Raw genomic sequence first — 72,089 nt, 5'->3', positions numbered from 1 at the left:
ACGAGGTTCTTGTAAACGGAGGCGTCCCAAACTTTGGGGTGGCTGTGTCTTTTTGATTTTAATTTCCCTAAGCTATAGGACCATAAGTGGAAGTGCCCTAGGCTCTGTTGCTTTGTTTTTTAGATGTTTCAGGAAACACCATACACTTCTCCCGAGTGGTTGTTCGCAATTTACATCCCGCCCATCAGCATAACAAGGCTCCCAGTTCTCCATGGCCTGTCCTGCCTTTCTGGATTTTACACTTTTTTCAGATGGCCCTTTTGCCCGGGGGGAAGTGAGACTTCATTGTAGTGCAGATTTCCTTTGCAAGCTTGCTTGGTTGGCCAAAAAGGGCGTATGCGTTTTTTCCTGAATATATTCAGGAAAAAACGCATACGCCCTTTTTGGCCAAGTGCATCATTGTGGACGTTCTGCCTCTTTTCCTATGCTTTCAATGCAATTCCAGTCTACCTCCTGAAATCGGTTTCCTGCAATTCTGCCCCGCTTTCAAGTCCTCTTGGCAGCCTTACTTCAGTCTATTTTTGGACGATAGCTGTCATTTATAACTCTGCAGGTTTGTGAATTACAGTGCCCCTGAGCTCCTGTCTTCATCTCGCTTTCTTGTGACCTGGCCGCAACACCACAGGATGGCTTCAGGCCCTAATCTGGTTCCGGCCCGGCATGCTGAGCCTTTGGTTAATTCCTCTTCCTGGTGGGAAATGAGAGTTAAATTTGCCCGTCCAGACACCTCCAGCTAGCCTCTCATTGGTTCTTGCTATTCCTGTTCATCTTCCGCAGAAATTGCAAACTGGGCCAACAGGAGGTTAAAGGCGCTGACTCTCCAAGTGGGGAGAGTGTTAGTAAAGCGTCTGGAATGTTGCACCCGAGTACCAGGGGAGGAAAACTGAGACATATTTGAACACGTCTCCCGATCACATGGTTGATCATACTCTAGGTTCCACATGCATGTTTTAGCTGAAGGAAGAATATCTTAAACCTGGGTAGTTGAAACCCGTGGAATGGGTACCATGCAATATGACTTCAAAGGGTCTTCATTTGCTCACCGAACCTCTCCAATCCTATCACTGCTGCGTTTATGCCCCTGTACACATGCTTGATTCTCTTTCGGAGACATAGCAATCCATAGGTTTTAAGATACTTACTAGTCAGGTACATTCTTAGGCGTTTAATATGCGGTGTTGAGTCCATTTCGTTGAGCAAGGAGTAGCTCTTGTCTATTCCATATTTGGCTTAAGGAACTTTATCTGTGCTCATTTCAATCTCTGGTTTTATGCAGCACCCCAACTCACCTTTCCCCTTAAGCAAGCATAAGTTGGTTTTCTAAATTTGAGACCCTGTTCTGTTCTGTAATTCAGTTCCTGTGTAGCCAAGTTTACATTCCGTGTATTACTGATATCTTATGATGTTTCTTTTTCTGTGTGACTTATTTCAGTTAGAATCATCATACCTGAATCCACTCATTTTGCTGCTAAGGGCCTGATGACATAGATTTCATTGCTGAGTGATATTGCTTTGTAAGTAAATACCACAACTTCTTTATCCATTTTTCACTTTCTGCGATGTTGAACTTGTACTGTAAACGAGGTTCTTGTAAACAGAGCCGTCCCAAACTTTGGGGTGGCTGTGTCTTTTTGATTTTAATTTCCCTAAGCTATAGGACCATAAGTGGCAGTGCCCTAGGCTCTGTTGCTTTGTTTTTTAGATGTTTCAGGAAACACCATACACTTCTCCCGAGTGTCTGTTGGCAATTTACATCCCGCCCATCAGCATAACAAGGCTCCCAGTTCTCCATGGCCTGTCCTGCCTTTCTGGATTTTACACTTTTTTCAGATGGCCCTTTTGACCGGGGGGAAGTGAGACTTCATTGTAGTGCAGATTTCCTTTGCAAGCTTGCTTGGTTGGCCAAAAAGGGCGTATGCGTTTTTTCCTGAATATATTCAGGAAAAAACGCATATGCCCTTTTTGGCCAAGTGCATCATTGTGGACGTTCTGCCTCTTTTCCTATGCTTTCAATGCAATTCCAGTCTACCTCCTGAAATCGGTTTCCTGCAATTCTGCCCCGCTTTCAAGTCCTCTTGGCAGCCTTACTTCAGTCTATTTTTGGACGATAGCTGTCATTTATAACTCTGCAGGTTTGTGAATTACAGTGCCCCTGAGCTCCTTTCTTCAACTCGCTTTCTTGTGAGCTGGCCGCAACACCGCAGGATGGCTTCAGGCCCTAATCTGGTTCCGGCACGGCACGCTGAGCCTTTGGTTAATTCCTCTTCCTGGTGGGAAATGAGAGTTAAATTTGCCCGTCCAGACACCTCCAGCTAGTCTCTCATTGGTTCTCGCTATTCCTGTTCATCTTCCGCAGAAATTGGAAACTGGGCCAAACAGGAGGTTAAAGGGACTGACTCTCCAAGTCGGGAGAGTGTTAGTAAAGCATCTGGAATGTTGCACCCGAGTACCAGGGTACGAAAACTGAGACATATTTGAACACGTCTCCCGATCACATGGTTGATCATACTCTGGGTTCCACATGCATGTTTTAGCTGAAGGAAGAATACGTAAAACCTGGGTAGTTGAAACCCATGGAATGGGTACCATGCAATATGACTTCAAAGGGTCTTCATTTGCTCACCGAACCTTTCCAATCTTATCACTGCTGCGTTTACGCCCCTGTACACATGCTTGATTCTCTTTCGGAGACATAGCAATCCATAGGTTTTAAGATACTTACTAGTCAGGTACATTCTTAGGTGTTTAATATGCGGTGTTGAGTCCATTTCGTTGAGCAAGGAGTAGCTCTTGTCTATTCCATATTTGGCTTAAGGAACTTTATCTGTGCTCATTTCAATCTCTGGTTTTATGCAGCACCCCAACTCACCTTTCCCCTTAAGCAAGCATAAGTTGGTTTTCTAAATTTGAGACCCTGTTCTGTTCTGTAATTCAGTTCCTGTGTAGCCAAGTTTACATTCCGTGTATTACTGATATCTTATGATGTTTCTTTTTCTGTGTGACTTATTTCAGTTAGAATCATCATACCTGAATCCACTCATTGTGCTGCTAAGGGCCTGATGACATAGATTTCATTGCTGAGTGATATTGCTTTGTAAGTAAATACCACAACTTCTTTATCCATTTTTCACTTTCTGCGATGTTGAACTTGTACTGTAAACGAGGTTCTTGTAAACAGAGCCGTCCCAAACTTTGGGGTGGCTGTGTCTTTTTGATTTTAATTTCCCTAAGCTATAGGACCATAAGTGGCAGTGCCCTAGGCTCTGTTGCTTTGTTTTTTAGATGTTTCAGGAAACACCATACACTTCTCCCGAGTGTCTGTTGGCAATTTACATCCCGCCCATCAGCATAACAAGGCTCCCAGTTCTCCATGGCCTGTCCTGCCTTTCTGGATTTTACACTTTTTTCAGATGGCCCTTTTGACCGGGGGGAAGTGAGACTTCATTGTAGTGCAGATTTCCTTTGCAAGCTTGCTTGGTTGGCCAAAAAGGGCGTATGCGTTTTTTCCTGAATATATTCAGGAAAAAACGCATACGCCCTTTTTGGCCAAGTGCATCATTGTGGACGTTCTGCCTCTTTTCCTATGCTTTCAATGCAATTCCAGTCTACCTCCTGAAATCGGTTTCCTGCAATGCTGCCCCGCTTTCAAGTCCTCTTGGCAGCCTTACTTCAGTCTATTTTTGGACGATAGCTGTCATTTATAACTCTGCAGGTTTGTGAATTACAGTGCCCCTGAGCTCCTTTCTTCAACTCGCTTTCTTGTGACCTGGCCACAACACCGCAGGATGGCTTCAGGCCCTAATCTGGTTCTGGCACGGCACGCTGAGCCTTTGGTTAATTCCTCTTCCTGGTGGGAAATGAGAGTTAAATTTGCCCGTCCAGACACCTCCAGCTAGTCTCTCATTGGTTCTCGCTATTCCTGTTCATCTTCCGTAGAAATTGCAAACTGGGCCAAACAGGAGGTTAAAGGGACTGACTCTCCAAGTCGGGAGAGTTTTAGTAAAGCGTCTGGAATGTTGCACCCGAGTACCAGGGTACGAAAACTGAGACATATTTGAACACGTCTCCCGATCACATGGTTGATCATACTCTGGGTTCCACATGCATGTTTTAGCTGAAGGAAGAATACCTTAAACCTCGGTAGTTGAAACCCGTGGAATGGGTACCATGCAATATGACTTCAAAGGGTCTTCATTTGCTCACCGAACCTCTCCAATCCTATCACTGCTGCGTTTATGCCCCTGTACACATGCTTGATTCTCTTTCGGAGACATAGCAATCCATAGGTTTTAAGATACTTACTAGTCAGGTACATTCTTAGGCGTTTAATATGCGGTGTTGAGTCCATTTCGTTGAGCAAGGAGTAGCTCTTGTCTATTCCATATTTGGCTTAAGGAACTTTATCTGTGCTCATTTCAATCTCTGGTTTTATGCAGCACCCCAACTCACCTTTCCCCTTAAGCAAGCATAAGTTGGTTTTCTAAATTTGAGACACTGTTCTGTTTTGGAATGCAGTTCCTGTGTAGCCAAGTTTAAATTCCGTGTATTACTGATATCTTATGATGTTTCTTTTTCTGTGTGACTTATTTCAGTTAGAATCATCGTACCTGAATCCACTCATTATGCTGCTACGGGCCTGATGACATAGATTTCATTGCTGAGTGATATTGCATTGTACGTAAGTACCACAAGTTCTTTATCCATTTTTCACTTTCTGCGATATTGAACTTGTACTGTAAACGAGGTTCTTGTAAACAGAGCCGTCCCAAACTTTGGGGTGGCTGTGTCTTTTTGATTTTAATTTCCCTAAGCTATAGGACCATAAATGGAAGTGCCCTAGGTTCTGTTGCTTTGTTTTTTAGATGTTTCAGGAAACACCATACACTTCTCCCGAGTGGTTGTTGGCAATTTACATCCCGCCCATCAGCATAACAAGGCTCCCAGTTCTCCATGGCCTGTCCTGCCTTTCTGGATTTTACACTTTTTTCAGATGGCCCTTTTGACCGGGGGGAAGTGAGACTTCATTGTAGTGCAGATTTCCTTTGCAAGCTTGCTTGGTTGGCCAAAAAGGGCGTATGCGTTTTTTCCTGAATATATTCAGGAAAAAACGCATACGCCCTTTTTGGCCAAGTGCATCATTGTCGAGTTTCTGACTCTCTTCATATGCTTTCAATGCAATTCCAGTCTACCTCCTGAAATCGGTTTCCTGCAATTCTGCCTTGCTTTCAATGCCTCTTCATAGCCTTACCTCAATATATTTTTTAAAAATAGTTGGCCTTTATAACTCTGCAGGTTTTTGAATTGCAGTGGCCCTTAGCTCCATTTTTTAGCTGTTATTTTTGTGGTCTTGGCCCGTAACCACAGGATTCCTTGAAGCCCTATTTTTCTTCTGGGGCACCTGCTGTGCCTTTGGTTAATTCTTCTTACTGATGTGATATTAGAGTGACATGTGCCCATTGAAACCGCTACAGCTAGTTTCTCACTGGTTCCCCCTATTCCCATTCATCCTCTGCACTAACTGCAGACTGTGCGATACCAGAACTTAAAGGCATTGACTCCATGTGGGGATGTTGTTAGTAAAGCGGCTGGAATGTCGATCCGGAGCCCCAGGAGAGGAAAAATGAGGTGCGTTTTAGAAACCTTTCCCGATCATATGGTATACCAGTCGCTGGGTTTCCCAAGCATGGTTTAGCTGTAGGAAGATTCCCTTCAACCTGGAGTGTTGGGACCCTTGGACTGAGTAGCATGAAGTATTGCATTAAACTTTCGGCAGTTGCTCACCAAAGCTCACCAATCCTGTCAGCCCCAAGTGTCCAGCCTTATGTCTTATCCAGCTGTGGGTTTATATGTGGTCAATCCAGGTTGCATCACAGCCCCTGAGCGAATTTTGTAAGAATTTTTCTCTCTTTCATTGTTTCAGCGTTTTGTTTTTAAAATTTATTTCTATAATGGGGTTTAGCTCCTTTTCACTGCTGTGTTTGTGCCGCTCTGCACACACTTGATTCCCTTATGGAGATATATCAATACATGGGTTTTAAGATTCTTATTCCTCAGATATATTTCTCTGCGGTGTATAGGGTGTGTTGAGGCCTGTTCATTGAGCAAGGTGTAGATCTTGTCTAATACCTATTTGGTTTATTGAACGGTATCTGTGCTAATTTCAAACTCTGGTTTTATGCATCACCCCACCTCTCCTTTCCCCTTAAGCTGACATAAGTGTGTTTTCTAAGTGTGAGACACTGTTCTGTTCTGTAATTCATTTCTTGTGCAGCCATATTTACCCTCCCTCTATAAGTGATATCTTATGATATGTTTCTTTTTCTGTTTGACTTATTTCAAGTAGTATTATCGGACCTAAATCCACTCTTTATCCTTCTACTAGCCTTATTACATTGATTTCATGGTGAAGAGATATTCCATTGTACATAAGTACCACATCTTCTTTATCATTGTTCTCTTTCCTGGGATATTTAAGGTGTACTGAAGTTGAGGTTCTTGTAAACAGAGTAGCCCTAAACTGTGGTGTGCTTGTGTCTTGTTGATTTTTAGACTTCCCTAGATATACTCCCATGATTGGAAGTGTCCTATGCTCTGTAGCTCTGTTTTTTAGATGATTTAGGAACCACCATACACTTCTCCAGAGTGGCTCTCGGCAGTTCACACACTGCCCATCAGCATATAAAGGCTCCCTGTTCTCCATGGCCTGTCCTGCATTTCTGGTTTTTACAATTTTTTAGGATGGCCCTTTTGACCGGTGGGAAGTGAGACTTCTTTGTTGTGCACATTTGCATTGCTTGCTTGCTTCATTGCCCATAAAGTGCGTATGCGTTTTTTCCTGGATATAATCAGGAAAAAACGCATACGCCCTTTTGGGCCAACTGCATCATTGTCGAAATTCTGCTGCTTTTCATGTGCGTTAAAGACGAGTCCAATCTATCTCTTGAAATCTGTTTCTTGCAATTCTGTCTTGCATTCAGATCCTCTTCTTTGCCTTACCTCAACATATTTTTGGACGTTAGTTTTCATTTATAACTCTGCAGGTTTGTGAATTGCAGTGACCCTGAGCTCCATTTTTTAAGTTGCTCTTTTGTGAGCTGGCCTCAAACCCACAGGATTGCTTCAGGCCCTATTTTGGCTCCGGCGAGGCAGGCTGAGCCTTTCTTTAATTCTTATTCTTAATGGGAAATTAGAGTGATATGTGCCCGTCCAAACCCCTACAACTCTTCTCTCATTGGTTCCCCCTCTTCCCGTTCATCCTCCTCACAATTTGCAAAATGTGTGAAACAGAAGTTTAAATGTGCTGATTCTCCAAGTGGGGAGATTCTAAGTAGCGTGGCTGGAATGGTGAACAGGAGCACCAGGAGAGGATAAATGAGGTGCATTTTAGACACATCTCCCGATCACATGGTGTACAGTCCTCTGGGTTTTCCATGCATGTTTTAGCTGTAGGAAGATCCCTTGAACCTGCAGATTTGGGACCCATTGAATGGGTACCAGGTAGTATTACTTTAAAGGGTGTGCATTTCCTCACCCAACCTCACATTTCTCTTAGCGCAAACAGTTTCCAGCCTTATGTCTCATCCTGCTGTGGGTCTAGATGTGTTCAATCCATGTTGCATCACCGTCCCTGAGGAAAAGTTGTAAGAGGTTTTCTCTGTCTCTCTGTCGTTTATTTTTTTCAATTTATTACTATATTGGTTACAGCTGATTTTCAAAGCTCTGTTTCTTGCTGCTGTACATCCACTTGATTCGCGTACAGAGAGACATCAATAAATTCTTTTTCAGATTCTTACCAGTCGTATATATTCTTTTCCGGTGACTTGAGTGTGCTGAGTGCAGTTCTTTTAGCTACCGTGTAGGCCTTGTTGATTATCAGTTTGGTATTTGGAATGGTATCTTTGCTAATTTCAACCTCCTGGATGATGCCTCACCCCTCCCCACCTTTCCCGTTTAGCAGCCTTATGCGTGTTTTCTACATATTTGACTATGTTTTTGTTTTGTAATTTATTTCATGTGTAGCCATTTTGGATTCCACCTTTAAGTGATATCTTATGATATGTGTCTTTTTCTTTTTGAATTCTGTCACTTAGAATGATCATACGTAACTCCTCCGGAGTCGTTACAACTGGCCATATTTCATTGATTTCCAGGCTGAATAATATTCCACTCTACCTAAGTACCACATCTCTATCCATTTTTTCCCTCCAGAGACATTTAAGTTATATCCTAGTCGAGGATCTTTTAAACAGAGAGGGGGTAAACATTGGGGTGCCTGTGTCCTCTCGATTTTTGTTTTTCCCAAGATATACGCCCATGAGTGCAAGTGCCCTATGCTCTGTAGCTCATTTTTTAGATGCTTTAGTAAACACAATACACTTCTCCAGAATGGCCGTTGGCAATATACATTTCCACTATAAGTCTCACAGGGCTCCCTCTTCTTGTTGCCCTGTCCTGCATTTCTGTTGTTTACGCTTTATGAGGATGGCTCTTCTGACTGATGCGAAGTGATATCTTTTGTAGTATTGACTTCCAGTGCCCACCTGTTTGGTTGGCTAAAAAAGTGTATGCCCTTTTCTTGAATATATACAGAAAAGAACGCATACACCCTTTTTGGCCAACTGCAATGTTGGCAATGTTCAGCTCCTTTTCTTGTGCTTAATGGCGAGTCCTTTCTACCTCCTCAAATCCCTTTCCTGCCATTCTCCCTTGCTTACAAGTCCTTTTCTCTGACTTTCCTCAAGACATTTTTCAGTGATGGATATTTTCAACTCTGCAGTTTTGTGAATTTTACTGCCCCTGAGTTCCATTGTTCAACTCGTGTTTATGGGAACTGGCCACAAAGCAGCGGGATTTCCTCAAGCCCTATACTGTTTCCATGGGCAACCCTAGCCTTTGGTCAATTCGTCTTCCTGATTGGAAATTAGAGTGACATGTGCCTGTCTGAACACCTAGGACTTGTCTCTCATTGTTCCTCATCCTTCCGCTTCATCCTCTGGACAAATTCCACACTGTACGCAACAGGATGTTGACAGTGCTGACATCTCCAAGTGGGGAGACTGTTAGTAAAGACGCTGGAGGGGTGAACCCGAGCACCAGGAGATGAGGAGATGAGATGCCTTTTCCAAACTCTTCCCGATCAGACGGTATACCATCCTCTGGGTGTGACAGACATGTTTTAGCAGTAGGAAGAGTCCCATTCATGTAAGGAGAACACCAGGACTTTTTCAAAATCAGTGTCTCCCCGAAACCCAAACTGGGGAAGTTTTTAAGCTACGGCTACACATATGTTCATTAAGGGCCTTGGGGAGTAGGCAGAGTCCAAACTTTAGATGATTGAAGTCTTCAGGGTCAGAAGCACTCACCACCAGCTTCCCTTAGGCTACACTTTAACTGTCATTGATAGATGATGTCAATAAAAATATCTATTCTTTTTCAGATTATTTCCCCTTATAGGTTATTGCAAAATGTTGAGTGTAGTTCCCTGTGCTATACAGTAGTTCCTTGTTGATGATCTATTTTATACATAGCAGTGTGTATGTGTTCATTCCAAACTGTTAATTTATCCCTCCTCCCACCTTTCCCCTTTGGTAATAATAAATTATAAGATTTTATACTTCTCAGAAATGGGGGAGCTGAAAGAGAGGTATCATTTTCAATGGAAAAGCATTTAAAACAAGATTGAAGGTTTAACCAAGATTATTAGCTGTACATCCTTGGAAAGAAATCACTTCGTTTCTCTAATATTGACCTGACAAATAAGACAAACCTTTTCACTGAACTTGCTTATAAAAAGTGATGGAAATATCAAATGGAAGTGTTAAAAACATCTTATTTTACCCGAGCCTTATACACTGTTCTATGTTAACTACAGTTTGGCTCACACATCTGTTCATTGAGGTTACAATAGTCTCAATTTCTGTTATTGATCCTCCAGAGTGGACCCCAACAAGTGTCCCCCTGCCCAGTGTCATTGGGGCCAAGAGATCGAGACTGAGTTTGGTTCACAAGCAAAGGAAACTTTATATTTTGATCAGAGAATGGAGAGGTGAGAGCATGCACTACCCCGTGGGCTGTGGGCTGGGCTGCTGTGTAGAGATCCTGTCAGAGTCAGTGGGAGGGAGGGAGGCGGCGGAGCTCTCGAGGGCCGGGTTGGCTGTAGCTCAGGCTCTATATCGTGGAGTCTGCACTGGGCCCCAGGAGCTGAGGTGTCGACCCAGCCATTCTGCACTAGGAAATCTGGTCTGAAGTGCCGGGTGTAGAACCTCTGCATGCGGGACCCTAGGAGCACGTGAAATTAGACAAAGCACAAAGGATAAAAAAGGTTAGACTTGACTTTATTGCCCAGATTCTATTTTTATCTCCCAGGGATTTTTAATGGGCTTTGCTGGGGACAAACCCCTCCTCTGCCTTTTGTCCCGTTCCTCATTCTTGGAGTGCTGAGGGTGCAGACCCTTCTTCTGTAACTGCTGAGTGCTGAGTTGGGAGCCCTCATACCCTGGGGCGAGGGTCAGAGCTTCTCCCCAGCAGCCTCCCGGTGACGTTGATTGTCCCCAGGACCCCTGCCTCCCTGCTCGTCCACCTGAGCACCAGCATTGGAAGTGTTATAGATTCTAATGACCTTTAAGGGTCCAGGAAAGAGATGTGCAGAGACGCTGTGGGGGCCGGTTTCACCCCGCCCCACATTTGTTCGGCCACCTTAGGCTGACCGTCTCTGCCAGCCTAGATGCTCTGACCAGTAGTCTGCGCTTTCTTCAGTTAGGCCCCTGAATTAACGTACAAACAGCACCAGGTGTCAGAGCCCTGCCCGCTCAACTCCCAGACAGTCCAGGGTCAGTGGTGATCAAGGACCATGATGGCTACTGAGTCAACAGCCTTTTGAAGTAAACAGGAGTCCAGCCGGTCTTATTGGCCACCATCATCACAGTGTCTGTAGGCTTTTCTATGGTGACAGTGTGGTATACTGTTCCCCCGCCAAGATTATTAGCTCCCCTCTGGGTGCAGTAAGTCCTGCAAGCAGTAGTCTACTCTTTTGGGACACACTCTTGTTGTTTTATGAGAGAAACTCCAGGTCAAGTGATGTTCACACGAGTCGTCATGGTGCCCTGTTGCCCCCGGTTATCTCTCTGGATGTTGGAGTTGGAGGGCCTCCTCACTCGAGGTCGGTGTGCCCACGGAGCGAACCCTGCAACTTCAGGGCATGGTTGGTGGTTAGGATCACCACGTGGGGTCCTTTTCCCTTAGGAGGGAGGTGGCCTTTTGGGCTGCTGATTTCCAGGTTTTTAGATACCGCCAGTATCTTGGCCAGATGTGGCAGTGGGCCAAGCCCCTTAGTGACCGTAGTTTATCCTACCTGGATGGCATTCTTGCATTGTTCCATTTCAAGTGGTCCCAGTTTTTGCACTAATTCTCCAATGGCGATTCACCTTTCACCGGGAATGTAAAGGTCAAAGGGTTTAGCTAAATTAGGGAGTTCCAGGGCAAGGGTCTGAATTGACTGCTCTTTCCATTCTTGAAAGGCCACTTCTGGATTCTATTCAAAAGGATCATCATCTTTTCCTTTCAGTGTTTCATATAGAGGCCCAGCTAGTAGACTGTAGTTAGGGATCCAGAAGCAGCAAACCCTGGCCTCCCCAGGAACCCCTAAGCTGTCTTCTAGTTTTAGAAAGGGGTAAGGCTGAAAATGGTTTCTTCCCTTTCCTGGGATGGGCTTCTCTGACCTTCTGTGAGAATGAAGCCCAGGCAGGTCACCGCAGTCTGTGATATTTGAGCTTTTTCTTGGACAACTTCTATCCTTTATTGGCTTGGTAGTTCAGAGGCCTCCTTAGTAGGGCTGGTGATCAGAATGTCGTCTGCATATTGAAGGAGGGTTTCCTTTTCCAGAGGTAGAACTTTTAGGTCTTTAGCTAAGCTTTCCCCAAAGATGGTGTGGGAATTTTTGCACCCTTGGGGCCAGACGGCCCGGAAGTATTGTTTTAGTTGTATGTTGAGTCCTGCCACTCACAAGCCAAAATTTCTTGTGACTCTGGGACTAATGGAATACAAAAGAAGGCATCATTGAAGACTAATACAGAATACCATGTCCTGGTGGTTGGTAGAATGACCAGCAGGGTGTAGGAATTAGGAGCAACTGGAGGTATATCCTCGGTGGCTTCACTGACTGTCCTGACATCCTTTACCAGGTCCCCAGCAGCCCATGGGGCTCTCGTGGTCAGACCAATCCCAGAATATGGAGCTCACCTGGGCAGGTACCCCACCCCCACCCCAGCCCACGGGGCTCTCGTGGTCAGGCCCCTCCCAGGATACAGAGCTACCCTTGCAGGTACCGTGGCAGGGCTGGGCACACAGGAACCGTGCACATAGCCCTCATTGCAGAGCACCCCCAGCTCACCTGTCGCTCAGAGCTGACACAGAGCACCTCAGAGCAGGACTTGAACTAACAAACAGCAGCTGCGACAGGTCTGTGACCCTGGGCATCACTCCGTGAGGCCTCCCTCCACCTGGTCTTCCAGAGACTTCCACTGCACCCGGGGCACCAGGCCTCTGTCTCCAACCACCACCCACCCCTCCTCTGCCTGACTCCTGGGTTCCTCTCATTAGGAGAGGGTTTTCTTGAAGTTGTCTCCCACTCATGGGCCAGATAAAATGATTAGAAAACAAGCCAAAGCTGCAGCCCCTTGTCTATCCTGACTCTCAGGAGCCCACACCTGTTCCTTGGACCTGGCCGGTTCAGCAAGTTCCATTTTCTGCAACTGTGAGCCCCTGAGGGGTGATGATTGGCTGACCTGGGCAGCCTTACCGTGCCGGCCAGCCCTCCCCAGGTGTGCCTGGGTTGAGATCAATATAAATACCACTCCAGGCAGCAAGAGCCCCTGCAGCCGTGCCTGACGCCATTTTCTCTGCCCTGTCAGCAGTCTCGGGGCTGGGCTGGTGGGAGGGAGTGAGAGGCCACGGCTTTGTGGGTGGCCCAGTGTGAGTGGGGCTCTGCTGGACTTTCTGCAGCAGTTGCCAGGCTGCCACCTGCTAAAGAAGAGGATGTGTCACCCATACCTGCTGCTGGAATTTCTCCCTGGGCAGAGGTGAGGAAGGAAAAAAGCAGTGGGGGCAGGGACAGGACGGGTATCTCAGGCAGGGAAATGGAAATCTTCCAGAAGAGCACCCAGGGCCAGGACCATCCTGGCTGGCCTGCAGGCACCAAGTCGGCCGGCATGCTGTCACTCGTGTGGCTCTATGGCCCTTCCTCTAGGCTTTCAAGTCCTTGTATATATTCAGGTGTTTTACCTGGGACGGGTGGGAATAGTTCAGCAGCAACTGGCCTGGGGCTCAGCTCACGTTTACTCACAGATGCCTCGGCACGGTGCCCCAGCTTTGCAATGAGGACGCTTGTTGCGTGGGGGCTGCTGGCTGAATGGGAGACGATTCCCCACCACTGACCAACTTCAGAATTGTTTACAACTGGAGCAAGTGCCCTGATACGGTTTTCCTCTGTGGAACTGGTGGGTTCTGTGTTTTTTTTCTCTTTTTCGTTTTTGGTTCAAGGTAGATTTTATTCCTCTTTTTTGTATTTACAGATATAAGCATGGAGATAATTTATTCATATAAATACATGTATGTGCAGGGAATAATTGTTTTTTCTGTTTTATTTTTTAAATTTTACTTCTTTTTAATTTTGAATTTTATTTTATATTTTTATACAGCAGGTTCTTATTGGTTATCTATTTTATACATATAAATGTATACATGCCAATCCCAGTCTCTCAACTCCTCCCACCACCACCCCCCCAACAGCTTTCCCCCCTTGTTGTCCATACGTTTGTTGTCTACATCTGTTGCTCTGTTTATGCCTTGCAAAATGGTTAATCTGTACAGTTTTTCTAGGTTCCACATATATGCATGAATATACAAGATTTGTTTTTCTCTTTCTGACTTACTTCACTCTGTATGACAGTCTCTAGATCCATCGACGTCTCTACAAATGACCCAATTTCATTCCTTTTCATGGCTTAGTAATATTCCATTTTATATATGTACCACAGCTTTATGCATTCGTCTGTCTGTGGGCATTTAGGTTGCTTCCATTACCTCGATATTGTAAATAGTGATGCAATGAACATTGCGGTGAATGACTCTTTTTGATTTATGGTTTTGTCTGGGTATATGTCCAGTACTGGGATTGCTGTATCATATGGTAATTCTATTGTTAGTTTCTTAAGAAATTCCATATTGTTCTCCATAATGACTGTATCAATTTATATTCCCAACAATAGTGGAAGAGGGTTCCTTTTCTCCACACCCTTTCCAGCATTTTTTGTTTGTAGATTTTCAATGATGCCTATTCTACCAGGTGTGAGGTGATACCTCATTGTTGAATCCATTTCGTTGAGCAAGGGGTAGCTCTTGTCTATTACATATTTGGCTTATGGAACAGTATATGTGCTAATTTCAAACTCTGCTTTTATGCAGCACCCCAACTCACCTTCCCCCTTAAGCAGGCATAAGTTGGTTTTCTAAACTTGAGACCCTGTTCTGTTTTGTAATTCAGTTCATGTGTAGCCATGTTCACATTCCGTGTATTAGTGATACCTTATGATGTTTCTTTTTCTGTGTGACTTATTTCACTTAGAATCATCGTGCCTCAATGCACTCATTATGCTGGTACGGGCCTGGTGACATAGATTTCATTGCTGAGTGGTATTCTGTTGTACAGAAGTACCGCAACTTCTTTATCCATTATTTGCTCTCTGGGATATTTAACTTGTGCCGTAGAAGAGATTCCTGTAAAAAGAGCCGTCCCAAATTTTGGGGTTGCTGTGTCTTTTTGATATTAATTTCCCTAAGCTATAGGACCATAAGTGGAAGTGCCCTAGGCTCTGTTGCTTTGTTTTTTAGATGATTCAGGAAACACCATACACTTCTCCCGAGTGTCTGTTGGCAATTTACATCCCGCCCATCAGCATAACAAGGCTCCCAGTTCTCCATGGCCTGTCCTGCCTTTCTGGATTTTACACTTTTTTCAGATGGCCCTTTTGACCGGGGGGAAGTGAGACTTCATTGTAGTGCAGATTTCCTTTGCAAGCTTGCTTGGTTGGCCAAAAAGGGCGTATGCGTTTTTTCCTGAATATATTCAGGAAAAAACGCATACGCCCTTTTGGCAAAGTGCATCATTGTGGACGTTCTGCCTCTTTTCCTACGCTTTCAATGCAATTCCAGTCTACCTCCTGAAATCGGTATCCTGCAATTCTGCCCCGCTTTCAAGTCCTCTTGGCAGCCTTACTTCAGTATATTTTTGGACGATAGCTGTCATTTATAACTCTGCAGGTTTGTGAATTACAGAGCCCCTGAGCTCCTTTCTTCAACTCACTTTCTTGTGAGCTGGCCGCAACACTGCAGGATGGCTTCAGGCCCTAATCTGGTTCCGCCACGGCACGCTGAGCCTTTGGTTAATTCCTCTTCCTAGTGGGAAATGAGAGTTAAATTTGCCCGTCCAGACACCTCCAGCTAGTCTCTCATTGGTTCTCCCTATTCCTGTTCATCTTCCGCAGAAATTGCAAACTGGGCCAAACAGGAGGTTAAAGGCACTGACTGTCCAAGTCGGGAGAGTGTTAGTAAAGCGTCTGGAATGTTGCACCCGAGTACCAGGGTATGAAAACTGAGACATATTTGAACACGTCTCCCAATCACATGGTTGATCATACTCTAGGTTCCACATGCATGTTTTAGCTGAAGGAAGAATACCTTAAACCTGGAGAGTTGAGACCTATGGAATGGGTACCATGCAATATGACTTCAAAGGGTCTTCATTTGCTCACCGAACCTCTCCAATCCTATCACTGCTGCATTTATGCCCCAGTACACACGCTTGATTCTCTTTCGCAGACATAGCAATCCCTAGGTTTTAAGATACTTACTAGTCAGGTACATTCTTAGGCGTTTAATATGGGGTGTTGAGTCCATTTCGTTGAGCAAGGAGTAGCTCTTGTCTATTCCATATTTGGCTTAAGGAACTTTATCTGTGCTCATTTCAATCTCTGGTTTTATGCAGCACCCCAACTCACCTTTACCCTTAAGCAAGCAGAAGTTGGTTTTCTAAATTTGAGACACTGTTCTGTTTTGGAATTCAGTTCCTGTGTAGCCAAGTTTACATTCCGTATATTAGTGATATCTTTTGATGTTTCTTTTTCTGTGTGACTTATTTCAGTTAGAATCATCGTACCTGAATCCACTCATTATGCTGCTACGGGCCTGATGACATAGATTTCATTGCTGAGTGATATTGCATTGTACGTAAGTACCACAAGTTCTTTATCCATTTTTCACTTTCTGTGATATTGAACTTGTACGGTAAACGAGGTTCTTGTAAACATAGGCGTCCCAAACTTTGCGGTGGCTGTGTCTTTTTGATTTTAATTTCCCTAAGCTATAGGACCATAAGTGGCAGTGCCCTAGGCTCTGTTGCTTTGTTTTTTAGATGTTTCAGGAAACACCATACACTTCTCCCGAGTGGTTGTTGGCAATTTACATCCCGCCCATCAGCATAACAAGGCTCCCAGTTCTCCATGGCCTGTCCTGCCTTTCTGGATTTTACACTTTTTTCAGATGGCCCTTTTGACCGGGGGGAAGTGAGACTTCATTGTAGTGCAGATTTCCTTTGCAAGCTTGCTTGGTTGGCCAAAAAGGGCGTATGCGTTTTTTCCTGAATATATTCAGGAAAAAACGCATACGCACTTTTTGGCCAAGTGCATCATTGTGGACGTTCTGCCTCTTTTCCTATGCTTTCAATGCAATTCCAGTCTATCTCCTGAAATCGGTTTCCTGCAATTCTGCCCCGCTTTCAAGTCCTCTTGGCAGCCTTACTTCAGTCTATTTTTGGACGATAGCTGTCATTTATAACTCTGCAGGTTTGTGAATTACAGTGCCCCTGAGCTCCTTTCTTCAACTCGCTTTCTTGTGACCTGGCCGCAACACCGCAGGATGGCTTCAGGCCCTAATCTGGTTCCGGCATGGCACGCTGAGCCTTTGGTTAATTCCTCTTCCTGGTGGGAAATTAGAGTTAAATTTGCCAATCCAGACACCTCCCGCTTGTCTCTCATTGGTTCTCCCTATTCCTGTACATCTTCCGCAGAAATTGCAAACTAGGCCAAACAGGAGGTTAAAGGCACTGACTCTCCAAGTGGGGAGAGTGTTAGTAAAGCGTCTGGAATGTTGCACCGAAGTACCAGGGGATGAAAACTGAGACATATTTGAACATGTCTTCCGATCACACGGTTGATCATACTCTGGGTTCCACATGCATGTTTTAGCTGAAGAAAGAATACCTTAAACCTGGAGAGTTGAGACCCGTGGAATGGGTACCATGCAATATGACTTCAAAGGGTCTTCATTTGCTCACCGAATCTCTCCAATCCTATCACTGCTCTGTTTATGACCCTTGTACACACGCTTGATTCTCTTTTGGAGACATAGCAATCCATAGGTTTTAAGATACTTACTAGTCAGGTATATTCTTAGGCGTTTAATATGGGGTGTGGAGTCCATTTCGTTGAGCAAGGAGTAGCTCTTGTCTATTCCATATTTGGCTTAAGGAACTTTATCTTTGCTCATTTCAGTCTCTGGTTTTATGCAGCACCCCAACTCACCTTTCCACTTAAGCAAGCATAAGTTGGTTTTCTAAATTTGAGACCCTGTTCTGTTTTGTAATTCAGTTCCTCTGTAGCCAAGTTTAAATTCCATGTATTAGTGATATTTTTTGATGTTTCTTTTTCTGTTAGACTTATTTCAGTTAGAATCACCATACCCGAATCCACTCATTATGCTGCTACGGGCCTGGTGACATAGATTTCATTGCTGAGTGATATTGCTTTGTACATGAGTACCACAAATTCTTTATCCATTTTTCACTTTCTGTGATATTGAACTTGTACGGTAAATGACGTTCTTGTAAACAGAGGCGTCCCAAACTTTGGGGTGGCTGTGTCTTTTTGATTTTAATTTCCCTAAGCTATAGGACCATAAGTGGAAGTGCACTAGGCTCTGTTGCTTTGTTTTTTAGATGTTTCAGGAAACACCATACACTTCTCCGGAGTGGCTGTTGGCAATTTACATCCCACCCATCAGCATAACAAGGCTCCCAGTTCTCCATGGCCTGTTGCCTACTGGATTTTACACTTTTTTCAGATGGCCCTTTTGACCGGGGGGAAGTGAGACTTCATTGTAGTGCAGATTTCCTTTGCAAGCTTGCTTGGTTGGCCAAAAAGGGCGTATGCGTTTTTTCCTGAATATATTCAGGAAAAAACGCATACACCCTTTTTGGCCAGGTGCATCATTGTGGACGTTCTGCCTCTTTTCCTATGCTTTCAATGCAATTCCAGTCTACCTCCTGAAATCGGTTTCCTGCAATTCTGCCCCACTTTCAAGTCCTCTTGGCAGCCTTACTTCAGTCTATTTTTGGACGATAGCTGTCATTTATAACTCTGCTGGTTTGTGAATTACAGTGCCCCTGAGCTCCTTTCTTCAACTCGCTTTCTTGTGACCTGGCCGCAACACCGCAGGATGGCTTCAGGCCCTAATCTGGTTCCGGCACGGCACGCTGAGCCTTTGGTTATTTCCTCTTCCTGGTGAGAAATGAGAGTTAAATTTGCCCGTCCAGACACCTCCACCTAGTCTCTCATTGGTTCTCGCTATTCCTGTTCATCTTCCGCAGAAATTGCAAACTGGGCCAAACAGGAGGTTAAAGGGACTGACTCTCCAAGTGGGGAGAGTGTTAGTAAAGCGTCTGGAATGTTGCACCCGAGTACCAGGGGAGGAAAACTGAGACATATTTGAACACGTCTCCCGATCACATGGTTGATCATACTCTGGGTTCCACATGCATGTTTTAGCTGAAGGAAGAATACCTTAAACCTGGGTATTTGAAAACCGTGGAATGGGTACCATGCAATATGACTTCAAAGGGTCCTCATTTGCTCACCGAACCTCTCCAATCCTATCACTGCTGCGTTTATGCCCCTGTACACATGCTTGATTCTCTTTCGGAAACATAGCAATCCATAGGTTTTAAGATACTTACAAGTCAGGTACATTCTTAGGCGTTTAATATGCGGTGTTGAGTCCATTTCGTTGAGCAAGGAGTAGCTCTTGTCTATTCCATATTTGGCTTAAGGAACTTTATCTGTGCTCATTTCAATCTCTGGTTTTATGCAGCACCCCAACTCACCTTTACCCTTAAGCAAGCATAAGTTGTTTTTCTAAATTTGAGACCCTGTTCTGTTCTGTAATTCAGTTCCTGTGTAGCCAAGTTTCCATTCCGTGTATTACTGATATCTTATGATGTTTCTTTTTCTGTGTGACTTATTTCAGTTAGAATCATCATACCTGAATCCACTCATTGTACTGCTAAGGGCCTGATGACATAGATTTCATTGCTGAGTGATATTGCTTTGTAAGTGAATACCACAACTTCTTTATCCATTTTTCACTTTCTGCGATGTTGAACTTGTACTGTAAACGAGGTTCTTGTAAACAGAGCCGTTCCAAACTTTGGGGTGACTGTGTCTTTTTGATTTTAATTTCCCTAAGCTATAGGACCATAAGTGGAAGTGCCCTAGGCTCTGTTGCTTTGTTTTTTAGATGTTTCAGGAAACACCATACACTTCTCCCAAGTGTCTGTTGGCAATTTACATCCCGCCCATCAGCATAACAAGGCTCCCAGTTCTCAATGGCCTGTTGCCTTTCTGGATTTTACACTTTTTTCAGATGGCCCTTTTGACCTGGGGGAAGTGAGACTTCATTGTAGTGCAGATTTCCTTTGCAAGCTTGCTTGGTTGGCCAAAAAGGGCGTATGCGTTTTTTCCTGAATATATTCAGGAAAAAACGCATACGCCCTTTTTGGCCAAGTGCATCATTGTGGACGTTCTGCCTCTTTTCCTATGCTTTCAATGCAATTCCAGTCTACCTCCTGAAATCGGTTTCCTGCAATTCTGCCCCGCTTTCAAGTCCTCTTGGCAGCCTTACTTCAGTATATTTTTGGACGATAGCTGTCATTTATAACTCTGCAGGTTTGTGAATTACAGTGCCCCTGAGCTCCTTTCTTCAACTCGCTTTCTTTTGAGCTGGCCGCAACACCGCAGGATGGCTTCAGGCCCTAATCTGGTTCCGGCACGGCACGCTGAGCCTTTGGTTATTTCCTCTTCCTGGTGGGAAATGAGAGTTAAATTTGCCCGTCCAGACACCTTCAGCTAGCCTCTCATTGGTTCTCACTATTCCTGTTCATCTTCCGCAGAAATTGCAAACTGGGCCAAACAGGAGGTTAAAGGCGCTGACTCTCCAAGTGGGGAGAGTGTTAGTAAAGCGTCTGGAATGTTGCACCCGAGTACCAGGGGAGGAAAACTGAGACATATTTGAACACGTCTCCCGTTCACATGGTTGATCATACTTGGGTTCCACATGCATGTTTTAGCTGAAGGAAGAATACCTTAAACCTGGAGAGTTGAGACCCGTGTAATGGGTACCATGCAATATGACTTCAAAGGGTCTTCATTTGCTCACCGAACCTCTCCAATCCTATCACTGCTGCGTTTATGCCCCTGTACACATGCTTGATTCTCTTTTGGAGACATAGCAATCCATAGGTTTTACGATACTTACTAGTCAGGTACATTCTTAGGCGTTTAATATGCGGTGTTGAGTCCATTTCGTTGAGCAAGGAGTAGCTCTTGTCTATTCCATATTTGACTTAAGGAACTTTATCTGTGCTCATTTCAATCTCTGGTTTTATGCAGCACCCCAACTCACCTTTACCCTTAAGCAAGAATAAGTTGGTTTTCTAAATTTGAGACCCTGTTCTGTTCTGTAATTCAGTTCCTGTGTAGCCAAGTTTACATTCCGTGTATTACTGATATCTTATGATGTTTCTTTTTCTGTGTGACTTACTTCTGTTAGAATCATCATACCTGAATCCACTCATTGTGCTGCTAAGGGCCTGATGACACAGTTTTCATTGCTGAGTGATATTGCTTTGTAAGTAAATACCACAACTTCTTTATCCATTTTTCACTTTCTGCGATGTTGAACTTGTACTGTAAACGAGGTTCTTGTAAACAGAGCCGTTCCAAACTTTGGGGTGGCTGTGTCTTTTTGATTTTAATTTCCCTAAGCTATAGGACCATAAGTGGAAGTGCCCTAGGTTCTGTTGCTTTGTTTTTTAGATGTTTCAGGAAACACCATACACTTCTCCCGAGTGTCTGTTGGCAATTTACATCCCGCCCATCAGCATAACAAGGCTCCCAGTTCTCCATGGCCTGTCCTGCCTTTCTGGATTTTACACTTTTTTCAGATGGCCCTTTTGACCGGGGGGAAGTGAGACTTCATTGTAGTGCAGATTTCCTTTGCAAGCTTGCTTGGTTGGCCAAAAAGGGCGTATGCGTTTTTTCCTGAATATATTCAGGAAAAAACGCATACGCCCTTTTTGGCCAAGTGCATCATTGTGGACGTTCTGCCTCTTTTCCTATGCTTTCAATGCAATTCCAGTCTACCTCCTGAAATCGGTTTCCTGCAATTCTGCCCCGCTTTCAAGTCCTCTTGGAAGCCTTACTTCAGTCTATTTTTGGACGATAGCTGTCATTTATAACTCTGCAGGTTTGTGAATTACAGTGCCCCTGAGCTCCTTTCTTCAACTCGCTTTCTTTTGAGCTGGCCGCAACACCGCAGGATGGCTTCAGGCCCTAATCTGGTTCCGGTACGGCACGCTGAGCCTTTGGTTATTTCCTCTTCCTGGTGAGAAATGAGAGTTAAATTTGCCCGTCCAGACACCTCCAGCTAGCCTCTCATTGGTTCTCGCTATTCCTGTTCATCTTCCGCAGAAATTGCAAACTGGGCCAAACAGGAGGTTAAAGGCGCTGACTCTCCAAGTGGGGAGAGTGTTAGTAAAGCGTCTGGAATGTTGCACCCGAGTACCAGGGGAGGAAAACTGAGACATATTTGAACACGTCTCCCGTTCACATGGTTGATCATACTCTGGGTTCCACATGCATGTTTTAGCTGAAGGAAGAATACCTTAAACCTGGAGAGCTGAGACCCGTGTAATGGGTACCATGCAATATGACTTCAAAGGGTCTTCATTTGCTCACCGAACCTCTCCAATCCTATCACTGCTGCGTTTATGCCCCTGTACACACACTTGATTCTCTTTTGGAGACATAGAAATCCATAGGTTTTAAGATACTTACTAGTCAGGTACATTCTTAGGCGTTTAATATGGGGTTTTGTGTCCATTTTGTTGAGCAAGGAGTAGCTCTTGTCTATTCCATATTTGGCTTAAGGAACTTTATCTGTTCTCATTTCAATCTCTGGTTTTATGCAGCACCCCAACTCACCTTTCCCCTTAAGCAAGCATAAGTTGGTTTTCTAAATTTGAGACCCTGTTCTGTTTTGGAATGCAGTTCCTGTGTAGCCAAGTTTACATTCCGTGTATTATTGATATCTTATGATGTTTCTTTTTCTGTGTGACTTATTTCAGTTAGAATCATCGTACCTGAATCCACTCATTATGCTGCTACGGGCCTGATGACATAGATTTCATTGCTGAGTGATACTGCATTGTACGTAAGTACCACAAGTTCTTTATCCATTTTTCACTTTCTGTGATATTGAACTTGTACGGTAAACGAGGTTCTTGTAAACAGAGGCGTCGCAAACTTTGGGGTGGCTGTGTCTTTTTGATTTTAATTTCCCGAAGCTATAGGACCATAAGTGGAAGTGCCCTAGGCTCTGTTGCTTTGTTTTTTAGATGTTTCAGGAAACACCATACACTTCTCCTGAGTGTCTGTTGGCAATTTACATCCCGTCCATCAGCATAACAAGGCTCCCAGTTCTCAATGCCTGTTGCCTTTCTGGATTTTACACTTTTTTCAGATGTCCCTTTTGACCGGGGGGAAGTGAGACTTCATTGTAGTGCCGATTTCCTTTGCAAGCTTGCTTGGTTGGCCAAAAAGGGTCTATGCGTTTTTTCCTGAATATATTCAGGAAAAAACGTATACGCCCTTTTTGGCCAAGTGCATCATTGTGGACGTTCTGCCTCTTTTCCTGTGCTTTCAATGCAATTCCAGTCTACCTCCTGAAATCGGTTTCTTGCAATTCTGCCCCGCTTTCAAGTCCTCTTGGCAGCCTTACTTCAGTCTATTTTTGGACGATAGCTCTCATTTATAACTCTGCAGGTTTGTGAATTACAGTGCCCCTGAGCTCCTTTCTTCAACTCGCTTTCTTGTGACCTGGCCGCAACACCGCAGGATGGCTTCAGGCCCTAATCTGGTTCCGGCCCGTCATGCTGAGCCTTTGGTTAATTCCTCTTCCTGGTGGGAAATGAGACTTAAATTTGCCCGTCCAGACACGTCCAGCTAGCCTCTCATTGGTTCTCGCTATTCCTGTTCATCTTCCACAGAAATTGCAAACTGGGCCAAACAGGAGGTTAAAGGGACTGACTCTCCAAGTCGGGAGAGTGTTAGTAAAGCGTCTGGAATGTTGCACCTGAGTACCAGGGTAGGAAAACTGAGACATATTTGAACACGTCTCCCGTTCACATGGTTGATCATACTCTGGGTTCCACATGCATGTTTTAGCTGAAGGAAGAATACCTTAAACCTGGAGAGCTGAGACCCGTGTAATGGGTACCATGCAATATGACTTCAAAGGGTCTTCATTTGCTCACCGAACCTCTCCAATCCTATCACTGCTGCGTTTATGCCCCTGTACACACGCTTGATTCTCTTTTGGAGACATAGCAATCCATAGGTTTTAAGATACTTACTAGTCAGGTACATTCTTAGGCGTTTAATATGGGGTTTTGTGTCCATTTTGTTGAGCAAGGAGTAGCTCTTGTCTATTCCATATTTGGCTTAAGGAACTTTATCTGTTCTCATTTCAATCTCTGGTTTTATGCAGCACCCCAACTCACCTTTCCCCTTAAGCAAGCATAAGTTGGTTTTCTAAATTTGAGACCCTGTTCTGTTTTGGAATGCAGTTCCTGTGTAGCCAAGTTTACATTCCGTGTATTAGTCATATCTTATGATGTTTCTTTTTCTGTGTGACTTATTTCAGTTAGAATCATCGTACCTGAATCCACTCATTATGCTGCTACGGGCCTGATGACATAGATTTCATTGCTGAGTGATACTGCATTGTACGTAAGTACCACAAGTTCTTCATCCATTTTTCACTTTCTGTGATATTGAACTTGTACGGTAAACGAGGTTCTTGTAAACGGAGGCGTCCCAAACTTTGGGGTGGCTGTGTCTTTTTGATTTTAATTTCCCTAAGCTATAGGACCATAAGTGGAAGTGCCCTAGGCTCTGTTGCTTTGTTTTTTAGATGTTTCAGGAAACACCATACACTTCTCCTGAGTGTCTGTTGGCAATTTACATCCCGCCCATCAGCATAACAAGGCTCCCAGTTCTCCATGGCCTGTCCTGCCTTTCTGGATTTTACACTTTTTTCAGATGGCCCATTTGACCGGGGGGAAGTGAGACTTCATTGTAGTGCAGATTTCCTTTGCAAGCTTGCTTGGTTGGCCAAAAAGGGCGTATGCGTTTTTTCCTGAATATATTCAGGAAAAAATGCATACGCCCTTTTTGGCCAAGTGCATTATTGTGGACATTCTGCCTCTTTTCCTATGCTTTCAATGCAATTCCAGTCTACCTCCTGAAATCGGTTTCCTGCAATTCTGCCCCGCTTTCAAGTCCTCTTGGCAGCCTTACTTCAGTCTATTTTTGGACGATAGCTGTCATTTATAACTCTGCAGGTTTGTGAATTACAGTGCCCCTGAGCTCCTTTCTTCAACTCGCTTTCTTGTGACCTGGCTGCAACACCGCAGGATGGCTTCAGGCCCTAATCTGGTTCCGGTACGGCACGCTGAGCCTTTGGTTATTTCCTCTTCCTGGTGGGAAATGAGAGTTAAATTTGCCCAACCAGACACCTCCAGCTATTCTTTCATTGGTTCTCGCTATTCCTGTTCATCTTCCACAGAAATTGCAAACTGGGCCAAACAGGAGGTTAAAGGGACTGACTCTCCAAGTCGGGAGAGTGTTAGTAAAGCGTCTGGAATGTTGCACCCGAGTACCAGGGTACGAAAACTGAGACATATTTGAACACGTCTCCCGATCACATGGTTGATCATACTCTAGGTTCCACATGCATGTTTTAGCTGAAGGAAGAATACCTTAAACCTGGGTAGTTGAAACCCGTGGAATGGGTACCATGCAATATGACTTCAAAGGGTCTTCATTTGCTCACGAACCTCTCCAATCCTATCACTGCTGCGTTTATGCCCCTGTACACATGCTTGATTCTCTTTCGGAGACATAGCAATCCATAAGTTTTAAGATACTTACTAGTCAGGTACATTCTTAGGCGTTTAATATGGGGTGTTGAGTCCATTTCGTTGAGCAAGGAGTAGCTCTTGTCTATTCCATATTTGGCTTAAGGAACTTTATCTGTGCTCATTTCAATCTCTGGTTTTATGCAGCACCCCAACTCACCTTTCCCCTTAAGCAAGCATAAGTTAGTTTTCTAAATTTGAGACCCTGTTCTGTTCTGTAATTCAGTTCCTGTGTAGCCAAGTTTACATTCTGTGTATTAGTGATATCTTATGATGTTTCTTTTTCTGTGTGACTTATTTCAGTTAGAATCATCGTACCTGAATCCACTCATTATGCTGCTACGGGCCTGATGACATAGATTTCATTGCTGAGTGATACTGCATTGTACGTAAGTACCACAAGTTCTTTATCCATTTTTCACTTTCTGTGATATTGAACTTGTACGGTAAACGAGGTTCTTGTAAACGGAGGCGTCCCAAACTTTGGGGTGGCTGTGTCTTTTTGATTTTAATTTCCCTAAGCTATAGGACCATAAGTGGAAGTGCCCTAGGTTCCGTTGCTTTGTTTTTTAGATGTTTCAGGAAACACCATACACTTCTCCCGAGTGGTTGTTGGCAATTTACATCCCGCCCATCAGCCTAACAAGGCTCCCAGTTCTCCATGGCCTGTCCTGCCTTTCTGGATTTTACACTTTTTTCAGATGGCCCTTTTGACCGGGGGGAAGTGAGACTTCATTGTAGTGCAGATTTCCTTTGCAAGTTTGCTTGGTTGGCCAAAAAGGGCGTATGCGTTTTTTCCTGAATATATTCAGGAAAAAACGCATACGCCCTTTTTGGCCAAGTGCATCATTGTGGACGTTCTGCCTCTTTTCCTATGCTTTCAATGCAATTCCAGTCTACCTCCTGAAATCGGTTTCCTGCAATTCTGCCCCGCTTTCAAGTCCTCTTGGCAGCCTTACTTCAGTGTATTTTTGGACGATAGCTGTCATTTATAACTCTGCAGGTTTGTGAATTACAGTGCCCCTGAGCTCCTTTCTTCAACTCGCTTTCTTGTGACCTGGCCGCAACACCGCAGGATGTCTTCAGGCCCTAATCTGGTTCCGGCACGGCACGCTGAGCCTTTGGTTAATTCCTCTTCCTGGTGGGAAATGAGAGTTAAATTTGCCCATCCAGACACCTCCAGCTAGTCTCTCATTGGTTCTCGCTATTCCTGTTCATCTTCCACAGAAATTGCAAACTAGGCCAAACAGGAGGTTAAAGGGACTGACTCTCCAAGTGGGGAGAGTGTTAGTAAAGCGTCTGGAATGTTGCACCAGAGTACCAGGGTACGAAAACTGAGACATATTTGAACACGTCTCCCGATCACATGGTTGATCATACTCTAGGTTCCACATGCATGTTTTAGCTGAAGGAAGAATACCTTAAAACTGGGTAGTTGAAACCCGTGGAATGGGTACCATGCAATATGACTTCAAAGGGTCTTCATTTGCTCACGAACCTCTCCAATCCTATCACTGCTGCGTTTATGCCCCTGTACACATGCTTGATTCTCTTTCAGAGACATAGCAATCCCTAGGTTTTAAGATACTTACTAGTCAGGTACATTCTTAGGCGTTTAATATGCGGTGTTGAGTCCATTTCGTTGAGCAAGGAGTAGCTCTTGTCTATTCCATATTTGGCTTAAGGAACTTTATCTGTGCTCATTTCAATCTCTGGTTTTATGCAGCACCCCAACTCACCTTTCCCCTTAAGCAAGCATAAGTTGGTTTTCTAAATTTGAGACCCTGTTCTGTTCTGTAATTCAGTTCCTGTGTAGCCAAGTTTACATTCCGTGTATTACTGATATCTTATGATGTTTCTTTTTCTGTGTGACTTATTTCAGTTAGAATCATCATATCTGAATCCACTCATTGTGCTGCTAAGGGCCTGATGACACAGATTTCATTGCTGAGTGATATTGCTTTGTAAGTAAATACCACAACTTCTTTATCCATTTTTCACTTTCTGCGATGTTGAACTTGTACTGTAAACGAGGTTGTTGTAAACAGAGCCGATCCAAACTTTGGGATGGCTGTGTCTTTTTGATTTTAATTTCCCTAAGCTATAGGACCATAAGTGGAAGTGCCCTAGGTTCTGTTGCTTTGTTTTTTAGATGTTTCAGGAAACACCATACACTTCTCCCGAGTGGTTGTTGGCAATTTACATCCCGCCCATCAGCATAACAAGGCTCCCAGTTCTCCATGGCCTGTCCTGCCTTTCTGGATTTTACCCTTTTTTCAGATGGCCCTTTTGACCGGGGGGAAGTGAGACTTCATTGTAGTGCAGATTTCCTTTGCAAGCTTGCTTGGTTGGCCAAAAAGGGCGTATGCGTTTTTTCCTGAATATATTCAGGAAAAAACGCATACGCCCTTTTTGGCCAAGTGCATCATTGTGTATGTTCTGCCTCTTTTCCTATGCTTTCAATGCAATTCCAGTCTACCTCCTGAAATCGGTTTCCTGCAATTCTGCTCCGCTTTCAAGTCCTCTTGGCAGCCTTACTTCAGTCTATTTTTGGACGATAGCTCTCATTTATAACTCTGCAGGTTTGTGAATTACAGTGCCCCTGAGCTCCTTTCTTCAACTCGCTTTCTTGTGACCTGGCCACAACACCGCAGGATGGCTTCAGGCCCTAATCTGGTTCCGGCCCGGCATGCTGAGCCTTTGGTTAATTCCTCTTCCTGGTGGGAAATGAGAGTTAAATTTGCCTGTCCAGACACCTCCAGCTAGCCTCTCATTGGTTCTCGCTATTCCTGTTCATCTTCCACAGAAATTGCAAACTGGGCCAAACAGGAGGTTAAAGGGACTGACTCTCCAAGTCGGGAGAGTGTTAGTAAAGCGTCTGGAATGTTGCACCCGAGTACCAGGGGAGGAAAACTGAGACATATTTGAACACGTCTCCCGATCACATGGTTGATCATACTCTGGGTTCCACATGCATGTTTTAGCTGAAGGAAGAATACCTTAAACATGGGTATTTGAAACCCGTGTAATGAGTACCATGCAATATGACTTCAAAGGGTCTTCATTTGCTCACCGAACCTCTCCAATCCTATCACTGCTGCGTTTATGCCCCTGTACACATGCTTGATTCTCTTTCGGAGACATAGCAATCTATAGGTTTTATGATACTTACTAGTCAGGTACATTCTTAGGCGTTTAATATGCGGTGTTGAGTCCATTTCGTTGAGCAAGGAGTAGCTCTTGTCTATTCCATATTTGGCTTAAGGAACTTTATCTGTGCTCATTTCAATCTCTGGTTTTATGCAGCACCCCAACTCACCTTTCCCCTTAAGCAAGCATAAGTTGGTTTTCTAAATTTGAGACCCTGTTCTGTTTCGGAATGCAGTTCCTGTGTAGCCAAGTTTACATTCCGTGTATTAGTGATATCTTATGATGTTTCTTTTTCTGTGTGACTTATTTCAGTTAGAATCATCGTACCTGAATCCACTCATTATGCTGCTACGGGCCTGATGACATAGATTTCATTGCTGAGTGATACTGCATTGTACGTAAGTACCACAAGTTCTTTATCCATTTTTCACTTTCTGTGATATTGAACTTGTACGGTAAACGAGGTTCTTGTAAACAGAGGCGTCGCAAACTTTGGGGTGGCTGTGTCTTTTTGATTTTAATTTCCCGAAGCTATAGGACCATAAGTGGAAGTGCCCTAGGCTCTGTTGCTTTGTTTTTTAGATGTTTCAGGAAACACCATACACTTCTCCTGAGTGTCTGTTGGCAATTTACATCCCGCCCATCAGCATAACAAGGCTCCCAGTTCTCAATGCTTGTTGCCTTTCTGGATTTTACACTTTTTTCAGATGGCCCTTTTGACCGGGGGGAAGTGAGACTTCATTGTAGTGCCGATTTCCTTTGCAAGCTTGCTTGGTTGGCCAAAAAGGGCGTATGCGTTTTTTCCTGAATATATTCAGGAAAGAACGCATACGTCCTTTTTGGCCAAGTGCATCATTGTGGACGTTCTGCCTCTTTTCCTATGCTTTCAATGCAATTCCAGTCTACCTCCTGAAATCGGTTTCCTGCAATTCTGCCCCGCTTTCAAGTCCTCTTGGCAGCCTTACTTCAGTCTATTTTTGGACGATAGCTCTCATTTATAACTCTGCAGGTTTGTGAATTACAGTGCCCCTGAGCTCCTGTCTTCAACTCGCTTTCTTGTGACCTGGCCGCAACACCGCAGGATGGCTTCAGGCCCTAATCTGGTTCCGGCCCGGCATGCTGAGCCTTTGGTTAATTCCTCTTCCTGGTGGGAAATGAGAGTTAAATTTGCCCGTCCAGACACCTCCAGCTAGGCTCTCATTGGTTCTCGCTATTCCTGTTCATCTTCCGCAGAAATTGCAAACTGGGCCAAACAGGAGGTTAAACGGACTGACTCTCCAAGTCGGGAGAGTGTTAGTAAAGCGTCTGGAATGTTGCACCTGAGTACCAGGGTACGAAAACTGAGACATATTTGAACACGTCTCCCGTTCACATGGTTGATCATACTCTGGGTTCCACATGCATGTTTTAGCTGAAGGAAGAATACCTTAAACCTGGAGAGCTGAGACCCGTGTAATGGGTACCATGCAATATGACTTCAAAGGGTCTTCATTTGCTCACCGAACCTCTCCAATCCTATCACTGCTGCGTTTATGCCCCTGTACACACACTTGATTCTCTTTTGGAGACATAGCAATCCATAGGTTTTAAGATACTTACTAGTCAGGTACATTCTTAGGCGTTTAATATGGGGTTTTGTGTCCATTTTGTTGAGCAAGGAGTAGCTCTTGTCTATTCCATATTTGGCTTAAGGAACTTTATCTGTTCTCATTTCAATCTCTGGTTTTATGCAGCACCCCAACTCACCTTTCCCCTTAAGCAAGCATAAGTTGGTTTTCTAAATTTGAGACCCTGTTCTGTTTTGGAATGCAGTTCCTGTGTAGCCAAATTTACATTCCGTGTATTAGTGATATCTTATGATGTTTCTTTTTCTGTGTGACTTATTTCAGTTAGAATCATCGTACCTGAATCCACTCATTATGCTGCTACGGGCCTGATGACATAGATTTCATTGCTGAGTGATACTGAATTGTACGTAAGTACCACAAGTTCTTTATCCATTTTTCACTTTCTGTGATATTGAACTTGTACGGTAAACGAGGTTCTTGTAAACAGAGGCGTCGCAAACTTTGGGGTGGCTGTGTCTTTTTGATTTTAAATTCCCGAAGCTATAGGACCATAAGTGGAAGTGCCCTAGGCTCTGTTGCTTTGTTTTTTAGATGTTTAAGGAAACACCATACACTTCTCCTGAGTGTCTGTTGGCAATTTACATCCCGTCCATCAGCATAACAAGGCTCCCAGTTCTCAATGCCTGTTGCCTTTCTGGATTTTACACTTTTTTCAGATGTCCCTTTTGACCGGGGGGAAGTGAGACTTCATTGTAGTGCCGATTTCCTTTGCAAGCTTGCTTGGTTGGCCAAAAAGGGCCTATGCGTTTTTTCCTGAATATATTCAGGAAAAAACGCATAGGCCCTTTTTGGCCAAGTGCATCATTGTGGACGTTCTGCCTCTTTTCCTGTGCTTTCAATGCAATTCCAGTCTACCTCCTGAAATCGGTTTCTTGCAATTCTGCCCCGCTTTCAAGTCCTCTTGGCAGCCTTACTTCAGTCTATTTTTGGACGATAGCTCTCATTTATAACTCTGCAGGTTTGTGAATTACAGTGCCCCTGAGCTCCTTTCTTCAACTCGCTTTCTTGTGACCTGGCCGCAACACCGCAGGATGGCTTCAGGCCCTAATCTGGTTCCGGCCCGTCATGCTGAGCCTTTGGTTAATTCCTCTTCCTGGTGGGAAATGAGACTTAAATTTGCCCGTCCAGACACGTCCAGCTAGCCTCTCATTGGTTCTCGCTATTCCTGTTCATCTTCCACAGAAATTGCAAACTGGGCCAAACAGGAGGTTAAAGGGACTGACTCTCCAAGTCGGGAGAGTGTTAGTAAAGCGTCTGGAATGTTGCACCTGAGTACCAGGGTACAAAAACTGAGACATATTTGAACACGTCTCCCGTTCACATGGTTGATCATACTCTGGGTTCCACATGCATGTTTTAGCTGAAGGAAGAATACCTTAAACCTGGAGAGCTGAGACCCGTGTAATGGGTACCATGCAATATGACTTCAAAGGGTCTTCATTTGCTCACCGAACCTCTCCAATCCTATCACTGCTGCGTTTATGCCCCTGTACACACGCTTGATTCTCTTTTGGAGACATAGCAATCCATAGGTTTTAAGATACTTACTAGTCAGGTACATTCTTAGGCGTTTAATATGGGGTTTTGTGTCCATTTTGTTGAGCAAGGAGTAGCTCTTGTCTATTCCATATTTGGCTTAAGGAACTTTATCTGTTCTCATTTCAATCTCTGGTTTTATGCAGCACCCCAACTCACCTTTCCCCTTAAGCAAGCATAAGTTAGTTTTCTAAATTTGAGACCCTGTTCTGTTCTGTAATTCAGTTCCTGTGTAGCCAAGTTTACATTCTGTGTATTAGTGATATCTTATGATGTTTCTTTTTCTGTGTGACTTATTTCAGTTAGAATCATCGTACCTGAATCCACTCATTATGCTGCTACGGGCCTGATGACATAGATTTCATTGCTGAGTGATACTGCATTGTACGTAAGTACCACAAGTTCTTTATCCATTTTTCACTTTCTGTGATATTGAACTTGTACAGTAAACGAGGTTCTTGTAAACGGAGGCGTCCCAAACTTTGGGGTGGCTGTGTCTTTTTGATTTTAATTTCCCTAAGCTATAGGACCATAAGTGGAAGTGCCCTAGGTTCCGTTGCTTTGTTTTTTAGATGTTTCAGGAAACACCATACACTTCTCCCGAGTGGTTGTTGGCAATTTACATCCCGCCCATCAGCATAACAAGGCTCCCAGTTCTCCATGGCCTGTCCTGCCTTTCTGGATTTTACACTTTTTTCAGATGGCCCTTTTGACCGGGGGGAAGTGAGACTTCATTGTAGTGCAGATTTCCTTTGCAAGTTTGCTTGGTTGGCCAAAAAGGGCGTATGCGTTTTTTCCTGAATATATTCAGGAAAAAACGCATACGCCCTTTTTGGCCAAGTGCATCATTGTGGACGTTCTGCCTCTTTTCCTATGCTTTCAATGCAATTCCAGTCTACCTCCTGAAATCGGTTTCCTGCAATTCTGCCCCGCTTTCAAGTCCTCTTGGCAGCCTTACTTCAGTGTATTTTTGGACGATAGCTGTCATTTATAACTCTGCAGGTTTGTGAATTACAGTGCCCCTGAGCTCCTTTCTTCAACTCGCTTTCTTGTGACCTGGCCGCAACACCGCAGGATGTCTTCAGGCCCTAATCTGGTTCCGGCACGGCACGCTGAGCCTTTGGTTAATTCCTCTTCCTGGTGGGAAATGAGAGTTAAATTTGCCCATCCAGACACCTCCAGCTAGTCTCTCATTGGTTCTCGCTATTCCTGTTCATCTTCCACAGAAATTGCAAACTAGGCCAAACAGGAGGTTAAAGGGACTGACTCTCCAAGTGGGGAGAGTGTTAGTAAAGCATCTGGAATGTTGCACCAGAGTACCAGGGTACGAAAACTGAGACATATTTGAACACGTCTCCCGATCACATGGTTGATCATACTCTAGGTTCCACATGCATGTTTTAGCTGAAGGAAGAATACCTTAAAACTGGGTAGTTGAAACCCGTGGAATGGGTACCATGCAATATGACTTCAAAGGGTCTTCATTTGCTCACGAACCTCTCCAATCCTATCACTGCTGCGTTTATGCCCCTGTACACATGCTTGATTCTCTTTCAGAGACATAGCAATCCCTAGGTTTTAAGATACTTACTAGTCAGGTACATTCTTAGGCGTTTAATATGCGGTGTTGAGTCCATTTCGTTGAGCAAGGAGTAGCTCTTGTCTATTCCATATTTGGCTTAAGGAACTTTATCTGTGCTCATTTCAATCTCTGGTTTTATGCAGCACCCCAACTCACCTTTCCCCTTAAGCAAGCATAAGTTGGTTTTCTAAATTTGAGACCCTGTTCTGTTCTGTAATTCAGTTCCTGTGTAGCCAAGTTTACATTCCGTGTATTACTGATATCTTATGATGTTTCTTTTTCTGTGTGACTTATTTCAGTTAGAATCATCATACCTGAATCCACTCATTGTGCTGCTAAGGGCCTGATGACATAGATTTCATTGCTGAGTGATATTGCTTTGTAAGTAAATACCACAAATTCTTTATCCATTTTTCACTTTCTGCGATGTTGAACTTGTACTGTAAACGAAGTTCTTGTAAACAGAGGCATCCCAAACTTTGGGGTGGCTGTGTCTTTTTGATTTTAATTTCCCTAAGCTATAGGACCATAAGTGGCAGTGCCCTAGGCTCTGTTGCTTTGTTTTTTAGATGTTTCAGGAAACACCATACACTTCTCCTGAGTGTCTGTTGGTAATTTACATCCCGCCCATCAGCATAACAAGGCTCCCAGTTCTCCATGGCCTGTCCTGCCTTTCTGGATTTTACACTTTTTTCAGATGGCCCTTTTGACCGGGGGGAAGTGAGACTTCATTGTAGTGCAGATTTCCTTTGCAAGCTTGCTTGGTTGGCCAAAAAGGGCGTATGCGTTTTTTCCTGAATATATTCAGGAAAAAACGCATACGCCCTTTTTGGCCAAGTGCATCATTGTGGACGATCTGCCTCTTTTCCTATGCTTTCAATGCAATTCCAGTCTACCTCCTGAAATCGGTTTCCTGCAATTCTGCCCCGCTTTCAAGTCCTCTTGGCAGCCTTACTTCAGTCTATTTTTGGACGATAGCTGTCATTTATAACTCTGCAGGTTTGTGAATTACAATGCCCCTGAGCTCCTTTCTTCAACTCGCTTTCTTGTGAGCTGGCCGCAACACCGCAGGATGGCTTCAGGCCCTAATCTGTTTCCGGCCCGGCACGCTGAGCCTTTGGTTAATTCCTCTTCCTGGTGGGAAATGAGAGTTAAATTTGCCCATCCAGACACCTCCAGCTAGTCTCTCATTGGTTCTCGCTATTCCTGTTCATCTTCCACAGAAATTGCAAACTGGGCCAAACAGGAGGTTAAAGGGACTGACTCTCCAAGTCGGGAGAGTGTTAGTAAAGCATCTGGAATGTTGCACCCGAGTACCAGGGTACGAAAACTGAGACATATTTGAACACGTCTCCCGATCACATGGTTGATCATACTCTGGGTTCCACATGCATGTTTTAGCTGAAGGAAGAATACCTAAAACCTGGGTAGTTGAAACCCGTGGAATGGGTCCCATGCAATATGACTTCAAAGGGTCTTCATTTGCTCACCGAACCTCTCCAATCCTATCACTGCTGCGTTTATGCCCCTGTACACATGCTTGATTCTCTTTCGGAGACATAGCAATCCATAGGTTTTAAGATACTTACTAGTCAGGTACATTCTTAGGCGTTTAATATGGGGTGTTGAGTCCATTTCGTTGAGCAAGGAGTAGCTCTTGTCTATTCCATATTTGTCTTAAGGAACTTTATCTGTGCTCATTTCAATCTCTGGTTTTATGCAGCACCCCAACTCACCTTTCCCGTTAAGCAAGCATAAGTTGGTTTTCTAAATTTGAGACCCTGTTCTGTTTTGGAATGCAGTTCCTGTGTAGCCAAGTTTACATTCCGTGTATTACTGATATCTTATGATGTTTCTTTTTCTGTGTGACTTATTTCAGTTAGAATCATCATACCTGAATCCACTCATTGTGCTGCTAAGGGCCTGATGACACAGATTTCATTGCTGAGTGATATTGCTTTGTAAGAAAATACCACAACTTCTTTATCCATTTTTCACTTTCTGCGATGTTGAACTTGTACTGTAAACGAGGTTCTTGTAAACAGAGCCGTTCCAAACTTTGGGGTGGCTGTTTCTTTTTCATTTTAATTTCCCTAATCTATAAGACCATAAGTGGAAGTGCCCTAGGTTCTGTTGCTGTGTTTTTTAGTTGTTTCAGGAAACACCATACACTTCTCCCAAGTGGTTCTTGGCAATTTACATCCCGCCCATCAGCATAACAAGGCTCCCAGTTCTCCATGGCCTGTCCTGCCTTTCTGGATTTTACACTTTTTTCAGATGGCCCTTTTGACCGGGGGGAAGTGAGACTTCATTGTAGTGCAGATTTCCTTTGCAAGCTTGCTTGGTTGGCCAAAAAGGGCGTATGCGTTTTTTCCTGAATATATTCAGGAAAAAACGCATACGCCCTTTTTGGCCAAGTGCATCATTGTGGACGTTCTGCCTCTTTTCCTATGCTTTCAATGCAATTCCAGTCTACCTCCTGAAATCGGTTTCCTGCAATTCTGCCCCGCTTTCAAGTCCTCCTGGCAGCCTAACTTCAGTCTATTTTTGGACGATAGCTGTCATTTATAACTCTGCAGGTTTGTGAATTACAGTGCCCCTGAGCTCCTTTCTTCAACTCGCTTTCTTTTGAGCTGGCCGCAACACCGCAGGATGGCTTCAGGCCCTAATCTGGTTCCGGTACGGCACACTGAGCCTTTGGTTATTTCCTCTTCCTGGTGGGAAATGAGAGTTAAATTTGCCCATCCAGACACCTCCAGCTAGCCTCTCATTGGTTCTCGCTATTCCTGTTCATCTTCCGCAGAAATTGCAAACTGTGCCAAACAGGAGGTTAAAGGCGCTGACTCTCCAAGTGGGGAGAGTGTTAGTAAAGCGTCTGGAATGTTGCACCCGAGTACCAGGGGAGGAAAACTGAGACATATTTGAACACGTCTCCCGATCACACGGTTGATCATACTCTGGGTTCCACATGCATGTTTTAGCTGAAGGAAGAATACCTAAAACCTGGGTAGTTGAAACCCGTGGAATGGGTACCATGCAATATGACTTCAAAGGGTCTTCATTTGCTCACCGAACCTCTCCAATCCTATCACTGCTGCGTTTATGCCCCTGTACACATGCTTGATTCTCTTTCGGAGACATAGCAATCCATAGGTTTTAAGATACTTACTAGTCAGGTACATTCTTAGGCGTTTAATATGCGGTGTTGAGTCCATTTCGTTGAGCAAGGAGTAGCTCTTGTCTATTCCATATTTGGCTTAAGGAACTTTATCTGTGCTCATTTCCATCTCTGGTTTTATGCAGCACCCCAACTCACCTTTCCCCTTAAGCAAGCATAAGTTGGTTTTCTAAATTTGAGAACCTGTTCTGTTCTGTAATTCAGTTCCTGTGTAGCCAAGTTTACATTCCGTGTATTACTGATATCTTATGATGTTTCTTTTTCTGTGTGACTTATTTCAGTTAGAATCATCGTACCTGAATCCACTCATTATGCTGCTACGGGCCTGATGACATAGATTTCATTGCTGAGTGATACTGCATTGTACGTAAGTACCACAAGTTCTTTATCCATTTTTCACTTTCTGTGATATTGAACTTGTACGGTAAACGAGGTTCTTGTAAACAGAGGCGTCGCAAACTTTGGGGTGGCTGTGTCTTTTTGATTTTAATTTCCCTAAGCTATAGGACCATAAGTGGAAGTGCCCTAGGCTCTGTTGCTTTGTTTTTTAGATGTTTCAGGAAACACCATACACTTCTCCTGAGTGTCTGTTTGCAATTGACATCCCGCACATCAGCATAACAAGGCTCCCAGTTCTCCATGGCCTGTCCTGCCTTTCTGGATTTTACACTTTTTTCAGATGGCCCTTTTGACCGGGGGGAAGTGAGACTTCATTGTAGTGCAGATTTCCTTTGCAAGCTTGCTTGGTTGGCCAAAAAGGGCGTATGCGTTTTTTCCTGAATATATTCAGGAAAAAACGCATACGCCCTTTTTGGCCAAGTGCATCATTGTGGACGTTCTGCCTCTTTTCCTATGCTTTCAATGCAATTCCAGTCTACCTCCTGAAATCGGTTTCCTGCAATTCTGCCCCGCTTTCAAGTCCTCTTGGCAGCTTTACTTCAGTATACTTTTGGAGGATAGCTGTCATTTATTACTCTGCAGGTTTGTGAATTACAGTGCCCCTGAGCTGCTTTCTTCAACTCGCTTTCTTTTGAGCTGGCCGCAACACCGCAGGATGGCTTCAGGCCCTAATCTGGTTCCGGTATGGCACGCTGAGCCTTTGGTTATTTCCTCTTCCTGGTGGGAAATGAGAGTTAAATTTGCCCGTCCAGACACCTGCAGCTAGCCTCTCATTGGTTCTCGCTATTCCTGTTCATCTTCCGCAGAAATTGCAAACTGGGCCAAACAGGAGGTTAAAGGCGCTGACTCTCCAAGTGGGGAGAGTGTTAGTAAAGCGTCTGGAATGTTGCACCCGAGTACCAGGGGAGGAAAACTGAGACATATTTGAACACGTCTCCCGATCACATGGTTGATCATACTCTGGGTTCCACATGCATGTTTTAGCTGAAGGAAGAATACCTAAAATCTGGGTAGTTGAAACCCGTGGAATGGGTACCATGCAATATGACTTCAAAGGGTCTTCATTTGCTCACTGAACCTCTCCAATCCTATCACTGCTGCGTTTATGCCCCTGTACACATGCTTGATTCTCTTTCGGAGACATAGCAATCTATAGGTTTTAAGATACTTACTAGTCAGGTACATTCTTAGGCGTTTAATATGCGGTGTTGAGTCCATTTCGTTGAGCAAGGAGTAGCTCTTGTCTATTCCATATTTGGCTTAAGGAACTTTATCTGTGCTCATTTCAATCTCTGGTTTTATGCAGCACCCCAACTCACCTTTCCCCTTAAGCAAGCATAAGTTGGTTTTCTAAATTTGAGACCCTGTTCTGTTCTGTAATTCAGTTCCTGTGTAGCCAAGTTTACATTCCGTGTATTAGTGATAACTTATGATGTTTCTTTTTCTGTGTGACTTATTTCAGTTAGAATCATCATACCTGAATCCACTCATTGTGCTGCTATGGGCCTGATGACACAGATTTCATTTCTGAGTGATATTGCTTTGTAAGTAAATACCACAAGTTCTTTATCCATTTTTCACTTTCTCCGATGTTGAACTTGTACTGTAAACGAGGTTCTTGTAAACAGAGCCGTTCCAAACTTTGGGGTGGCTGTGTCTTTTTGATTTTAATTTCCCTAAGCTATAGGACCATAAGTGGAAGTGCCCTAGGTTCTGTTGCTTTGTTTTTTAGATGTTTCAGGAAACACCATACACTTCTCTCGAGTGGTTGTTGGCAATTTACATCCCGCCCATCAGCATAACAAGGCTCCCAGTTCTCCATGGCCTGTCTTGCCTTTCTGGATTTTACACTTTTTTCAGATGGCCCTTTTGACCGGGGGGAAGTGAGACTTCATTGTAGTGCAGATTTCCTTTGCAAGCTTGCTTGGTTGGCCAAAAAGGGCGTATGCGTTTTTTCCTGAATATATTCAGGAAAAAACGCATACGCCCTTTTTGGCCAAGTGCATCATTGTGTACGTTCTGCCTCTTTTCCTATGCTTTCAATGCAATTCCAGTCTACCTCCTGAAATCGGTTTCCTGCAATTCTGCCCCGCTTTCAAGTCCTCTTGGCAGCCTTACTTCAGTCTATTTTTGGACGATAGCTGTCATTTATAAGTCTGCAGGTTTGTGAATTACAGTGCCCCTGAGCTCCTTTCTTCAACTCGCTTTCTTGTGACCTGGCCGCAACACCGCAGGATGGCTTCAGGCCCTAATCTGGTTCTGGCACGGCACGCTGAGCCTTTGGTTAATTCCTCTTCCTGGTGGGAAATGAGAGTTAATTTTGCCCGTCCAGACACCTCCAGCTAGTCTCTCATTGGTTCTCGCTATTCCTGTTCATCTTCCGCAGAAATTGCAAACTGGGCCAAACAGGAGGTTAAAGGGACTGACTCTCCAAGTCGGGAGAGTGTTAGTAAAGCGTCTGGAATGTTGCACCCGAGTACCAGGGGAGGAAAACTGAGACATATTTGAACACGTCTCCCGATCACATGGTTGATCATACTCTAGGTTCCACATGCATGTTTTAGCTGAGGAAGAATACCTTAAACCTGGGTATTTGAAACCCGTGGAATGGGTACCATGCAATATGACTTCAAAGGGTCTTCATTTGCTCACCGAACCTCTCCAATCCTATCACTGCTGCGTTTATGCCCCTGTACACATGCTTGATTCTCTTTCGGAGACATAGCAATCCATAGGTTTTAAGATACTTACTAGTCAGGTACATTCTTAGGCGTTTAATATGCGGTGTTGAGTCCATTTCGTTGAGCAAGGAGTAGCTCTTGTCTATTCCATATTTGGCTTAAGGAACTTTATCTGTGCTCATTTCAATCTCTGGTTTTATGCAGCACCCCAACTCACCTTTCCCCTTAAGCAAGCATAAGTTGGTTTTCTAAATTTGAGACCCTGTTCTGTTTTGGAATGCAGTTCCTGTGTAGCCAAGTTTACATTCCGTGTATTACTGATATCTTATGATGTTTCTTTTTCTGTGTGACTTATTTCAGTTAGAATCATCGTACCTGAATCCACTCATTATGCTGCTATGGGCCTGATGACATAGATTTCATTGCTGAGTGATACTGCATTGTACGTAAGTACCACAAGTTCTTTATCCATTTTTCACTTTCTGTGATATTGAACTTGTATGGTAAACGAGGTTCTTATAAACGGAGGCGTCCCAAACTTTGGGGTGGCTGTGTCTTTTTGATTTTAATTTCCCTAAGCTATAGGACCATAACTGGCAGTGCCCTAGGCTCTGTTGCTTTGTTTTTTAGATGTTTCAGGAAACACCATACACTTCTCCCGAGTGGTTGTTGGCAATTTACATCCCGCCCATCAGCATAACAAGGCTCCCAGTTCTCCATGGCCTGTCCTGCCTTTCTGGATTTTACACTTTTTTCAGATGGCCCTTTTGACCGGGGGGAAGTGAGACTTCATTGTAGTGCAGATTTCCTTTGCAAGCTTGCTTGGTTGGCCAAAAAGTGCGTATGCGTTTTTTCCTGAATATATTCAGGAAAAAACGCATACGCCCTTTTTGGCCAAGTGCATCATTGTGGACGTTCTGCCTCTTTTCCTATGCTTTCAATGCAATTCCAGTCTACCTCCTGAAATCGGTTTCCTGCAATTCTGCCCCGCTTTCAAGTCCTCTTGGCAGCCTTACTTCAGTCTATTTTTGGACGATAGCTGTCATTTATAACTCTGCAGGTTTGTGAATTACAGTGCCCCTGAGCTCCTTTCTTCAACTCGCTTTCTTGTGACCTGGCCGCAACACCGCAGGATGGCTTCAGGCCCTAATCTGGTTCCGGTACGGCACGCTGAGCCTTTGGTTATTTCCTCTTCCTGGTGGGAAATGAGAGTTAAATTTGCCCGTGCAGACACCTCCAGCTAGCCTCTCATTGGTTCTCGCTATTCCTGTTCATCTTCCGCAGAAATTGCAAACTGGGCCAAACAGGAGGTTAAAGGCGCTGACTCTCCAAGTGGGGAGAGTGTTAGTAAAGCATCTGGAATGTTGCACCCGAGTACCAGGGGAGGAAAACTGAGACATATTTGAACACGTCTCCCGTTCACATGGTTGATCATACTTGGGTTCCACATGCATGTTTTAGCTGAAGGAAGAATACCTTAAACCTGGAGAGTTGAGACCCGTGTAATGCGTACCATGCAATATGACTTCAAAGGGTCTTCATTTGCTCACCGAACCTCTCCAATCCTATCACTGCTGCGTTTATGCCCCTGTACACACGCTTGATTCTCTTTTGGAGACATAGCAATCCATAGGTTTTAAGATACTTACTAGTCAGGTACATTCTTAGGCGTTTAATATGGGGTGTTGAGTCCATTTCGTTGAGCAAGGAGTAGCTCTTGTCTATTCCATATTTGGCTTAAGGAACTTTATCTGTGCTCATTTCAATCTCTGGTTTTATGCAGCACCCCAACTCACCTTTCCCCTTAAGCAAGCATAAGTTGGTTTTTTAAATTTGAGACACTGTTCTGTTTTGGAATTCAGTTCCTGTGTAGCCAAGTTTACATTCCGTGTATTAGTGATATCTTATGATGTTTCTTTTTCTGTGTGACTTATTTCAGTTAGAATCATCATACCTGAATCCACTCATTGTGCTGCTAAGGGCCTGATGACACAGATTTCATTGCTGAGTGATATTGCTTTGTAAGTAAATACCACAAGTTCTTTATCCATTTTTCACTTTCTGCGATGTTGAACTTGTACTGTAAACGAGGTTCTTGTAAACAGAGCCGTTCCAAACTTTGGGGTGGCTGTGTCTTTTTGATTTTAATTTCCCTAAGCTATAGGACCATAAGTGGCAGTGCCCTAGGCTCTGTTGCTTTGTTTTTTAGATGTTTCAGGAAACACCATACACTTCTCCCCAGTGGTTGTTGGCAATTTACATCCCGCCCATCAGCATAACAAGGCTCCCAGTTCTCCATGGCCTGTCTTGCCTTTCTGGATTTTACACTTTTTTCAGATGGCCCTTTTGACCGGGGGGAAGTGAGACTTCATTGTAGTGCAGATTTCCTTTGCAAGCTTGCTTGGTTGGCCAAAAAGGGCGTATGCGTTTTTTCCTGAATATATTCAGGAAAAAACGCATACGCCCTTTTTGGCCAAGTGCATCATTGTGGACGTTCTGCCTCTTTTCCTATGCTTTCAATGCAATTCCAGTCTACCTCCTGAAATCGGTTTCCTGCAATTCTGCCCCGCTTTCAACTCGCTTGGCAGCCTTACTTCAGTCTATTTTTGGACGATAGCTGTCATTTATAAGTCTGCAGGTTTGTGAATTACAGTGCCCCTGAGCTCCTTTCTTCAACTCGCTTTCTTGTGACCTGGCTGCAACACCGCAGGATGGCTTCAGGCCCTAATCTGGTTCTGGCACGGCACGCTGAGCCTTTGGTTAATTCCTCTTCCTGGTGGGAAATGAGAGTTAAATTTGCCCGTCCAGACACCTCCAGCTAGTCTCTCATTGGTTCTCGCTATTCCTGTTCATCTTCCGCAGAAATTGCAAACTGGGCCAAACAGGAGGTTAAAGGGACTGACTCTCCAAGTGGGGAGAGTGTTAGTAAAGCGTCTGGAATGTTGCACCCGAGTACCAGGGGAGGAAAACTGAGACATATTTGAACACGTCTCCCGATCACATGGTTGATCATACTCTAGGTTCCACATGCATGTTTTAGCTGAAGGAAGAATACCTTAAACCTGGGTATTTGAAACCCGTGTAATGGATACCAGGCAATATGACTTCAAAGGGTCTTCATTTGCTCACCGAACCTCTCCAATCCTATCACTGCTGTGTTTATGCCCCTGTACACATGCTTGATTCTCTTTCGGAGACATCGCAATCCATAGGTTTTAAGATACTTACTAGTCAGGTACATTCTTAGGCGTTTAATATGCGGTGTTGAGTCCATTTCGTTGAGCAAGGAGTAGCTCTTGTCTATTCCATATTTGGCTTAAGGAACTTTATCTGTGCTCATTTCAATCTCTGGTTTTATGCAGCACCCCAACTCACCTTTCCCCTTAAGCAAGCATAAGTTGGTTTTCTAAATTTGAGACCCTGTTCTGTTTTGGAATGCAGTTCCTGTGTAGCCAAGTTTACATTCCGTGTATTAGTGATATCTTATGATGTTTCTTTTTCTGTGTGACTTATTTCAGTTAGAATCATCGTACCTGAATCCACTCATTATGCTGCTATGGGCCTGATGACATAGATTTCATTGCTGAGTGATACTGCATTGTACGTAAGTACCACAAGTTCTTTATCCATTTTTCACTTTCTGTGATATTGAACTTGTATGGTAAACGAGGTTCTTATAAACGGAGGCGTCCCAAACTTTGGGGTGGCTGTGTCTTTTTGATTTTAATTTCCCTAAGCTATAGGACCATAACTGGCAGTGCCCTAGGCTCTGTTGCTTTGTTTTTTAGATGTTTCAGGAAACACCATACACTTCTCCCGAGTGGTTGTTGGCAATTTACATCCCGCCCATCAGCATAACAAGGCTCCCAGTTCTCCATGGCCTGTCCTGCCTTTCTGGATTTTACACTTTTTTCAGATGGCCCTTTTGACCGGGGGGAAGTGAGACTTCATTGTAGTGCAGATTTCCTTTGCAAGCTTGCTTGGTTGGCCAAAAAGGGCGTATGCGTTTTTTCCTGAATATATTCAGGAAAAAACGCATACGCCCTTTTTGGCCAAGTGCATCATTGTGGACGTTCTGCCTCTTTTCCTATGCTTTCAATGCAATTCCAGTCTACCTCCTGAAATCGGTTTCCTGCAATTCTGCCCCGCTTTCAAGTCCTCTTGGCAGCCTTACTTCAGTATATTTTTGGACGATAGCTGTCATTTATAACTCTGCAGGTTTGTGAATTACAGTGCCCCTGAGCTCCTTTCTTCAACTCGCTTTCTTGTGACCTGGCCGCAACACCGCAGGATGGCTTCAGGCCCTAATCTGGTTCCGGTACGGCACGCTGAGCCTTTGGTTATTTCCTCTTCCTGGTGGGAAATGAGAGTTAAATTTGCCCGTCCAGACACCTCCAGCTAGCCTCTCATTGGTTCTCGCTATTCCTGTTCATCTTCCGCAGAAATTGCAAACTGGGCCAAACAGGAGGTTAAAGGCGCTGACTCTCCAAGTGGGGAGAGTGTTAGTAAAGCATCTGGAATGTTGCACCCGAGTACCAGGGGAGGAAAACTGAGACATATTTGAACACGTCTCCCGTTCACATGGTTGATCATACTTGGGTTCCACATGCATGTTTTAGCTGAAGGAAGAATACCTTAAACCTGGAGAGTTGAGACCCGTGTAATGTGTACCATGCAATATGACTTCAAAGGGTCTTCATTTGCTCACCGAACCTCTCCAATCCTATCACTGCTGCGTTTATGCCCCTGTACACACGCTTGATTCTCTTTTGGAGACATAGCAATCCATAGGTTTTAAGATACTTACTAGTCAGGTACATTCTTAGGCGTTTAATATGGGGTGTTGAGTCCATTTCGTTGAGCAAGGAGTAGCTCTTGTCTATTCCATATTTGGCTTAAGGAACTTTATCTGTGCTCATTTCAATCTCTGGTTTTATGCAGCACCCCAACTCACCTTTCCCCTTAAGCAAGCATAAGTTGGTTTTTTAAATTTGAGACCCTGTTCTGTTCTGTAATTCAGTTCCTGTGTAGCCAAGTTTCCATTCCGTGTATTACTGATATCTTATGATGTTTCTTTTTCTGTGTGACTTATTTCAGTTAGAATCATCATACCTGAATCCACTCATTGTGCTGCTAAGGGCCTGATGACACAGATTTCATTGCTGAGTGATATTGCTTTGTAAGTAAATACCACAACTTCTTTATCCATTTTTCACTTTCTGCGATGTTGAACTTGTACTGTAAACGAGGTTGTTGTAAACAGAGCCGATCCAAACTTTGGGATGGCTGTGTCTTTTTGATTTTAATTTCCCTAAGCTATAGGACCATAAGTGGAAGTGCCCTAGGTTCTGTTGCTTTGTTTTTTAGATGTTTCAGGAAACACCATACACTTCTCCCGAGTGGTTGTTGGCAATTTACATCCCGCCCATCAGCATAACAAGGCTCCCAGTTCTCCATGGCCTGTCCTGCCTTTCTGGATTTTACACTTTTTTCAGATGGCCCTTTTGACCGGGGGGAAGTGAGACTTCATTGTAGTGCAGATTTCCTTTGCAAGCTTGCTTGGTTGGCCAAAAAGGGCGTATGCGTTTTTTCCTGAATATATTCAGGAAAAAACGCATACGCCCTTTTTGGCCAAGTGCATCATTGTGGACGTTCTGCCTCTTTTCCTATGCTTTCAATGCAATTCCAGTCTACCTCCTGAAATCGGTTTCCTGCAATTCTGCCCCGCTTTCAAGTCGCTTGGCAGCCTTACTTCAGTCTATTTTTGGACGATAGCTGTCATTTATAAGTCTGCAGGTTTGTGAATTACAGTGCCCCTGAGCTCCTTTCTTCAACTCGCTTTCTTGTGACCTGGCCGCAACACCGCAGGATGGCTTCAGGCCCTAATCTGGTTCTGGCACGGCACGCTGAGCCTTTGGTTAATTCCTCTTCCTGGTGGGAAATGAGAGTTAAATTTGCCCGTCCAGACACCTCCAGCTAGTCTCTCATTGGTTCTCGCTATTCCTGTTCATCTTCCGCAGAAATTGCAAACTGGGCCAAACAGGAGGTTAAAGGGACTGACTCTCCAAGTGGGGAGAGTGTTAGTAAAGCGTCTGGAATGTTGCACCCGAGTACCAGGGGAGGAAAACTGAGACATATTTGAACACGTCTCCCGATCACATGGTTGATCATACTCTAGGTTCCACATGCATGTTTTAGCTGAAGGAAGAATACCTTAAACCTGGGTATTTGAAACCCGTGTAATGGATACCAGGCAATATGACTTCAAAGGGTCTTCATTTGCTCACCGAACCTCTCCAATCCTATCACTGCTGTGTTTATGCCCCTGTACACATGCTTGATTCTCTTTCGGAGACATCGCAATCCATAGGTTTTAAGATACTTACTAGTCAGGTACATTCTTAGGCGTTTAATATGCGGTGTTGAGTCCATTTCGTTGAGCAAGGAGTAGCTCTTGTCTATTCCATATTTGACTTAAGGAACTTTATCTGTGCTCATTTAAATCTCTGGTTTTATGCAGCACCCCAACTCTCCTTTCCCCTTAAGCAAGCATAAGTTGGTTTTCTAAATTTGAGACCCTGTTCTGTTCTGTCATTCAGTTCCTGTGTAGCCAAGTTTACATTCCGTGTATTAGTGATATCTTATGATGTTTCTTTTTCTGTGTGACTTACTTCAGTTAGAATCATCATACCTGAATCCACTCATTGTGCTGCTAAGGGCCTGATGACACAGATTTCATTGCTGAGTGATATTGCTTTGTAAGTAAATACCACAACTTCTTTATCCATTTTTCACTTTCTGCGATGTTGAACTTGTACTGTAAACGAGGTTCTTGTAAACAGAGCCGTTCCAAACTTTGGGGTGGCTGTGTCTTTTTGATTTTAATTTCCCTAAGCTATAGGAGCATAAGTGGAAGTGCCCTAGGCTCTGTTGCTTTGTTTTTTAGATGTTTCAGGAAACACCATCCACTTCTCCCGAGTGTCTGTTGGCAATTTACATCCCGCCCATCAGCATAACAAGGCTCCCAGTTCTCCATGGCCTGTCCTGCCTTTCTGGATTTTACACTTTTTTCAGATGGCCCTTTTGACCGGGGGGAAGTGAGACTTCATTGTAGTGCAGATTTCCTTTGCAAGCTTGCTTGGTTGGCCAAAAAGGGCATATGCGTTTTTTCCTGAATATATTCAGGAAAAAACGCATATGCCCTTTTTGGCCAAGTGCATCATTGTGGACGTTCTGCCTCTTTTCCTATGCTTTCAATGCAGTTCCAGTCTACCTCCTGAAATCGGTTTCCTGCAATTCTGCCCCGCTTTCAAGTCCTCTTGGCAGCCTTACTTCAGTCTATTTTTGGACGATAGCTGTCATTTATAACTCTGCAGGTTTGTGAATTACAATGCCCCTGAGCTCCTTTCTTCAACTCGCTTTCTTGTGACCTGGCCGCAACACCGCAGGATGGCTTCAGGCCCTAATCTGGTTCCGGCACGGCACGCTGAGCCTTTGGTTAATTCCTCTTCCTTGTGGGAAATGAGAGTTAAATTTGCCCGTCCAGACACCTTCAGCTAGCCTCTCATTGGTTCTCGCTATTCCTGTTCATCTTCCGCAGAAATTGCAAACTGGGCCAAACAGGAGGTTAAAGGGACTGACTCTCCAAGTCGGGAGAGTGTTAGTAAAGCGTCTGGAATGTTGCACCCGAGTACCAGGGTACGAAACCTGGGACATATTTGAACACGTCTCCCGATCACATGGTTGATCATACTCTAGGTTCCACATGCATGTTTTAGCTGAAGGAAGAATACCTTAAACCTGGGTAGTTGAAACCCGTGGAATGGGTACCATGCAATATGACTTCAAAGGGTCTTCATTTGCTCACCGAACCTCTCCAATCCTATCACTGCTGCGTTTATGCCCCTGTACACATGCTTGATTCTCTTTCGGAGACATAGCAATCCATAGGTTTTAAGATACTTACTAGTCAGGTACATTCTTAGGCGTTTAATATGCGGTGTTGAGTCCATTTCATTGAGCAAGGAGTAGCTCTTGTCTATTCCATATTTGGCTTAAGGAACTTTATCTGTGCTCATTTCAATCTCTGGTTTTATGCAGCACCCCAACTCACCTTTCCCCTTAAGCAAGCATAAGTTGGTTTTTTAAATTTGAGACACTGTTCTGTTTTGGAATTCAGTTCCTGTGTAGCCAACTTTACATTCCGTGTATTACTGATATCTTATGATGTTTCTTTTTCTGTGTGACTTATTTCAGTTAGAATGATCATACCTGAATCCACTCATTGTGCTCCTAAGGGCCTGATGACATAGATTTCATTGCTGAGTGATATTGCTTTGTAAGTAAATACCACAACTTCTTTATCCATTTTTCACTTTCTGCGATGTTGAACTTGTACTGTAAACGAGGTTCTTGTAAACAGAGCTGTCCCAAACTTTGGGGTGGCTGTGTCTTTTTGATTTTAATTTCCCTAAGCTATAGGACCATAAGTGGCAGTGCCCTAGGCTCTGTTGCTTTGTTTTTTAGATGTTTCAGGAAACACCATACACTTCTCATGAGTGTCTGTTGGTAATTTACATCCCGCCCATCAGCATAACAAGGCTCCCAGTTCTCCATGGCCTGTCCTGCCTTTCTGGATTTTACACTTTTTTCAGATGGCCCTTTTGACCAGGGGGAAGTGAGACTTCATTGTAGTGCAGATTTCCTTTGCAAGCTTGCTTGGTTGGCCAAAAAGGGCGTATGCGTTTTTTCCTGAATATATTCAGGAAAAAACGCATACGCCCTTTTTGGCCAAGTGCATCATTGTGGACGTTCTGCCTCTTTTCCTATGCTTTCAATGCAGTTCCAGTCTACCTTCTGAAATCGGTTTCCTGCAATTCTGACCCGCTTTCAAGTCCTCTTGGCAGCCTTACTTCAGTCTATTTTTGGACGATAGCTGTCATTTATAACTCTGCAGGTTTGTGAATTACAGTGCCCCTGAGCTCCTTTCTTCAACTCGCTTTCTTTTGAGCTGGCCGCAACACCGCAGGATGGCTTCAGGCCCTAATCTGGTTCCGGCCCGGCACGCTGAGCCTTTGGTTAATTCCTCTTCCTGGTGGGAAATGAGAGTTAAATTTGCCCGTCCAGACACCTCCAGCTAGCCTCTCATTGGTTCTCGCTATTCCTGTTCATCTTCCGCAGAAATTGCAAACTGGGCCAAACAGGAGGTTAAAGGGACTGACTCTCCAAGTCGGGAGAGTGTTAGTAAAGCGTCTGGAATGTTGCACCCGAGTACCAGGGTACGAAAACTGGGACATATTTGAACACGTCTCCCGATCACATGGTTGATCATACTCTAGGTTCCACATGCATGTTTTAGCTGAAGGAAGAATACCTTAAACCTGGGTAGTTGAAACCCGTGGAATGGGTACCATGCAATATGACTTCAAAGGGTCTTCATTTGCTCACCGAACATCTCCAATCCTATCACTGCTGCGTTTATGCCCCTGTACACACGCTTGATTCTCTTTCGGAGACATAGCAATCCATAGGTTTTAAGATACTTACAAGTAGGTACATTCTTAGGCGTTTAATATGCGGTGTTGAGTCCATTTCGTTGAGCAAGGAGTAGCTCTTGTCTATTCCATATTTGGCTTAAGGAACTTTATCTGTGCTCATTCCAATCTCTGGTTTTATGCAGCACCCCAACTCACCTTTCCCCTTAAGCAAGCATAAGTTGTTTTTCTAAATTTGAGACCCTGTTCTGTTCTGTAATTCAGTTCCTGTGTAGCCAAGTTTCCATTCCGTGTATTACTGATATCTTATGATGTTTCTTTTTCTGTGTGACTTATTTCAGTTAGAATCATCATACCTGAATCCACTCATTGTGCTGCTAAGGGCCTGATGACACAGATTTCATTGCTGAGTGATATTGCTTTGTAAGTAAATACCACAACTTCTTTATCCATTTTTCACTTTCTGCGATGTTGAACTTGTACTGTAAACGAGGTTGTTGTAAACAGAGCCGATCCAAACTTTGGGATGGCTGTGTCTTTTTGATTTTAATTTCCCTAAGCTATAGGACCATAAGTGGAAGTGCCCTAGGTTCTGTTGCTTTGTTTTTTAGATGTTTCAGGAAACACCATACACTTCTCCCGAGTGGTTGTTGGCAATTTACATCCCGCCCATCAGCATAACAAGGCTCCCAGTTCTCCATGGCCTGTCCTGCCTTTCTGGATTTTACACTTTTTTCAGATGGCCCTTTTGACCGGGGGGAAGTGAGACTTCATTGTAGTGCAGATTTCCTTTGCAAGCTTGCTTGGTTGGCCAAAAAGGGCGTATGCGTTTTTTCCTGAATATATTCAGGAAAAAACGCATACGCCCTTTTTGGCCAAGTGCATCATTGTGGACGTTCTGCCTCTTTTCCTATGCTTTCAATGCAATTCCAGTCTACCTCCTGAAATCGGTTTCCTGCAATTCTGCCCCGCTTTCAAGTCGCTTGGCAGCCTTACTTCAGTCTATTTTTGGACGATAGCTGTCATTTATAAGTCTGCAGGTTTGTGAATTACAGTGCCCCTGAGCTCCTTTCTTCAACTCGCTTTCTTGTGACCTGGCCGCAACACCGCAGGATGGCTTCAGGCCCTAATCTGGTTCTGGCACGGCACGCTGAGCCTTTGGTTAATTCCTCTTCCTGGTGGGAAATGAGAGTTAAATTTGCCCGTCCAGACACCTCCAGCTAGTCTCTCATTGGTTCTCGCTATTCCTGTTCATCTTCCGCAGAAATTGCAAACTGGGCCAAACAGGAGGTTAAAGGGACTGACTCTCCAAGTGGGGAGAGTGTTAGTAAAGCGTCTGGAATGTTGCACCCGAGTACCAGGGGAGGAAAACTGAGACATATTTGAACACGTCTCCCGATCACATGGTTGATCATACTCTAGGTTCCACATGCATGTTTTAGCTGAAGGAAGAATACCTTAAACCTGGGTATTTGAAACCCGTGTAATGGATACCAGGCAATATGACTTCAAAGGGTCTTCATTTGCTCACCGAACCTCTCCAATCCTATCACTGCTGTGTTTATGCCCCTGTACACATGCTTGATTCTCTTTCGGAGACATCGCAATCCATAGGTTTTAAGATACTTACTAGTCAGGTACATTCTTAGGCGTTTAATATGCGGTGTTGAGTCCATTTCGTTGAGCAAGGAGTAGCTCTTGTCTATTCCATATTTGACTTAAGGAACTTTATCTGTGCTCATTTAAATCTCTGGTTTTATGCAGCACCCCAACTCTCCTTTCCCCTTAAGCAAGCATAAGTTGGTTTTCTAAATTTGAGACCCTGTTCTGTTCTGTCATTCAGTTCCTGTGTAGCCAAGTTTACATTCCGTGTATTAGTGATATCTTATGATGTTTCTTTTTCTGTGTGACTTACTTCAGTTAGAATCATCATACCTGAATCCACTCATTGTGCTGCTAAGGGCCTGATGACACAGATTTCATTGCTGAGTGATATTGCTTTGTAAGTAAATACCACAACTTCTTTATCCATTTTTCACTTTCTGCGATGTTGAACTTGTACTGTAAACGAGGTTCTTGTAAACAGAGCCGTTCCAAACTTTGGGGTGGCTGTGTCTTTTTGATTTTAATTTCCCTAAGCTATAGGAGCATAAGTGGAAGTGCCCTAGGCTCTGTTGCTTTGTTTTTTAGATGTTTCAGGAAACACCATCCACTTCTCCCGAGTGTCTGTTGGCAATTTACATCCCGCCCATCAGCATAACAAGGCTCCCAGTTCTCCATGGCCTGTCCTGCCTTTCTGGATTTTACACTTTTTTCAGATGGCCCTTTTGACCGGGGGGAAGTGAGACTTCATTGTAGTGCAGATTTCCTTTGCAAGCTTGCTTGGTTGGCCAAAAAGGGCATATGCGTTTTTTCCTGAATATATTCAGGAAAAAACGCATATGCCCTTTTTGGCCAAGTGCATCATTGTGGACGTTCTGCCTCTTTTCCTATGCTTTCAATGCAGTTCCAGTCTACCTCCTGAAATCGGTTTCCTGCAATTCTGCCCCGCTTTCAAGTCCTCTTGGCAGCCTTACTTCAGTCTATTTTTGGACGATAGCTGTCATTTATAACTCTGCAGGTTTGTGAATTACAATGCCCCTGAGCTCCTTTCTTCAACTCGCTTTCTTGTGACCTGGCCGCAACACCGCAGGATGGCTTCAGGCCCTAATCTGGTTCCGGCACGGCACGCTGAGCCTTTGGTTAATTCCTCTTCCTTGTGGGAAATGAGAGTTAAATTTGCCCGTCCAGACACCTTCAGCTAGCCTCTCATTGGTTCTCGCTATTCCTGTTCATCTTCCGCAGAAATTGCAAACTGGGCCAAACAGGAGGTTAAAGGGACTGACTCTCCAAGTCGGGAGAGTGTTAGTAAAGCGTCTGGAATGTTGCACCCGAGTACCAGGGTACGAAACCTGGGACATATTTGAACACGTCTCCCGATCACATGGTTGATCATACTCTAGGTTCCACATGCATGTTTTAGCTGAAGGAAGAATACCTTAAACCTGGGTAGTTGAAACCCGTGGAATGGGTACCATGCAATATGACTTCAAAGGGTCTTCATTTGCTCACCGAACCTCTCCAATCCTATCACTGCTGCGTTTATGCCCCTGTACACATGCTTGATTCTCTTTCGGAGACATAGCAATCCATAGGTTTTAAGATACTTACTAGTCAGGTACATTCTTAGGCGTTTAATATGCGGTGTTGAGTCCATTTCATTGAGCAAGGAGTAGCTCTTGTCTATTCCATATTTGGCTTAAGGAACTTTATCTGTGCTCATTTCAATCTCTGGTTTTATGCAGCACCCCAACTCACCTTTCCCCTTAAGCAAGCATAAGTTGGTTTTTTAAATTTGAGACACTGTTCTGTTTTGGAATTCAGTTCCTGTGTAGCCAACTTTACATTCCGTGTATTACTGATATCTTATGATGTTTCTTTTTCTGTGTGACTTATTTCAGTTAGAATGATCATACCTGAATCCACTCATTGTGCTCCTAAGGGCCTGATGACATAGATTTCATTGCTGAGTGATATTGCTTTGTAAGTAAATACCACAACTTCTTTATCCATTTTTCACTTTCTGCGATGTTGAACTTGTACTGTAAACGAGGTTCTTGTAAACAGAGCTGTCCCAAACTTTGGGGTGGCTGTGTCTTTTTGATTTTAATTTCCCTAAGCTATAGGACCATAAGTGGCAGTGCCCTAGGCTCTGTTGCTTTGTTTTTTAGATGTTTCAGGAAACACCATACACTTCTCATGAGTGTCTGTTGGTAATTTACATCCCGCCCATCAGCATAACAAGGCTCCCAGTTCTCCATGGCCTGTCCTGCCTTTCTGGATTTTACACTTTTTTCAGATGGCCCTTTTGACCAGGGGGAAGTGAGACTTCATTGTAGTGCAGATTTCCTTTGCAAGCTTGCTTGGTTGGCCAAAAAGGGCGTATGCGTTTTTTCCTGAATATATTCAGGAAAAAACGCATACGCCCTTTTTGGCCAAGTGCATCATTGTGGACGTTCTGCCTCTTTTCCTATGCTTTCAATGCAGTTCCAGTCTACCTTCTGAAATCGGTTTCCTGCAATTCTGACCCGCTTTCAAGTCCTCTTGGCAGCCTTACTTCAGTCTATTTTTGGACGATAGCTGTCATTTATAACTCTGCAGGTTTGTGAATTACAGTGCCCCTGAGCTCCTTTCTTCAACTCGCTTTCTTTTGAGCTGGCCGCAACACCGCAGGATGGCTTCAGGCCCTAATCTGGTTCCGGCCCGGCACGCTGAGCCTTTGGTTAATTCCTCTTCCTGGTGGGAAATGAGAGTTAAATTTGCCCGTCCAGACACCTCCAGCTAGCCTCTCATTGGTTCTCGCTATTCCTGTTCATCTTCCGCAGAAATTGCAAACTGGGCCAAACAGGAGGTTAAAGGGACTGACTCTCCAAGTCGGGAGAGTGTTAGTAAAGCGTCTGGAATGTTGCACCCGAGTACCAGGGTACGAAAACTGGGACATATTTGAACACGTCTCCCGATCACATGGTTGATCATACTCTAGGTTCCACATGCATGTTTTAGCTGAAGGAAGAATACCTTAAACCTGGGTAGTTGAAACCCGTGGAATGGGTACCATGCAATATGACTTCAAAGGGTCTTCATTTGCTCACCGAACATCTCCAATCCTATCACTGCTGCGTTTATGCCCCTGTACACACGCTTGATTCTCTTTCGGAGACATAGCAATCCATAGGTTTTAAGATACTTACTAGTCAGGTACATTCTTAGGCGTTTAATATGCGGTGTTGAGTCCATTTCGTTGAGCAAGGAGTAGCTCTTGTCTATTCCATATTTGGCTTAAGGAACTTTATCTGTGCTCATTTCAATCTCTGGTTTTATGCAGCACCCCAACTCACCTTTACCCTTAAGCAAGCATAAGTTGGTTTTCTAAATTTGAGAACCTGTTCTGTTCTGTCATTCAGTTCCTGTGTAGCCAACTTTACATTCCGTGTATTACTGATATCTTATGATGTTTCTTTTTCTGTGTGACTTATTTCAGTTAGAATCATCATACCTGAATCCACTCATTGTGCTGCTAAGGGCCTGATGACACAGATTTCATTGCTGAGTGATATTGCTTTGTAAGTAAATACCACAACTTCTTTATCCATTTTTCACTTTCTGCGATGTTGAACTTGTACTGTAAACGAGGTTCTTGTAAACAGAGCCGATCCAAACTTTGGGGTGGCTGTGTCTTTTTGATTTTAATTTCCCTAAGCTATAGGACCATAAGTGGAAGTGCCCTAGGTTCTGTTGCTTTGTTTTTTAGATGTTTCAGGAAACACCATACACTTCTCCCGAGTGGTTGTTGGCAATTTACATCCCGCCCATCAGCATAACAAGGCTCCCAGTTCTCCATGGCCTGTCCTGCCTTTCTGGATTTTACACTTTTTTCAGATGGCCCTTTTGACCGGGGGGAAGTGAGACTTCATTGTAGTGCAGATTTCCTTTGCAAGCTTGCTTGGTTGGCCAAAAAGGGCGTATGCGTTTTTTCCTGAATATATTCAGGAAAAAACGCATACGCCCTTTTTGGCCAAGTGCATCATTGTGGACGTTCTGCCTCTTTTCCTATGCTTTCAATGCAATTCCAGTCTACCTCCTGAAATCGGTTTCCTGCAATTCTGCCCTGCTTTCAAGTCCTCTTGGCAGCCTTACTTCAGTATATTTTTGGACGATAGCTGTCATTTATAACTCTGCAGGTTTGTGAATTACAGTGCCCCTGAGCTCCTTTCTTCAACTCGCTTTCTTTTGAGCTGGCCGCAACACCGCCGGATGGCTTCAGGCCCTAATCTGATTCTGGTACGGAACGCTGAGCCTTTGGTTATTTCCTCTTCCTGGTGGGAAATGAGAGTTAAATTTGCCCGTCCAGACACCTCCAGCTAGTCTCTCATTGGTTCTCACTATTCCTGTTCATCTTCCGCAGAAATTGCAAACTGGGCCAAACAGGAGGTCAAAGGGACTGACTCTCCAAGTCGGGAGAGTGTTAGTAAAGCGTCTGGAATGTTGCACCCAAGTACCAGGGTACGAAAACTGAGACATATTTGAACACGTCTCCCGATCACATGGTTGATCATACTCTAGGTTCCACATGCATGTTTTAGCTGAAGGAAGAATACCTTAAACCTGGGTAGTTGAAACCCGTGGAATGGGTACCATGAAATATGACTTCAAAGGGTCTTCATTTGCTCACCGAACCTCTCCAATCCTATCACTGCTGCGTTTATGCCCCTGTACACACGCTTGATTCTCTTTCGGAGACATAGCAATCCATAGGTTTTAAGATACTTACTAGTCAGGTACATTCTTAGGCGTTTAATATGCGGTGTTGAGTCCATTTCGTTGAGCAAGGAGTAGCTCTTGTCTATTCCATATTTGGCTTAAGGAACTTTATCTGTGCTCATTTCAATCTCTGGTTTTATGCAGCACCCCAACTCACCTTTACCCTTAAGCAAGCATAAGTTGGTTTTCTAAATTTGAGAACCTGTTCTGTTCTGTCATTCAGTTCCTGTGTAGCCAAGTTTACAATCCGTGTATTACTGATATCTTATGATGTTTCTTTTTCTGTGTGACTTATTTCAGTTAGAATCATCATACCTGAATCCACTCATTGTGCTGCTAAGGGCCTGATGACACAGATTTCATTGCTGAGTGATATTGCTTTGTAAGTAAATACCACAACTTCTTTATCCATTTTTCACTTTCTGCGATGTTGAACTTGTACTGTAAACGAGGTTCCTGTAAACAGAGCCGTTCCAAACTTTGGGGTGGCTGTGTCTTTTTGATTTTAATTTCCCTAAGCTATAGGACCATAAGTGGAAGTGCCCTAGGTTCTGTTGCTTTGTTTTTTAGATGTTTCAGGAAACACCATACACTTCTCCCGAGTGTCTGTTGGCAATTTACATCCCGCCCATCAGCATAACAAGGCTCCCAGTTCTCCATGGCCTGTCCTGCCTTTCTGGATTTTACACTTTTTTCAGATGGCCCTTTTGACCGGGGGGAAGTGAGACTTCATTGTAGTGCAGATTTCCTTTGCAAGCTTGCTTGGTTGGCCAAAAAGGGCGTATGCGTTTTTTCCTGAATATATTCAGGAAAAAACGCATACGCGCTTTTTGGCCAAGTGCATCATTGTGGACGTTCTGCCTCTTTTCCTATGCTTTCAATGCAATTCCAGTCTACCTCCTGAAATCGGTTTCCTGCAATTCTGCCCCGCTTTCAAGTCCTCTTGGCAGCCTTACTTCAGTCTATTTTTGGACGATAGCTGTCATTTATAACTCTGCAGGTTTGTGAATTACAGTGCCCCTGAGCTCCTTTCTTCAACTCGCTTTCTTTTGAGCTGGCCGCAACACCGCAGGATGGCTTCAGGCCCTAATCTGGTTCCGGTACGGCACGCTGAGCCTTTGGTTAATTCCTCTTCCTGGTGGGAAATGAGAGTTAAATTTGCCCGTCCAGACACCTCCAGCTAGTCTCTCATTGGTTCTCGCTATTCCTGTTCATCTTCCACAGAAATTGCAAACTGGGCCAAACAAGAAGTTAAAGGGACTGACTCTCCAAGTGGGGAGAGTGTTAGTAAAGCGTCTGGAATGTTGCACCCGAGTACCATGGGAGGAAAACTGAGACATATTTGAACACGTCTCCCGTTCACATGGTTGATCATACTTGGGTTCCACATGCATGTTTTAGCTGAAGGAAGAATACCTTAAACCTGGGTAGTTGAAACCCGTGGAATGGGTACCATGCAATATGACTTCAAAGGGTCTTCATTTGCTCACCGAACGTCTCCAATCCTATCACTGCTGCGTTTATGCCCCTGTACACATGCTTGATTCTCTTTCGGAGACATAGCAATCCATAGGTTTTAAGATACTTACTAGTCAGGTACATTCTTAGGTGTTTAATATGGGGTGTTGAGTCCATTTCGTTGAGCAAGGAGTAGCTCTTGTCTATTCCATATTTGGCTTAAGGAACTTTATCTGTGCTCATTTCAATCTCTGGATTTATGCAGCACCCCAACTCACCTTTACACTTAAGCAAGCATAAGTTGGTTTTCTAAATTTGAGACCCTGTTCTGTTCTGTCATTCAGTTCCTGTGTAGCCAAGTTTACAATCCGTGTATTACTGATATCTTATGATGTTTCTTTTTCTGTGTGACTTATTTCAGTTAGAATCATCATACCTGAATCCACTCATTGTGCTGCTAAGGGCCTGATGACACAGATTTCATAGCTGAGTGATATTGCTTTGTAAGTAAATACCACAACTTCTTTATCCATTTTTCACTTTCTGCGATGTTGAACTTGTACTGTAAACGAGGTTCTTGTAAACAGAGGCGTCCCAAACTTTGGGGTGGCTGTGTCTTTTTGATTTTAATTTCCCTAAGCTATAGGACCATAAGTGGAAGTGCCCGAGGTTCTGTTGCTTTGTTTTTTAGATGTTTAAGGAAACACCATACACTTCTCCCGAGTGTCTGTTGGCAATTTACATCCCGCCCATCAGCATAACAAGGCTCCCAGTTCTCCATGGCCTGTCCTGCCTTTCTGGATTTTACACTTTTTTCAGATGGCCCTTTTGACCGGGGGGAAGTGAGACTTCATTGTAGTGCAGATTTCCTTTGCAAGCTTGCTTGGTTGGCCAAAAAGGGCGTATGCGTTTTTTCCTGAATATATTCAGGAAAAAACGCATACACACTTTTTGGCCAAGTGCATCATTCTGGACGTTCTGCCTCTTTTCCTATGCTTTCAATGCAATTCCAGTCTACCTCCTGAAATCGGTTTCCTGCAATTCTGCCCCGCTTTCAAGTCCTCTTGGCAGCCTTACTTCAGTCTATTTTTGGACGATAGCTGTCATTTATAACTCTGCAGGTTTGTGAATTACAGTGCCCCTGAGCTCCTTTCTTCAACTCGCTTTCTTTTGAGCTGGCCGCAACACCGCAGGATGGCTTCAGGCCCTAATCTGGTTCCGGTACGGCACGCTGAGCCTTTGGTTAATTCCTCTTCCTGGTGGGAAATGAGAGTTAAATTTGCCCGTCCAGACACCTCCAGCTAGTCTCTCATTGGTTCTCGCTATTCCTGTTCATCTTCCGCAGAAATTGCAAACTTGGCCAAACAGGAGGTTAAAGGGACTGACTCTCCAAGTCGGGAGAGTGTTAGTAAAGCGTCTGGAATGTTGCACCCGAGTACCAGGGTACGAAAACTGGGACATATTTGAACACGTCTCCCGATCACATGGTTGATCATACTCTAGGTTCCACATGCATGTTTTAGCTGAAGGAAGAATACCTTAAACCTGGGTAGTTGAAACCCGTGGAATGGGTACCATGCAATATGACTTCAAAGGGTCTTCATTTGCTCACCGAACCTCTCCAATCCTATCACTGCTGCGTTTATGCCCCTGTACACATGCTTGATTCTCTTTCGGAGACATAGCAATCCATAGGTTTTAAGATACTTACTAGTCAGGTACATTCTTAGGCGTTTAATATGCGGTGTTGAGTCCATTTCGTTGAGCAAGGAGTAGCTCTTGTCTATTCCATATTTGGCTTAAGGAACTTTATCTGTGCTCATTTCAATCTCTGGTTTTATGCAGCACCCCAACTCACCTTTCCCCTTAAGCAAGCATAAGTTGGTTTTCTAAATTTGAGACCCTGTTCTGTTCTGTAATTCAGTTCCTGTGTAGCCAAGTTTACATTCCGTGTATTACTGATATCTTATGATGTGTCTTTTTCTGTGTGACTTATTTCAGTTAGAATCATCATACCTGAATCCACTCATTGTGCTCCTAAGGGCCTGATGACATAGATTTCATTGCTGAGTGATATTGCTTTGTAAGTAAATACCACAACTTCTTTATCCATTTTTCACTTTCTGCGATGTTGAACTTGTACTGTAAACGAGGTTCTTGTAAACAGAGGCGTCCCAAACTTTGGGGTGGCTGTGTCTTTTTGATTTTAATTTCCCTAAGCTATAGGACCATAAGTGGCAGTGCCCTAGGCTCTGTTGCTTTGTTTTTTAGATGTTTCAGGAAACACCATACACTTCTCCTGAGTGTCTGTTGGTAATTTACATCCCGCCCATCAGCATAACAAGGCTCCCAGTTCTCCATGGCCTGTCCTGCCTTTCTGGATTTTACACTTTTTTCAGATGGCCCTTTTGACCGGGGGGAAGTGAGACTTCATTGTAGTGCAGATTTCCTTTGCAAGCTTGCTTGGTTGGCCAAAAAGGGCGTATGCGTTTTTTCCTGAATATATTCAGGAAAAAACGCATACGCCCTTTTTGGCCAAGTGCATCATTGTGGACGTTCTGCCTCTTTTCCTATGCTTTCAATGCAATTCCAGTCTACCTTCTGAAATCGGTTTCCTGCAATTCTGCCCCGCTTTCAAGTCCTCTTGGCAGCCTTACTTCAGTCTATTTTTGGACGATAGCTGTCATTTATAACTCTGCAGGTTTGTGAATTACAGTGCCCCTGAGCTCCTTTCTTCAACTCGCTTTCTTTTGAGCTGGCCGCAACACCGCAGGATGGCTTCAGGCCCTAATCTGGTTCCGGAACGGCACGCTGAGCCTTTGGTTAATTCCTCTTCCTGGTGGGAAATGAGAGTTAAATTTGCCCGTCCAGACACCTCCAGCTAGCCTCTCATTGGTTCTCGCTATTCCTGTTCATCTTCCGCAGAAATTGCAAACTGGGCCAAACAGGAGGTTAAAGGGACTGACTCTCCAAGTCGGGAGAGTGTTAGTAAAGCGTCTGGAATGTTGCACCCGAGTACCAGGGTATGAAAACTGGGACATATTTGAACACGTCTCCCGATCACATGGTTGATCATACTCTAGGTTCCACATGCATGTTTTAGCTGAAGGAAGAATACCTTAAACCTGGATAGTTGAAACCCGTGGAATGGGTACCATGCAATATGACTTCAAAGGGTCTTCATTTGCTCACCGAACCTCTCCAATCCTATCACTGCTGCGTTTATGCCCCTGTACACATGCTTGATTCTCTTTCGGAGACATAGCAATCCATAGGTTTTAAGATACTTACTAGTCAGGTACATTCTTAGGCGTTTAATATGCGGTGTTGAGTCCATTTCGTTGAGCAAGGAGTAGCTCTTGTCTATTCCATATTTGGCTTAAGGAACTTTATCTGTGCTCATTTCAATCTCTGGTTTTATGCAGCACCCCAACTCACCTTTCCCCTTAAGCAAGCATAAGTTGGTTTTCTAAATTTGAGACCCTGTTCTGTTCTGTAATTCAGTTCCTGTGTAGCCAAGTTTACATTCCGTGTATTACTGATATCTTATGATGTGTCTTTTTCTTTGTGACTTATTTCAGTTAGAATCATCATACCTGAATCCACTCATTGTGCTCCTAAGGGCCTGATGACATAGATTTCATTGCTGAGTGATATTGCTTTGTAAGTAAATACCACAACTTCTTTATCCATTTTTCACTTTCTGCGATGTTGAACTTGTACTGTAAACGAGGTTCTTGTAAACAGAGGCGTCCCAAACTTTGGGGTGGCTGTGTCTTTTTGATTTTAATTTCCCTAAGCTATAGGACCATAAGTGGCAGTGCCCTAGGCTCTGTTGCTTTGTTTTTTAGATGTTTAAGGAAACACCATACACTTCTCCGGAGTGTCTGTTGGCAATTTACATCCCGCCCATCAGCATAACAAGGCTCCCAGTTCTCCATGGCCTGTCCTGCCTTTCTGGATTTTACACTTTTTTCAGATGGCCCTTTTGACCGGGGGGAAGTGAGACTTCATTGTAGTGCAGATTTCCTTTGCAAGCTTGCTTGGTTGGCCAAAAAGGGCGTATGCGTTTTTTCCTGAATATATTCAGGAAAAAACGCATACGCCCTTTTTGGCCAAGTGCATCATTGTGGACGTTCTGCCTCTTTTCCTATGCTTTCAATGCAATTCCAGTCTACCTTCTGAAATCGGTTTCCTGCAATTCTGCCCCGCTTTCAAGTCCTCTTGGCAGCCTTACTTCAGTCTATTTTTGGACGATAGCTGTCATTTATAACTCTGCAGGTTTGTGAATTACAGTGCCCCTGAGCTCCTTTCTTCAACTCGCTTTCTTTTGAGCTGGCCGCAACACCGCAGGATGGCTTCAGGCCCTAATCTGGTTCCGGAACGGCACGCTGAGCCTTTGGTTAATTCCTCTTCCTGGTGGGAAATGAGAGTTAAATTTGCCCGTCCAGACACCTCCAGCTAGCCTCTCATTGGTTCTCGCTATTCCTGTTCATCTTCCGCAGAAATTGCAAACTGGGCCAAACAGGAGGTTAAAGGGACTGACTCTCCAAGTCGGGAGAGTGTTAGTAAAGCGTCTGGAATGTTGCACCCGAGTACCAGGGTATGAAAACTGGGACATATTTGAACACGTCTCCCGATCACATGGTTGATCATACTCTAGGTTCCACATGCATGTTTTAGCTGAAGGAAGAATACCTTAAACCTGGATAGTTGAAACCCGTGGAATGGGTACCATGCAATATGACTTCAAAGGGTCTTCATTTGCTCACCGAACCTCTCCAATCCTATCACTGCTGCGTTTATGCCCCTGTACACATGCTTGATTCTCTTTCGGAGACATAGCAATCCATAGGTTTTAAGATACTTACTAGTCAGGTACATTCTTAGGCGTTTAATATGCGGTGTTGAGTCCATTTCGTTGAGCAAGGAGTAGCTCTTGTCTATTCCATATTTGGCTTAAGGAACTTTATCTGTGCTCATTTCAATCTCTGGTTTTATGCAGCACCCCAACTCACCTTTCCCCTTAAGCAAGCATAAGTTGGTTTTCTAAATTTGAGACCCTGTTCTGTTCTGTAATTCAGTTCCTGTGTAGCCAAGTTTACATTCCGTGTATTACTGATATCTTATGATGTGTCTTTTTCTTTGTGACTTATTTCAGTTAGAATCATCATACCTGAATCCACTCATTGTGCTCCTAAGGGCCTGATGACATAGATTTCATTGCTGAGTGATATTGCTTTGTAAGTAAATACCACAACTTCTTTATCCATTTTTCACTTTCTGCGATGTTGAACTTGTACTGTAAACGAGGTTCTTGTAAACAGAGGCGTCCCAAACTTTGGGGTGGCTGTGTCTTTTTGATTTTAATTTCCCTAAGCTATAGGACCATAAGTGGCAGTGCCCTAGGCTCTGTTGCTTTGTTTTTTAGATGTTTAAGGAAACACCATACACTTCTCCGGAGTGTCTGTTGGCAATTTACATCCCGCCCATCAGCATAACAAGGCTCCCAGTTCTCCATGGCCTGTCCTGCCTTTCTGGATTTTACACTTTTTTCAGATGGCCCTTTTGACCGGGGGGAAGTGAGACTTCATTGTAGTGCAGATTTCCTTTGCAAGCTTGCTTGGTTGGCCAAAAAGGGCGTATGCGTTTTTTCCTGAATATATTCAGGAAAAAACGCATACGCCCTTTTTGGCCAAGTGCATCATTGTGGACGTTCTGCCTCTTTTCCTATGCTTACAATGCAATTCCAGTCTACCTCCTGAAATCGGTTTCCTGCAATTCTGCCCCGCTTTCAAGTCCTCTTGGCAGCCTTACTTCAGTCTATTTTTGGACGATAGCTGTCATTTATAACTCTGCAGGTTTGTGAATTACAGTGCCCCTGAGCTCCTTTCTTCAACTCGCTTTCTTTTGAGCTGGCCGCAACACCGCAGGATGGCTTCAGGCCCTAATCTGGTTCTGGAACGGCACGCTGAGCCTTTGGTTAATTCCTCTTCCTGGTGGGAAATGAGAGTTAAATTTGCCCGTCCAGACACCTCCAGCTAGTCTCTCATTGGTTCTCGCTATTCCTGTTCATCTTCCGCAGAAATTGCAAACTGGGCCAAACAGGAGGTTAAAGGGACTGACTCTCCAAGTCGGGAGAGTGTTAGTGAAGCGTCTGGAATGTTGCACCCGAGTACCAGGGTACGAAAACTGGGACATATTTGAACACGTCTCCCGATCACATGGTTGATCATACTCTAGGTTCCACATGCATGTTTTAGCTGAAGGAAGAATACCTTAAACCTGGGTAGTTGAAACCCGTGGAATGGGTACCATGCAATATGACTTCAAAGGGTCTTCATTTGCTCACCGAACCTCTCCAATCCTATCACTGCTGCGTTTATGCCCCTGTACACATGCTTGATTCTCTTTCGGAGACATAGCAATCCATAGGTTTTAAGATACTTACTAGTCAGGTACATTCTTAGGCGTTTAATATGCGGTGTTGAGTCCATTTCGTTGAGCAAGGAGTAGCTCTTGTCTATTCCATATTTGGCTTAAGGAACTTTATCTGTGCTCATTTCAATCTCTGGTTTTATGCAGCACCCCAACTCACCTTTCCCCTTAAGCAAGCATAAGTTGGTTTTCTAAATTTGAGACCCTGTTCTGTTCTGTAATTCAGTTCCTGTGTAGCCAAGTTTACATTCCGTGTATTACTGATATCTTATGATGTGTCTTTTTCTGTGTGACTTATTTCAGTTAGAATCATCATACCTGAATCCACTCATTGTGCTCCTAAGGGCCTGATGACATAGATTTCATTGCTGAGTGATATTGCTTTGTAAGTAAATACCACAACTTCTTTATCCATTTTTCACTTTCTGCGATGTTGAACTTGTACTGTAAACGAGGTTCTTGTAAACAGAGGGGTCCCAAACTTTGGGGTGGCTGTGTCTTTTTGATTTTAATTTCCCTAAGCTATAGGACCATAAGTGGCAGTGCCCTAGGCTCTGTTGCTTTGTTTTTTAGATGTTTCAGGAAACACCATACACTTCTCCTGAGTGTCTGTTGGTAATTTACATCCCGCCCATCAGCATAACAAGGCTCCCAGTTCTCCATGGCCTGTCCTGCCTTTCTGGATTTTACACTTTTTTCAGATGGCCCTTTTGACTGGGGGGAAGTGAGACTTCATTGTAGTGCAGATTTCCTTTGCAAGTTTGCTTGGTTGGCCAAAAAGGGCGTATGCGTTTTTTCCTGAATATATTCAGGAAAAAACGCATACGCCCTTTTTGGCCAAGTGCATCATTGTGGACGTTCTGCCTCTTTTCCTATGCTTTCAATGCAATTCCAGTCTACCTCCTGAAATCGGTTTCCTGCAATTCTGCCCCGCTTTCAAGTCCTCTTGGCAGCCTTACTTCAGTGTATTTTTGGAGGATAGCTGTCATTTATAACTCTGCAGGGTTGTGAATTACAGTGCCCCTGAGCTCCTTTCTTCAACTCGCTTTCTTTTGAGCTGGCCGCAACACCGGAGGATGGCTTCAGGCCCTAATCTGTTTCCGGCACGGCACGCTGAGCCTTTGGTTAATTCCTCTTCCTGGTGGGAAATGAGAGTTAAATTTGCCCGTCCAGACACCTCCAGCTAGCCTCTCATTGGTTCTCGCTATTCCTGTTCATCTTCCGCAGAAATTGCAAACTGGGCCAAACAGGAGGTTAAAGGGACTGACTCTCCAAGTCGGGAGAGTGTTAGTAAAGCGTCTGGAATGTTGCACCCGAGTACCAGGGTACGAAAACTGAGACATATTTGAACACGTCTCCCGATCACATTGTTGATCATACTCTAGGTTCCACATGCATGTTTTAGCTGAAGGAAGAATACCTTAAACCTGGGTAGTTGAAACACGTGGAATGGGTACCATGCAATATGACTTCAAAGGGTCTTCATTTGCTCACCGAACCTCTCCAATCCTATCACTGCTGCGTTTATGCCCCTGTACACATGCTTGATTCTCTTTCGGAGACATAGCAATCCCTAGGTTTTAAGATACTTACTAGTCAGGTACATTCTTAGGCGTTTAATATGCGGTGTTGAGTCCATTTCGTTGAGCAAGGAGTAGCTCTTGTCTATTCCATATTTGGCTTAAGGAACTTTATCTGTGCTCATTTCAATCTCTGGTTTTATGCAGCACCCCAACTCACCTTTACCCTTAAGCAAGCATAAGTTGGTTTTCTAAATTTGAGACCCTGTTCTGTTCTGTAATTCAGTTCCTGTGTAGTCAAGTTTACATTCCGTGTATTACTGATATCTTATGATGTTTCTTTTTCTGTGTGACTTATTTCAGTTAGAATCATGATACCTGAATCCACTCATTGTGCTGCTAAGGGCCTGATGACACAGATTTCATTGCTGAGTGATATTGCTTTGTAAGAAAATACCACAACTGTTTATCCATTTTTCACTTTCTTCGATGTTGAACTTGTACTGTAAACGAGGTTCTTGTAAACAGAGCCGTTCGAAACTTTGGGGTGGCTGTGTCTTTTTGATTTTAAATTCCCTAAGCTATAGGACCATAAGTGGAAGTGCCCTAGGCTCTGTTGCTTTGTTTTTTAGATGTTTCAGGAAACACCATACACTTCTCCCGAGTGTTTGTTGGCAATTTACATCCCGCCCTTCAGCATAACAAGGCTCCCAGTTCTCCATGGCCTGTCCTGCCTTTCTGGATTTTACACTTTTTTCAGATGGCCCTTTTGACTGGGGGAAGTGAGACTTCATTGTAGTGCAGATTTCCTTTGCAAGCTTGCTTGGTTGGCCAAAAAGGGCGTATGCGTTTTTTCCTGAATATATTCAGGAAAAAACGCATACGCCCTTTTTGGCCAAGTGCATCATTGTGGACGTTCTGCCTCTTTTCCTATGCTTTCAATGCAATTCCAGTCTACCTCCTGAAATCGGTTTCCTGCAATTCTGCCCCGCTTTCAAGTCCTCTTGGCAGCCTTACTTCAGTCTATTTTTGGACGATAGCTGTCATTTATAACTCTGCAGGTTTGTGAATTACAGTGCCCCTGAGCTCCTTTCTTCAACTCGCTTTCTTGTGACCTGGCCGCAACACCGCAGGATGGCTTCAGGCCCTAATCTGGTTCCGGCCCGGCATGCTGAGCCTTTGGTTAATTCCTCTTCCTGGTGGGAAATGAGAGTTAAATTTGCCCGTCCAGACACCTGCAGCTAGCCTCTCATTGGTTCTCGCTATTCCTGTTCAGCTTCCGCAGAAATTGCAAACTGGGCCAAACAGGAGGTTAAAGGGACTGACTCTCCAAGTCGGGAGAGTGTTAGTAAAGCGTCTGGAATGTTGCACCCGAGTACCAGGGGAGGAAAACTGAGACATATTTGAACATGTCTCCCGATCACATGGTTGATCATACTCTAGGTTCCACATGCATGTTTTAGCTGAAGGAAGAATACCTTAAACCTGGGTATTTGAAACCCGTGGAATGGGTACCATGCAATATGACTTCAAAGGGTCTTCATTTGCTCACCGAACATCTCCAATCCTATCACTGCTGCGTTTATGCCCCTGTGCACATGCTGGATTCTCTTTCGGAGACATAGCAATCCCTAGGTTTTAAGATACTTACTAGTCAGGTACATTCTTAGGCGTTTAATATGCGGTGTTGAGTCCATTTCGTTGAGCAAGGAGTAGCTCTTGTCTATTCCATATTTGGCTTAAGGAACTTTATCTGTGCTCATTTCAATCTCTGGTTTTATGCAGCAATCCAACTCACCTTTCCCCTTAAGCAAGCATAAGTTGGTTTTCTAAATTTGAGAACCTGTTCTGTTTTGGAATTCAGTTCCTGTGTAGCCAAGTTTACATTCCGTGTATTAGTGATATCTTATGATGTTTCTTTTTCTGTGTGACGTATTTCAGTTAGAATCATCGTACCTGAATCCACTCATGATGCTGCTACGGGCCTGATGACATAGATTTCATTGCTGAGTGATACTGCATTGTACGTAAGTACCACAAGTTCTTTATCCATTTTTCACTTTCTGTGATATTGAATTTGTACGGTAAACGAGGTTCTTGTAAACAGAGGCGTCCCAAACTTTTGGGTGGCTGTGTCTTTTTGATTTTAATTTCCCTAAACTATAGGACCATAAGTGGAAGTGCCCTAGGTTCTGTTGCTTTGTTTTTTAGATGTTTCAGGAAACACCATACACTTCTCCCGAGTGTCTGTTGGCAATTTACATCCCGCCCATCAGCATAACAAGGCTCCCAGTTCTCCATGGCCTGTCCTGCCTTTCTGGATTTTATACTTTTTTCAGATGGCCCTTTTGACCGGGGGGAAGTGAGACTTCATTGTAGTGCAGATTTCCTTTGCAAGTTTGCTTGGTTGGCCAAAAAGGGTGTATGCGTTTTTTCCTGAATATATTCAGGAAAAAACGCATACGCCCTTTTTGGCCAAGTGCATCATTGTGGACGTTCTGCCTCTTTTCCTATGCTTTCAATGCAATTCCAGTCTACCTCCTGAAATCGGTTTCCTGCAATTCTGCCCCGCTTTCAAGTCCTCTTGGCAGCCTTACTTCAGTCTATTTTTGGACGATAGCTGTCATTTATAACTCTGCAGGTTTGTGAATTACAGTGCCCCTGAGCTCCTTTCTTCAACTCGCTTTCTTGTGACCTGGCCGCAACACCGCAGGATGGCTTCAGGCCCTAATCTGGTTCTGGCACGGCACGCTGAGCCTTTGGTTATTTCCTCTTCCTGGTGGGAAATGAGAGTTAAATTTGCCCGTTCAGAAACCTCCAGGTAGTCTCTCATTGGTTCTCGCTATTCCTGTTCATCTTCCGCAGAAATTGCAAACTGGGCCAAACAGGAGGTTAAAGGGACTGACTCTCCAAGTCGGGAGAGTGTTAGTAAAGCATGTGGAATGTTGCACCCGAGTACCAGGGTACGAAAACTGGGACATATTTGAACACGTCTCCCGATCACATGGTTGATCATACTCTAGGTTCCACATGCATGTTTTAGCTGAAGGAAGAATACCTTAAACCTGGGTAGTTGAAACCTGTGGAATGGGTACCATGCAATATGACTTCAAAGGGACTTCATTTGCTCACCGAACCTCTCCAATCCTATCACTGCTGCGTTTATGCCCCTGTACACATGCTTGATTCTCTTTCGGAGACATAGCAATCCATAGGTTTTAAGATATTTACTAGTCAGGTACATTCTTAGGCGTTTAATATGCGGTGTTGAGTCCATTTCGTTGAGCAAGGAGTAGCTCTTGTCTATTCCATATTTGGCTTAAGGAACTTTATCTGTGCTCATTTCAATCTCTGGTTTTATGCAGCACCCCAACTCACCTTTACCCTTAAGCAAGCATAAGTTGGTTTTCTAAATTTGAGACCCTGTTCTGTTCTGTAATTCAGTTCCTGTGTAGCCAAGTTTACAATCCGTGTATTAGTGATATCTTATGATGTTTCTTTTTCTGTGTGACTTATTTCAGTTAGAATCATCGTACCTGAATCTACTCATTATGCTGCTACGGGCCTGATGACATAGATTTCATTGCTGAGTTATACTGCATTGTACGTAAGTACCAAAAGTTCTTTATCCATTTTTCACTTTCTGTGATATTGAACTTGTACGGTAAACGAGGTTCTTGTAAACAGAGGCGTCCCAAACTTTGGGGTGGCTGTGTCTTTTTGATTTTAATTTCCCTAAGCTATAGGACCATAAGTGGAAGTGCCCTAGGTTCTGTTGCTTTGTTTTTTAGATGTTTCAGGAAACACCATACACTTCTCCCGAGTGGTTGTTGGCAATTTACATCCCGCCCATCAGCATAACAAGGCTCCCAGTTCTCCATGGCCTGTCCTGCCTTTCTGGATTTTACACTTTTTTCAGATGGCCCTTTTGACCGGGGGGAAGTGAGACTTCATTGTAGTGCAGATTTCCTTTGCAAGCTTGCTTGGTTGGCCAAAAAGGGCGTATGCGTTTTTTCCTGAATATATTCAGGAAAAAACGCATACGCACTTTTTGTCCAAGTGCATCATTGTGGACGTTCTGCCTCTTTTCCTATGCTTTCAATGCAATTCCAGTCTACCTCCTGAAATCGGTTTCCTGCAATTCTGCCCCACTTTCAAGTCCTCTTGGCAGCCTTACTTCAGTGTATTTTTGGAGGATAGCTGTCATTTGTAACTCTGCAGGTTTGTGAATTACAGTGCCCCTGAGCTCCTTTCTTCAACTCGCTTTCTTTTGAGCTGGCCGCAACACCGCAGGATGGCTTCAGGCCCTAATCTGTTTCCGGCACAGCATGCTGAGCCTTTGGTTAATTCCTCTTCCTGGTGGCAAATGAGAGTTAAATTTGCCCGTCCAGACACCTCCAGCTAGCCTCTCATTGGTTCTCGCTATTCCTATTCATCTTCCGCAGAAATTGCAAACTGGGCCAAACAGGAGGTTAAAGGCGCTGACTCTCCAAGTCGGGAGAGTGTTAGTAAAGCATCTGGAATGTTGCACCCGAGTACCAGGGTACGAAAACTGGGACATATTTGAACACGTCTCCCGATCACATGGTTGATCATACTCTAGGTTCCACATGCATGTTTTAGCTGAAGGAAGAATACCTTAAACCTGGAGAGTTGAGACCCGTGTAATGGGTACCATGCAATATGACTTCAAACGGTCTTCATTGCTCACCGAACCTCTCCAATCCTATCACTGCTGCGTTTATGCCCCTGTACACACGCTTGATTCTCTTTCGGAGACATAGCAATCCATAGGTTTTAAGATACTTACTAGTCAGGTACATTCTTAGGCGTTTAATATGCGGTGTTGGGTCCATTTCGTTGAGCAAGGAGTAGCTCTTGTCTATTCCATATTTGGCTTAAGGAACTTTATCTGTGCTCATTTCAATCTCTGGTTTTATGCAGCACCCCAACTCACCTTTACCCTTAAGCAAGCATAAGTTGGTTTTCTAAATTTGAGACCCTGTTGTGTTCTGTAATTCAGTTCCTGTGTAGCCAAGTTTACATTCCGTGTATTACTGATATCTTATGATGTTTCTTTTTCTGTGTGACTTATTTCAGTTAGAATCATCATACCTGAATCCACTCATTGTGCTGCTAAGGGCCTGATGACATAGATTTCATTGCTGAGTGATATTGCTTTGTAAGTAAATACCACAACTTCTTTATCCATTTTTCACTTTCTGCGATGTTGAACTTGTACTGTAAACGAGGTTCTTGTAAACAGAGGCGTCCCAAACTTTGGGGTGGCTGTGTCTTTTTGATTTTAATTTCCCTAAGCTATAGGACCATAAGTGGCAGTGCCCTAGGCTCTGTTGCTTTGTTTTTTAGATGTTTCAGGAAACACCATACACTTCTCCCGAGTGGTTGTTGGCAATTTACATCCCGCCCTTCAGCATAACAATGCTCCCAGTTCTCCATGGCCTGTCCTGCCTTTCTGGATTTTACACTTTTTTCAGATGGCCCTTTTGACCGGGGGGAAGTGAGACTTCATTGTAGTGCAGATTTCCTTTGCAAGCTTGCTTGGTTGGCCAAAAAGGGCGTATGCGTTTTTTCCTGAATATATTCAGGAAAAAACGCATACGCCCTTTTTGGCCAAGTGCATCATTGTGGACGTTCTGCCTCTTTTCCTATGCTTTCAATGCAATTCCAGTCTACCTCCTGAAATCGGTTTCCTGCAATTCTGCCCCGCTTTCAAGTCCTCTTTGCAGCCTTACTTCAGTCTATTTTTGGACGATAGCTGTCATTTATAACTCTGCAGGTTTGTGAATTACAGTGCCCCTGAGCTCCTTTCTTCAACTCGCTTTCTTTTGAGCTGGCCGCAACACCGCAGGATGGCTTCAGGCCCTAATCTGGTTCCGGCACGGCACGCTGAGCCTTTGGTTATTTCCTCTTCCTGGTGGGAAATGAGAGTTAAATTTGCCCATCCAGACACCTCCAGCTAGCCTCTCATTGGTTCTCGCTATTCCTGTTCATCTTCCGCAGAAATTGCAAACTGGGCCAAACAGGAGGTTAAAGGCGCTGACTCTCCAAGTGGGGAGAGTGTTAGTAAAGCATCTGGAATGTTGCACCCGAGTACCAGGGTAGGAAAACTGAGACATATTTGAACACGTCTCTCGTTCACATGGTTGATCATACCTGGGTTCCACGTGCATGTTTTAGCTGAAGGAAGAATACCTTAAACCTGGAGAGTTGAGACCCGTGTAATGGGTATCATGCAATATGACTTCAAAGGGTCTTCATTTGCTCACCGAACCTCTCCAATCCTATCACTGCTGCGTTTATGCCCCTGTACACATGCTTGATTCTCTTTCGGAGACATAGCAATCCATAGGTTTTAAGATACTTACTAGTCAGGTACATTCTTAGGCGTTTAATATGCGGTGTTGAGTCCATTTCGTTGAGCAAGGAGTAGCTCTTGTCTATTCCATATTTGGCTTAAGGAACTTTATCTGTGCTCATTTCAATCTCTGGTTTTATGCAGCACCCCAACTCACCTTTCCCCTTAAGCAAGCATAAGTTGGTTTTCTAAATTTGAGACCCTGTTCTGTTCTGTAATTCAGTTCCTGTGTAGTCAAGTTTACATTCCGTGTATTACTGATATCTTATGATGTTTCTTTTTCTGTGTGACTTATTTCAGTTAGAATCATCATACCTGAATCCACTCATTGTGCTGCTAAGGGCCTGATGACATAGATTTCATTGCTGAGTGATATTGCTTTGTAAGTAAATACCACAACTTCTTTATCCATTTTTCACTTTCTGCGATGTTGAACTTGTACTCTAAACGAGGTTCTTATAATCAGAGGCGTCCCAAACTTTGGGGTGGCTGTGTCTTTTTGATTTTAATTTCCCTAAGCTATAGGACCATAAGTGGAAGTGCCCTAGGCTCTGTTGCTTTGTTTTTTAGATGTTTCAGGAAACACCATACACTTCTCCCAAGTGTCTGTTGGCAATTTACATCCCGCCCATCAGCATAACAAGGCTCCCAGTTCTCCATGGCCTGTCCTGCCTTTCTGGATTTTACACTTTTTTCAGATGGCCCTTTTGACCGGGGGGAAGTGAGACTTCATTGTAGTGCAGATTTCCTTTGCAAGCTTGCTTGGTTGGCCAAAAAGGGCGTATGCGTTTTTTCCTGAATATATTCAGGAAAAAACGCATACGCCCTTTTTGGCCAAGTGCATCATTGTGGACGTTCTGCCTCTTTTCCTATGCTTTCAATGCAATTCCAGTCTACCTCCTGAAATCGGTTTCCTGCAATTC

Source organism: Stenella coeruleoalba (genome assembly GCF_951394435.1).
Source record: "Stenella coeruleoalba genome assembly, contig: scaffold_156, whole genome shotgun sequence".
In the NCBI taxonomy this organism is placed as follows: domain Eukaryota; kingdom Metazoa; phylum Chordata; class Mammalia; order Artiodactyla; family Delphinidae; genus Stenella; species Stenella coeruleoalba.
This window is presented reverse-complemented; position numbering follows the sequence as displayed.